The sequence below is a fragment of the Hyperolius riggenbachi genome, chromosome 5 (assembly GCF_040937935.1).
Source record: "Hyperolius riggenbachi isolate aHypRig1 chromosome 5, aHypRig1.pri, whole genome shotgun sequence".
Lineage (NCBI taxonomy): Eukaryota > Metazoa > Chordata > Amphibia > Anura > Hyperoliidae > Hyperolius > Hyperolius riggenbachi.
Window position 1 is genome coordinate 396,788,301 of NC_090650.1, and position 60,948 is coordinate 396,849,248.

Sequence of the window (60,948 nt, forward strand, 5' to 3'; positions counted from 1 at the left end):
CAGGAGGACTCTTTCGAGGCCCTGCTGGGTAATGATAAGACAAATACACTTGAAATCCTTTAATGAGAATCTGTTATGGAGGGCAAGTCTGCCATCCATTCACGTGGAAGATATGCACTGACTGGTGGTAGAACAATGTGCAGTCACACAGGTGCAGTGGAAGGTATGCAGTGACTGCTGATATAACAATGTGCAGTCACACAGATGCAGTGAAAGGTATGCACTGACTGCTGGTATAACAATGTGCGGTCACACAGGTGCAGTAAAAAGGTTGCAGTGAATGCTGGTATAACAATGTGCAGTCACACAGGTGCAGTGAAAAGGTATGCGCTGGCTGCTGGTGTAACAATGTGCAGTCACACAGGTGTAGTGAAAATGAATGCACTGACTGCTGATATATAAAACAGCGTGCGGTCACCCAGATGCAGTGAAAGGTATGCAGTGACTGCTATATAAAACAGCATGCGATCATACAGGTGCAGTGAAAATGGATGCACTGACTGCTGGTATATAAAACAGCGTGCGGTCACACAGATGCAGTGAAATGTATGCAGTGACTGCTATATAAAACATTGTGCGGTCACACAGGTGCAGTGAAAATGGATGCACTGCCACTGACTAGTCTGCTGGTATATAAAACAGCGTGCAGTCACACAGGTGCAGTGAAAATGGATGCACTGACTGCTGGTATATAAAACAGTGTGCGGTCACACAGATGCAGTGAAATGTATGCAGTGACTGGTGATATAATACAATGTGCAGCAGTCACACTAGGAAATGAATGTGCTGGGCCTGGCACAGTATAGCAGTTAGCAAGAACCAGCTGCAACAGACAGGGCTGTATATGCAAGTGTCAGTGGGCCACACAAAAAAAACAACAACAAAAAAAAAACACATCACAAGAACATTAGCTCTCAAAGGAGCTGTTTTGGTGGTGCTTTTCAACAACAAATAACAGCAAGGTGCAAACTTACAAGGCCTAACTAAGCTTTCCCTATGTCTGCAGCAACCTCTCTCCCTTCTCTCACTAATACAACAGCACACAGAGTGAGAACATGGCCGACGCTGCTGCCTTATATAAGGGAGGGGGGGCTGGCTCCAGGAGGGAGTGCAGCCCAATGATGTAGTATAGGGGGCGGGTCGAACTCCCATAAAGTTCGCAATCCGATGTGAATGCAAACCCGCGTTGTTCATGCGAATAAGTTTGCATGTGAACCACTCGGGACATATACTGGGGGCAACTACACTATGGACATCTATACTGGGGGCAACTATACTAGCTACCTATACTGGGGACAACTTTATCACATGTACTGGGGCAACCATGCTACCTATACTGGGGCAACTATATTACCTATTATTGAGTCACCTATACCTAGCATGGCACGCTTAGTATGCCGCACGCAGGCCTTTCCTTTTTTTTGGGGTGGGGGGGGGGTGGGGTTGTCTTATGATACCCAACACTGGATGTCAAATGCCCTAGGTACACCACTGCTTCTTGAACACACATGGTTTACATTTTACAATTTTCCCTGATAGTGCTCCTTTAATGGATTCAGTGTGCAAGGACCCTAAGGCTACTTGCACACCAAGACCTTGCGTTAGGTGCTACGTTAAGGTCGCATAACGTGCACCTTACTAGAGTTCTCCTTCAAATCTGCACAACAGTCCGGAAAGTGGGACAAATGAGGGAGAAAGAGGGGCAGAGGGACTGGGTTCCCAAAGAGGGACTGTCCCTCCAAAAGACAGTTGGGAGCTATGTAAGTAGAAGATGAAAAATTATCTTGTAGGAGAAAACTCCTATGGGCCATGGTGCGGTGCGATTTGTGAGGGGCAGAAGAGCCTACCGCAGCGGATCATTGCATGCAAATTTGTCCCTGCAGCCCATAGTAGCAATGAGGAAATCTGCATGTCCCTTCCCCTGGACGTGCGCGAAATGATGCCAGACAAGCATACCTCCCAACTTTTTCAGATGAGAAAGAGGGACACTGACACCATGCCCCTGCCACACCCCTGATCACGCCCCAGCACAGCCCTAGTCACGCGTACCATAAAGATTTCATAAGAAAAATAAGTTGTTTTATAATTCAAACCACACTGGTCCTTTCTATCCTGGTGTATTTTCCTTCATATTAACATCTGCAAATTAGAAATATATCAATTTAAAGGATGGGAATACAGTTTAGAGGCAATTAAATAAGTTTTTTCAGTGGAGAAATACTTATATTTACATAGAAAGAGGGACAAATGAGGAGGAAAGAAGGACAGAGGGACAGGGCTCCCAAAGAGGGACTGTCCCTCCGAAAGAGGGACAGTTGGGCGGAGCAGTACTTTTCAGCGCTGCTAGATTTGGGCGCAGCCGGCGCCGCCATAGACTATAATGGCAATCACTTCTACAGCGGCGCTAAGTGAGCAACGTCGGCTCCATCAGAAGACGGAGCCGAAGTTGCTTAAAAAACACAATAATTCGGCCTCCAGCAATTGCTGGAAGCCAAATTATATCATTCCCCCACTATCCATGGCGGCCTGGAGGTGGAATAATAATTAACACGGCCCGGACTTGTGCAGATGCAGGATTAGCCATATACTAGCTGTATCCTGTGCCCAAGTCTACCGGCGCCAATTTCATGTGTATGCACAGTTGGGAGCTATGCATCATAGAAGCCTGGCATTTGAGTAACTTGCACACTACTAGACAGGAAGAGCATCACGCAACTTCGCTAGGATATCCACGAGAGTTGCACTAATACTACAACAAATTTGGCTCCAATGCACTCATGAGCAGTGCAGTACCGCTTGCTGCTGAGTGTGTCAGAACGACTTTCGCCACATCACGTCGCACAGTGGGTACTGTAGCCTGTCTTATTGATATTAATGGCCACTGCAACAGGGGAGCAGCAGCATACCTAATCACGCGTACCATAAAGATTTCATAAGAAAAATATGTTGTTTTATAATTCAAACCACACTGGTCCTTTCTATCCTGGTTCATTTTCCTTCATATTAACATTTTAAAATTAGTAATATATCAATTTAAAGGATGGGAATGAAGTTTAGAGTCAATCAAAAACATTCTTCAGTAGAGAAATATATATATTTACATAGAAAGAGGGACAAAGTCCTAAAAGAGGGACAAATGAGGAGGAAAGAGGGACAGAGGGACTGGGCTCCCAAAGAGGGACTGTCCCTCCAAATGAGGGTTGAGGGACAGTTGGGAGCTATGCAGCAGGGAAGAGTACAGCAACGCTCTAATGCGAATGGAGCCTAATGGTACGTACACACTTGCGATAACTATCGTTTGCAAGGAACGATAGTTACCAGACAAACGATATTGGAAAGATTGGAATGCAACGATGGGATGCAGCGATCATCATACACATTTTAACGATCGTTCTCGCAGAAAAGAACGATCAGAAGGATATGTTGCGTACATATTTATATAAAATAAAAAAAAAAAAACACTGACATGGAGTTACAATAGATAAAAATATATGATTGTTAACTTGAGCACAAAGTTTAATTGAAATGAGCAATGTAACAATCTTTACGGCCGCGCTGCAAAGGAAGTACTGAAGCTGGGCAGAATTCAGCGCAGGCGCATTGGCCCTTGTAACGATCGTTCTCGGCCGATGTCTGTACACACTATAGTTTTGTAACGATTGTCGGTAGATACGATCCGTCAGGTTGGATATTTCCATCTTCCCGATGTCGTTCTTTTGTCGTTCGTGTTAATGATCGTTTGGTAAAGTTCTTTCCCCGATTGTCGGCGGAACGATCGTTAATTAGCTGTTTCAAACGACCGTAGTCGCCAGTGTGTACGCAGCATTACACTAGCCATATACCGTTTCTAGAAATTAAAATAAAATTCAGAGTTAAAACTATTCTTCCCTCTGTGGTTTTGTCTCCCAAAGAGTCTCCTCAGTGCTGTTATGACTGTTAACTACATTCATCACAGAGGAAAACACCCAGAACTCTTACAATAACAACATGCATAGGAAGCGTCCCCAGCAGAGAGAGGAACATCGGGGGGAACAGCTGCCTGTGTAGAAGACAAACAAGTTCAAGTATGCAGAGAAAGTCACATGACCCAGGGAGGCCACATGACTGTGAGGGGAAGTAGGAAGAGCCTGACCAATAGCCATGCAGGGGGTGTGACCTTCACTCAGGGGAATGGCTGGAGAGGTCACGTGACCAGAAGCTCCCAGACAACATGCTGAAGCTGGTGAGACATGAGAGAATTTAATAGAAAGGGAATGGGAAATCATGCATGTATTTACTGCAGAGAAAGAGAGAATTACGAAATAGTCTCAGACTGCAGGGCTACAGAAGAGACAGCAGAGATTGCAGGGCTACAGGAGAGACAGCAGAGATTGCAGGGCTACAGGAGAGACAGCTGAGACTGCAGAGATACAGGAGAGACAGTTGAGACTGCAGGGCTACAGGAGAGACAGCTGAGACTGCAGGGCTACAGGAGAGACAGCTGAGACTGCAGTGCTACAGAAGAGACAGCTGAGACTGCAGTGATACAGAAGAGACAGCAGAGACTGCAGGGCTACAGACGAGACAGCTAAGAATGCAGGGCTACAGGAGAGACAGCTGAGACTGCAGGGATACGGAAGAGACAGCTGAGACTGCAGGGCTACATAAAAAACAGCTGAGACTGCAGGGCTATATGAAAGACAGCTGAGACTGCAGGGCTACATGAAAGACAGCTGAGACTGCAGGGCTACATGAGAGACAGCTGAGACTGCAGGGCTACAGAAGAGATTGCAGTGCTACAGAAGAGACAGCTGAGACTGCAGGGATACAGAAGAGACAGCTGAGATTGCAGGGATACAGAAGAGACTGCAGGGCTACAAAAGAGACAGCTGAGAAGACTGCAGGTCTACAGGAGAGACAGCAGAGACTGCATGGATACAGGAGAGACAGCTGAGACTGCAGGGAGACAGGAGAGACAGCTGAGACTGCAGGGAGACAGGAGAGACAGCTAAGACTGCAGGGATACAGGAGAGACAGCGGAGAGTGCAGGGATACAAAAGAGACAGCTGAGACTGCAGATATACAGAAGAGACAGCTGAGACTGCAGAGATACAGAAGAGACAGCTATGACTCCAGGGCTACAGAAGAGACAGCTGAGACACCAGGGATACAGAAGAGACAGCTGAGACTGCATGAATACAGAAGAGACAGCTGAGAATGCAGAGATACAGGAGAGACAGCTGAGACTGCAGGGCTACAGGAGAGACAGCTGAGACAGCAGGGCTACAGAAGAGACAGCTGAGACTCCAGGGCTACAGAAGAGACAGCTGAGACTGCAGGGCTACAGAAGAGACAGCTGAGACTGCAGGGCTACAGAAGAGACAGCTGAGACTGCAGGGCTACAGAAGAGACAGCTGAGACTGCAGGGCTACAGAAGAGACAGCTGAGACTGCAGGGCTACAGAAGAGACAGCTGAGACTGCAGGGCTACAGAAGAGACAGCTGAGACTGCAGGAGAGACAGCTGAGACTGCAGGGCTACAGAAGAGACAGCTGAGACTGCAGGGCTACAGAAGAGACAGCTGAGACTGCAGGAGAGACAGCTGAGACTGCAGGGCTACAGAAGAGACAGGTGAGACTGCAGGGCTACAGAAGAGACAGCTGCGACTCCAGGGCTACAGAAGAGACTGCAGGGCTACAGAAGAGACTGCGGGGCTACAGAAGAGACTGCGGGGCTACAGAAGAGACTGCGGGGCTACAGAAGAGACTGCAGGGCTCCAGAAGAGACTGCAGGGCTCCAGAAGAGACTGCAGGGCTTTAGAAGAGACTGCAGGGCTCCAGAAGAGACTGCAGGGCTCCAGAAGAGACTGCAGGGCTCCAGAAGAGACTGCAGGGCTCCAGAAGAGACTGCAGGGCTCCAGAAGAGACTGCAGGGCTACAGAAGAGACTGCAGGGCTACAGAAGAGAAAGCTGAGACTGCAGGAGAGACAGCTGAGACTACAAGGCTACATAAGAGACAGCTGAGACTGCATGATTACAGAAGATACTGTAGGGCTACAGAAGAGACAGCTGAGACTGCATGAATACTGAAGAGACTGTAGGGCTACAGAAGAGACAGCTGAGACTGCAGGACTACAGAAGAGACAGCTGAGACTGCAGGAGAGACAGCAGAGACTACAGGGCTACATAAGAGACAGCTGAGACTGCAGGGTTACATAAGAGACAGCTGAGACTGCAGGGTTACATAAGAGACAGCTGAGACTGCAGGGCTACATAAGAGACAGCTGAGACTGCAGGGCTACAGAAGAGACAGCTGAGACTGCAGGGCTACAGAAGAGACAGCTGAGACTCCAGGGCTACAGAAGAGACAGTTGAGACTGCAGGGCTACAGAAGAGACAGCTGAGACTACAGGGCTACATAAGAGACAGCTGAGACTGCATGAATACAGAAGAGACATCTGAGACTCCAGGGCTACAGAAGAGACTATAGGGCTACAGAAGAGACAGCTGAGGCTGCATGAATACAGAAGAGACTGTAGGGCTACAGAAGAGACAGCTGAGACTGCAGGGCTACAGAAGAGACAGCTGAGACTGCAGGGCTACAGAAGAGACAGCTGAGACTGCAGGGCTACAGAAGAGACAGCTGAGACTGCATGAATACAGAAGAGACAGCTGAGACTGCATGAATACAGAAGAGAGAGCTGAGACTGCATGAATACAGAAGAGACTGTAGGGCTACAGAAGAGACAGCTGAGACTGCATGAATACAGAAGAGACTGTAGGGCTACAGAAGAGACAGCTGAGACTGCAGGGATACAGAAAAGACAGCTGAGACTGCATGAATACAGAAGAGACTGTAGGGCTACAGAAGAGACGGCTGAGACTGCAGGGATACAGAAGAGACAGCTGAGACTGCATGGATACAGAAGAGACTGTAGGGCTACAGAAGAGACAGCTGAGACTGCTGGGATACAGAAGAGACAGCTGAGACTGCATGAATACAGAAGAGACTGTAGGGGTACAGAAGAGACAGCTGAGACTGCACGAATAGAGGAGAGACAGCTGTAGCAGAGGATCAGCATGATAGCCAGGCAACTAGTATTGCTTAATAGGAAATAAATATGGCAGCCTCCATATCTCTCTGGCTTCACTTGTCATTTAAGCAATGCCTGACTGTCCTGCTGATCCTCTGTCTCTAATACATTTAGCCATAGACCCTGAACAACCATGCAAATCAGGTGCTCTGACTCAGGTCAATCCGCATTAGTTGCATGCTCGTCTCGGGTGTGTGATTTAGACACTGCTGCAGCCAAAGAGATCAGCAGGACAGCCAGGCAACTGGTATTGGATAAAAGGAAATAAATATGGCTGCCTCCATATCCCTCTCTTCAGGGGATAGAGAAGAAACAGATAAGGCTGTACAGAGATGGAGACTGCAATGATAGAGAACAGAAATGTGGGAGCTGCAGAGAATGGAAGAAGGCACTGATGTGTAATGACCTCTTCTCTTGCAGTTCCGGTTATGTCGGTATCACACATCTGTTCTGGCCCAGTGTCACCTCGGTGTCCCTCTCTCTGCCAGAGGATACAGCACAGAGGCAGTCAGGTAAGAGAACTTCATACCACACTTGGGGGGAACTCATCGAGACCAGTGCATGGAAACCCTGACGCTAGGAGCACACTAGATATTTATCTGTACTGTGCAGTTTTATTTTGTTTTTTGGGTAGGGGGTGCATTTTTGTATGCGTTTGAAATTGCGTTCCATTTTTGTGTTTTTTGTACATGTCTTGTTTTTATTATTTTTCATAATCAATGGAGTTAAATACAACATTAAAAAAAAATGTGTTAAAAATGCATTCTTCTGCCTCTCCATTGAGATACATTGGGGTTGATTCACTCGTCCTGCCCTGAGCCCCTGCGCGTCCAATCATTTTAAATGACACTATCCCCGCACTTTGATTGGCTCGATAGGCTGTCTGTCAACCCGCAGGGGCTCAGGGCAGGACGAGTGGAGCTCTCGTCATTGCCTATTAGCAGGCATAAGTTCGTAGCGCTCGCTATGCTACTCTGATAAGGCGTGTTAACCCTGATTAGGTCTGTTAACTCCGATAAGGCATGTTAACTCTGATAAGGCATTCTATTTGTTATAGTGAATCAATCCCATTATGTGCGTTTTACATGCATTTTTGAAAATGATGTAGCAAGTTGTGCGATTTAAAAAAAACACACAATGCAAAACACACACAAATGCAGTCTTATATGCAGCGCTTGTACTTCCTGGTGGGCTCCGGTACTTCCTGTTAGTGGTGACCCCAGCCGCACAAGTGTTCTGAATGTCATGCAGCACCCCGGCGCATGCACCCCACTCGGATCATGCAATAAGAGGGAACCACTAACCAGGAAGTACGGAGGACCGGAGCATGTAGAGCAGCAGGTGGAGGAGGAGAGGAGCACTTGTAGAGCGGCAGGCGGCCACGGTGTATAGCAGCAGATGGAGGAGGAGCACGTGTAGAGCAGCAGGCGGCCGCGGTGTATAGCAGCAGATGGAGGAGGAGCGCGTTCATAGCGGCAGGCGGCCACGGTGTATAGCAGCAGATGGAGGAGGAGCGCGTGTAGAGCGGCAGGCGGCCGCGGTGTATAGCAGCAGATGGAGGAGAAGCGCGTGCATAGCGGCAGGCGGCCGTGGTGTATAGCAGCAGATGGAGGAGGAGCGCGTGCATAGCGGCAGGCGGCCGCAGTGTATAGCAGCAGATGGAGGAGGAGCGCGTGTAGAGCGGCAGGCGGCCGCGGTGTATAGCAGCAGATGGAGGAAGAGCGCGTGTAGAGCGGCAGGCGGCTGCGGTGTAGAGGAGCAGATGGAGGAGGAGCGCGTGTAGAGCGGCAGGCGGCCGCGGTGTATAGCAGCAGATGGAGGAGGAGCGTGTGTAGAGCGGCAGGCGGCCGCGGTGTATAGCAGCAGATGGAGGAGGAGCACGTGTAGAGCGGCAGGCGGCTGCGGTGTATAGCAGCAGATGGAGGAGGAGCGCGTGCATAGCGGCAGGCGGCCGCGGTGTATAGCAGCAGATGGAGGAGGAGCGTGTGTAGAGCGGCAGGCGGCCGCGGTGTATAGCAGCAGATGGAGGAGAAGCGCGTGCATAGCGGCAGGCGGCCGTGGTGTATAGCAGCAGATGGAGGAGGAGCGCGTGTATAGCGGCAGGCGGCCGCGGTGTATAGCAGCAGATGGAGGAGGAGCGTGTGTAGAGCGGCAGGCGGCCGCGGTGTATAGCAGCAGATGGAGGAGGAGCGCGTGTAGAGCGGCAGGCGGCCGCGGTGTATAGCAGCAGATGGAGGAGGAGCGCGTGTAGAGCGGCAGGCGGCCGTGGTGTATAGCAGCAGATGGAGGAGGAGCGCGTGTAGAGCGGCAGGCGGCTGCGGTGTATAGCAGCAGATGGAGGAGGAGCACGTGTAGAGCGGCAGGCGGCCGCGGTGTATAGCAGCAGATGGAGGAGGAGCGCGTGTAGAGCGGCAGGCGGCCGCGGTGTATAGCAGCAGATGGAGGAGAGGAGCGCGTGTAGAGCGGCAGGCGGCTGCGGTGTATAGCAGCAGATGGAGGAGGAGCGCGTGTAGAGCGGCAGGCGGCCGCGGTGTATAGCAGCAGATGGAGGAGGAGCGCGTGTAGAGCGGCAGGCGGCCGCGGTGTATAGCAGCAGATGGAGGAGGAGCGCGTGTAGAGCGGCAGGCGGCCGTGGTGTATAGCAGCAGATGGAGGAGGAGCGCGTGTAGAGCGGCAGGCGGCTGCGGTGTATAGCAGCAGATGGACGAAGAGCGCGTGTAGAGCGGCAGGCGGCTGCAGTGTATAGTAGCAGATGGAGGAGAGGAGCGTGTGTAGAGTGGCAGGCGGCCGCGGTGTATAGCAGCAGATGGAGGAGGAGCGCGTGCATAGCGGCAGGCGGCCGCGGTGTATAGCAGCAGATGGAGGAGGAGCGTGTGTAGAGCGGCAGGCGGCCGCGGTGTATAGCAGCAGATGGAGGAAGAGCGCGTGTAGAGCGGCAGGTGGCTGCGGTGTATAGCAGCAGATGGAGGAGGAGCGCGTGTAGAGCGGCAGGCGGCCGCGGTGTATAGCAGCAGATGGAGGAGCGTGTGTAGAGCGGCAGGCGGCTGCGGTGTGTAGCAGCAGATGGAGGAGGAGCGCGTGTAGAGCCGCAGGCGGCCGCGGTGTATAGCAGCAGATTGAGGAGAGGAGCGCGTGTAGAGCGGCAGGCGGCTGCGGTGTATAGCAGCAGGTGGAGGAGGAGCTCGTGTAGAGCGGCAGGCGGCCGTGGTGTATAGCAGCAGATGGAGGAGGAGCGCGTGTAGAGCGGCAGGCGGCTGCAGTGTATAGCAGCAGATGGAGGAGGAGCGCGTGTAGAGCGGCAGGCGGCTGCAGTGTATAGCAGCAGATGGAGGAGAGGAGCGCGTGTAGAGCGGCAGGCGGCTGCGGTGTATAGCAGCAGATGGAGGAGGAGCGCATGCAGAACGGCAGGACCAGAACGAGGGAATAGAGGAGCGCAGCACTCTGCACGACTACGGTACTTATGACCACATATTTGCACTATAAGACACACCCACTAGAAAAAGTGTGTCTTATAGTCTGAAAAACACGAGATTATAATATACATGTTTACGGTTGCTCTTACTGAGTAGCTACATACTCGTAGCTGCTCTGAATCACCGGGGTGGGGTGGGGTGGAGGGGGGGGGGGGTCACTTACCCATGACGCTGCTGTAAGGCGGTGCTCTCCATTTGATTCCCACGCCACGTTCTACATCACTCCCATGTTTCTTTCAACCTGGAAGCATGGGAGCGACGCGGGACGTGATTGGATCACATCGTCTAACAGCAGCAGCATGGGTAAGTTAACCCTCCTCTCCCACAGGCAACACTGGCTAACTTTAATTTTGATTTTCTGAGTACTCGGTTGGAGCAACTATATATATATATATATATATATATATATATATATATATATATATATATATATATATATATTTACTTATTATTGATGGAATATTTTGGAGGTATACTGGGAGGTAGTTGGTAAGCACAGGCTTTCATAAGAAGGTATTAACCAGTATGATGCTATCATATGCTGTCATTAAAGGGAGCTGAGCACCCTTTATTTCCCTGGAATGTCTCCTGACTTGAAATAGTTATAGGAGCTGCCATATTTCCCCCTCCCCTTCTCCCAGTCCTTATTTACAGAAGTCAAAGATGCTATCTTCACACATTCCCTCTAGATAACCTCTTTGAAGAAGTTTTCCTAATTACCCACCTCCTCTGCTGATGAAAAGCAATTGTTTACATCTTGACAATTAGTGCAATAAAACAAATTACTTATGTCCTTAGCTGCCTGGGCTGGACAGACAGGCCTGCTGATGTGGAAGGTTTTTGTTTTTTTTTTAATAATGAGACATACTGTTGGCATGCATTTTTAATGTGCTTTTGAAATGCCCTGGGTGCTAAAAATGGTGCTTGGTTCACTTTAATCATACAGTTGGAGAGTCACAGTCTGTTCTGTAGAGTGCTTTCACCACCATGTAGTGCCCTGCGGAGTGCTTTCACCACCCTGTAGTGCCCTGCGGGGTTCTTCCACCATACTGTAGTGCCCTGCGGAGTGCTTCCACCATGCTATAGTGCGGGTCTGGCAGCTGGAGGTTGTAGCTGTGTGTGATGTGCACATCTCACAAGTCTTATCTCTGAAGGACAGATGGGCAGATAGCGGCTGCAGTGTCAGGGACAGGGGAAGGGAAGATGGGAGTAGATGGGCCTCACTGGGATATTAACTGCTTCTTTCCAGCCTGTTATCTCTGTGCTGGACAAAGACATTATTTATTTATTGTATTTATAAAGCGCCAACATAGACATAGGGATACTGCTGTCTTTGACATTAGGTTTGACATTTGCTTTTAATACATCTATTTAACGCTGCGTAATATGTTGGCGCTTTATAAATACAATAAATAAATAAATAAATTATGTTTGGACTGTGTTTAGAGAAAATGACAAACAAAAACACCTGCCAGCCCCCTGTATGTCCCCAAAACTGCTCTGATCTAACAAGGCATGGGCCCCACAAGGCCTCAGAAGGGGTCCAAGATGTTAGCAGCAGATCCTTTAAAGGATACCTTAGTCCATCTTAAAATTAAAAAAAGGGGGGGAGCAGACAAGTGTAGGCGGTTCTCCTCATGCCTTCCGTTCCCCCTGTTCTCTTCCATCCCCCTCCGTCACAGCGTAATGACTCCTCAAAACTACTTTCGGGTCAGGAGGGTCGGTGAAAACTGCGCAGGCAGCCCGGGGTGCTCTGTGCATGCGCACTACATCACGACTACGTAGAATGCTTCCGGCCACAGGTGCGCAATCAAGGACGTGCGTCGCCAGGCAGCGCCTGCACAGTCTTCACCGACCCTCCTGAACCGAAAGTAGGTTTGGGGGGGTCATTACTATGTAGCGGAGAGGGACGGAGGAAGACGGGAGAGCGGTAGGTATGAGGAGAGCCGCCGCCTACACATGCCTGCTACCTATACCCCCCCCCCCCCACCCCCACACACACACACAGTTTTTTTTATTTTTAGATGGACTGCGTTATCCTTTCTTTTGTACATACTACATAACAAAATTTTGGAGAACATAGATACACGAGAAGTTTAGAACACTGCAATCAGGACATCCAGCAATGTAAGTATATACCTACATACAGTAGTTCATGCGTAGTTTGAGATATCACTACAACTGGTAAGTAAGAGGCGGCCATATTTATTTACTTTCAAACAATACCATTTGCCTGGTGTCCTCAGGGACATCAGTAGTGTTTGAATCACACACCTGAAATAAGTATTTTACAAATGTAGTCAAACACCCATCTGATCTACATGCTTGTTCAGGGTCTATGACTAAAAGTGTTAGAGGCAGAGGATTTGGCCGCCACTAACCACTGAGTACTGGGAGCACCATCAAACGCCTTGTCTCTGCATTATAATTTGATCCCTTTCATAGTTGTTCAGATCCCTGTGCATTCCCGTGGTAACTGGATAATGTAATGTAATGGGCTCCGCCTCTGACACAGTAGAGCAGGGTTCGAATCTCGGCTCTGCCTGTTTATTAAGTCAGCACCTATTCAGTAAGGAGTTCTTTGGGCGAGACTCCCTAACACTGCCACTGCCTAATGAGTGCGCTGTAGTGGCTGCCTTGCAAGCGCTTTGAGTCTGACAGGAGAAAAGTGCTATACAAAAAAAGGAATTATTATTTTCCCTGCTTCCAACACATCAAAATAAGTACAGTGCACAACAGGTGCAATTTCAGAGACACAGAAAAATACAAATAGAGGAATACATCGTATTGAACACAGTATATACGATATTATCCATTGAATTGATAAATGGGTTATGTTGTGTCAGTGGTTTTTAAAGTCACACCTGATCATTTTATGCCAACACTGCGGTCACATGACTACACATAACAGTGACCCACTATGTGATTGCCTCTTAATAATTGCCTCTTAATAACCAATGTTATCTTATTAGGTCCTCCTCTCCGCGATGGCTCAGAATTTTCTGCCTCAGTTCCCTGGTTGGAGCCCCAACAGTCGGGGCGCTTGTGTATTACTCTTCAGATGGACCTAAGAGGAGGAAGATTAGAGTCTCTGCACAAGGCATCCTCCGCTTCTGCAGGTAAGAGGTTTAAAAATATGACAATTGCCAGTAGGTAGCGCTCACCTGATGGAAATCTATGTAGCCGCCTCTGCCTGTTGGGCCCCTCATGTCTCGCCCATGAGGAGTGGTGAGTGTGGCAAGCTCACCTGTCCGCATGCCTCTTCCTATTTCTCCTATGTTTTTCTTTATGGCTGCAGGGGGTGCTGTACCCTGTGATCCCACCACAAGTACTGGCGTTATGTTGTACTGGCGCCCCCGGTGGCCATGGAGAAAGACGTGGCACACAGGAGGCGGCGTGGCCATGGAGAAAGACAAAGGACACAGGAGGCGGTGCACCAGCAGACAGATGAGCTTGCAACACTCACCATTGGCTCAAGGGTACATATTTTAAATGGGGGGAGACCTGCTGGGGTTCTGCCAGTCGTCGGGCAATCAAATGCTGCTACCGTCACGCACCCAACCGAGTTTAGAACAAGATCTTTTCAGTATGCCAGATTGATTTCAGACAGAAATTGATCAAAATGACAATTGGGACAGCCCCGTTGTGGCATCGATCTCTTCCACATACAATCATTATAATCGAATCAGCTGGATATTGATGCCTCAAATAGAGTAATGTATGGGCACCTTTATGGAGATGGCCTCAATGACGCACTGTGGCCTTGCCAGGAGTCTGATGATCTCGCCCACCTTGAGGGACCTCTTGCACCTCTCCCTCCCCTCACATATGTGGAGCCAGCAAGGCCATACACATGATACATTAAAATCATTGGTGTTCAGATCATGAGAGTTCAGTCCATCTGATAATCAGAGAGTAGGACTTTATTGTGATGTTGTTACTTGTCTGGAATCCTCAGCAGGTAAAACTGGGGCTTCCCTTCAGGGGTGTATCTGGGTAATGTAGCACCTATGGCAAACACTGAAATTGCGCTCCTCCCCCACCCAGGTCAGAGCCCCCTTCACCTCTAAAAACAGCATCCTTTCTTGCGTACATGTACTATGGTTGCCCGTGTTGTTTGGCTCAGGATGTTGCTTTTTTTGCAAATATCTTTTCTTATTCCCTCTCTTTCCTAACACTAAGGCCTCAATTCACAGAGCTTTATCAAACACTTTATCAAACGTTTGATAATTTTTCTCATGGGTAAAAACTAATTTTGAATCATAGATTTATTGAACATTTCATCGATAAAACATTCGATAAATCTATAACACCTTAGTGAATTCAAAATTAGATTTTACCCATGAGGAAAATTATCAAACGTTTGATAAAGTGTTTGATAAAGCTCCGTGAATTGAGGCCTAAGCCAAGTGCACCCTATATAGATAAATTAAGTAGCCAAGTTCCCCAGATAACAGAATTAATCTGATGTGAGGTCTGAGTGATGGGGACGTATCGGGGCAGGCATAGTGGCACAGCACAGAAGCAGGCATGGCACCCATGGTGCTGTGATGCCCATGGCACAAGTCATGCCTGCACCCCTCTAGATATGTCTCTGCCAGTCCCCCAGTGACCAAATGTACCAGGTTTGAGACATTTGCTATTAACAGTGTAGGAATGGCAGATTTGTAACCTCGGTCACCAAGTGACCAACTGTGCCAAGTGTGGGGACTCTGGCTTGACTCCTGCGAGAATGGCAGCCTTTTCCATTTTTTCCATTGACATGAATGGGTGAAATCTGATTTGCTGTTTGTAGCTCCGCCCACGTGTGCAGGGGGAATGCGAGACCCCCAGAACAAATCATCCCAGGTAGTAAGGGATCTGTGTACCAAGTTTCGTTCAAATCCATCAAGGTGTTTTCGCATGATCGCGACACGCACGCACGCACGCACGCACGCACGCACGCACGCACGCACGCACGCACGCACGCACGCACGCACACACACACACACACACACACACACACACACACACACACACACACACACCACACAGCATACATACATACATACATACATACATACATACATACATACATACATACACACATATACACACATATATACATACACACACACACATACATACACATATACTTATACACACATACGTACATACACGCATACATACATACATACATCTGATTTTGAACATATAGATAAGTCATGCTAAATTTCATAAGATAAATGTTATCTTATAAAAGCCCCAGCAAAGCATCTTTAAAAGGTAAAATATGGTGATTCTAGCGTGTATGGGGGCTTTGCTGTTAACCGCAAAAGATGGTCAATTCTACAGTCCAATCAGGTGTTTTCAGGTTGGCTAGATCTGACCAAATTCAGGTTGAATATAAGTATGGCCAGAATCCAAACACCAACACTAGTAAACAGACAAAGGCTTCAATTCATCAAAGGGTGTTCGATAACAAAACCCCAGTCCTTAAAATACCGCATTCGGTATTTTACACTTCACTGTGCTAATTCATCAATATTTTCCCATGTGCGGTAGAGGTTCGTTAAGTTACCGAACTACTAGGCTTCAATTCATCAAAGGCTGTTCGATAACAGCAGAGTGGTGCAGAGCAGCTTGGAATGTCTCTGTGTTGTTACAAGCTGATAACAATAGAAGGCATCCAGACATCCCTTTACATGTAAACGTGTTATAGTTACTGTTACTTGTACTGCCTCTGCAGCTCTGAATCTGTCCATCAGTCTTTCTTAACATTTGACTTATTTGCCACAATGTAGATGAACTTCCTGGAGACATTACAAATGCCATGCTTGGTGATTTCCCCACCAGCATCTTTGCATTATCAAACAGGGCCTGAAAGGGTTAAACCACCGAAGGGAATCTGGGGATATATTTTGTCCCGTTCTCTCTGCTCACTGCTTGGGGGGTCTGAAAGCTTGTGTGGAGAAGCCTGTGTGACCTATCAGCGGCACTTGCAGGAGAACAGGGGCTGTTTCTATTGGCTGCCTGCTCCTGCTAATCATGAAAACATTCACACAGAAGGCTTTCGAAGCCTGTAACGACAGGGGAGAGCTTGAGATAAACACCGAATGTGTTAGCGAATGTGGGAACCTTGATGAATTAACATTTGTTGAGCACATGTCGGTAATTTATCTCATTGCTGTGTCATTTCAGCTTCTCATTCGGTAACAGCTTTGATGAATTAACATTTTCTAAAGTGCTCCCTTAACTCAGCTGTTTTTAGCATTACCGAATACGGTAATGCTTGATGAATTGAAGCCAAAGGCTTTAGCATGAGGACAACTCTTGCTCAAGCCTGCTCGGCCTCTGTGCCTTATTGTCTGTCCACAACTACACAACGATGTACTTCTGAAATAAAAGTTGCTTATTGATTTCAACATGGTGCTGAGTCTCTTCTGTGAACATTGGTACTTCGTTCCTCTTTGTACAAAGGTTTAGGACCACAAGTGTGTCTACTACTCCTCATAGGCAAACGCAGGGGGGGGGGGGGGGGATTACAGCTGCCCAGAATCCCCCTCAGACCAGGGCAGTATCTATGGACAGGCAGAAGTTGAGACACCAGAATATCTGCAGGCATCCTGCAGCTCATAGCACTGCCCCTTTTCTTTCCCTACTACATATGACTTTGGATGTAGCAGCAGCACGTGTACAGAGCATGGAGCAGCAATGTGTGTACAGAGCATGGAGCAACAATGTGTGTACAGAGCATGGAGCAGCAATGTGTGTACAGAGCATGGAGCTGCAGCGTGTGTACAGAGCATGGAGCAGCAGGGTGTGTACAGAGCATGGAGCAGCTCTGGGGAACTTAACAGTCGGGTATGAGCACAGCCTTGTGCCCTGCTGTGCGAATGCTTCACTTTCCCCTTTATTTGCAATGTTGGCTGTCCTCATTATCTGTATCCAAACTGCTCCTGATCGATACCGTTGTCGCAGATCGAACATTTAGGAAATAATTGTCAGATCCTGTCAGTTGGGCGGGAAATTGCTTTGTGTGTACTCAGCAGGGTGTCCTACCATAATATTGTACTGTATTGTGTGGCTGAGGAAGACCATTCAGGAATCCCCCCTTGAAAATCCTCAGTTTGCCTCTGCGGTGCTACCCTTCCCTTTGTTGTTGCTTCATTTTATTTTATTTATTTTATTTTATATACATTAATGTGCAATCTCAGAATATTAATACATAAAGACAAACTGACATATATTTTTTTCATTATTTATTATAACGAAGCAACAATTATTATTAGCTGGCGTTGTTGTCCAGGTGTTGGTGGAAGCTGGAACGTCTCCCACGCAACTCACCACCCCTCACTGGCAAATGAGAACGACTTAAACAGCTGTTGCTGTTTAGCTGGTATCCGGCGAAACCTCCTCGCCTCTGGATATGTGATATAAAATGCAGGCATGTTCATTCTTGGTTCTTCCTGTGGTAGATTCTCACAGAATGGTGGCCACGCCTTTCCGGTCTCCACATCCTTCCAGTCTATAAGGTTGAAGAACGGATCTTCTCTCAGGTTTTTCACCAGCGTTTGACGCATGGTCGGGTTTTTGCACAGAAGCTTCTGGAGGAAGTCTTGCAGCCTGAGATCTATCCAAGACGGGTAGTCTGGACATATGCAGCAAATGCAGTATGGGATATCATCCGTTTCCTCATTCTCTACGAATGGGTGTTTAAAGCATGCCATTACAAAAAGTGTGATTCCCATGGCAAAGTAATCCACTGAGTGGTTGTAGTCCATCCCCATCAACATCTCCGGGGCCATAAAAGTCAAGGTCCCCACAATTCCTCCAGTCATGTCGTTCTCAGAGACATTTTGTGCTGCCAGGCTGAAGTCTGCAATCCTTATATTCCCGAGCCCATCCAGGAGGATATTTTCCAGCTTGATGTCTCGGTGGATGATGCCCTTGGAGTGGATGTACTTCAGGCCGACGATCATCTGTGCAGCAAGCATTCTAATGGAAGAGAAATAAAATCATTATTAGCATCATATGTTTTTAACTCAAATAAAACAGAAAGATTTATCCACGACTTATTCTAAGGGCTCGTTCACATTGCGTTCCCGTTCGCGTGGCCGTCCGCGTTGGACAGTTTTTCCAGATTTCTGTGCTTTGGCCGTTTTTTGTTCGACTTTGAAGTCTCTTAAAAATCAACTTTTTACTTCAAAAATATGTTTCTTATCCCTGCCCTAACTTAAACGCCGCATCCCCGCATCTATAATCTAACTAAATACCTCCAAACTCCCTGGGGGGCAATCTGGGCAGTGCTTCCATGAGAGGCAGAGCTTTCAGCTGCAGCTCTGCCTCTCAGCGTTTCTATCAGCCCAGATCGCCGCCCCTCCCCTGCCCCTCTCAGTCTTCCTTCACTGAGAGGGGCGGGGGAGAGGCGGAGATCCACCGCTGATAGACGCGAATGGAGGCAGAGCTGCGGCTAAAAGCTCTGCCTCCAACAGCAGCAAAATCCACGAGCAAGAAAGTCGTGGATTATGCTGGGGAAAGGGAGGGGAGAGGTAGGGGGGAGCGGATTGAAAAGGAACCGCTCAGATGTGAACTTTCTCATAGAGAATCATTGCACGAGTGCTTTCAGGGCGATTTTGAAAATCGCCAGCACTTAAAAAATGAAAAACGCCCCTAGTGTGAACGAGCCCTCAAAGATCTAATACCAATTTCAGTCCATGTAAAATGACTTCCCAGCAGCGACATGACATGTAAATGAAGCATTTTACCACAACCTGTTCTAATGAGGGTAATTTACAATATGAAATAGTTGTAACAGGGAGACTAGCAGATACCCCCCCCCCCCCCCCCTCACCACCACCAGTATGCAGAGCAGTGCAGGAAGAAGTGTATGCTACCTGCTTGCAACGCCATGTTGCTCTGATATCCACTCCACAGTGGCTGAGCACTGTGCTGCATACCTCTGCATGGCTCCTCTTACATGTCATGTGACAGGTATGCAGCATAATGCACAGCTACTGTGAGGAGGGAAGCTGAGTGGCACAGGAACAGGTAACATACTCTGCTCCCTGTGCTGCTCTGCATATTGGGAGAGATTGGCTGGACCCCCAAGTTATAGGGGTTACAGGAGCTTTTATTAATCTCCCAGAGGGGCAGTTGTTAGCTTTAGAAAACAGAAGAGTAATCTTACCTGAGGGTTACAGTGTCTAAGGGACGCTGGACAACTTCTAGTACACGCCACAGGGTTCCCCCTCCTAGGTACTCCATGGCAAAGTAGAGGTAATCCTGTGGAAAAAATGTTGGAAAAGACAGGTTAGCGCATTATATAGCTATTTTCTCTTTCTGAGGGGATATAACAAGGCAGCACCAGCACAAGAAGGAATAGAGCAGTGGTGATTTCCCTTAAGGGAATCTGTCATGAGGCATAACTACTGTGTGATATAAGACTCCCACGGAAGCTGTATATTAAGTTCCAGGGTAATGACACTGCATATAGCTCTGCTACCTCTGCACTGGAACTTGTATGCAGAACACTGGTCAGCTATATACTGCTGTTTTACATCTTTTCAGTAATTTATAGATTCTGTTTATCAATTCATACAAATGTAGAAAATGTTCTCAGCAGCTCTTGGTGACGTCTCCCTCTAGTGGTGAGATGTAGCACTGCACCAGTATAATATGTCTGAACAGGTGTGAAGGTGGACATACGTTAGGCGACTTGGCGGCCGAACGACCATCCGATTTGATCATTATAATCAGAATCGGATGGAAACTGGGGCCACCAGTTGCATGCCCGATCGACTATGCGACAAATTTCAGACCAAAATTGGTTGCATTAATCGGTCGGAGATGCTGCAAGATGCAGGGGCGACTTCCTGGTTCGGGTAAGCGGCGGTAATGGTGAGCGATGTCGGGACGAGCAACGAAGGTGATGAAACCCTGACACTTTCCCCCCAATGTTTAATGATCCCCTCAGTGGCCAGCGCACTATACATGACCTGTCCATGGGGTGAGTATATGGATGAAGCACCCGGAGCCAGCAGAGGATAAGCGGTGGCCACAGACAGGTAGTAGAGTGCACTGGGCATATTACACATTAGGGGGACGGCGTCACAAGGCCAATTCCGGATCTATTTCAGCATAAAATTGATGAAGAATGGGCCTGCAGTGTATGGGCAGCCGACAGATCTCTCTCTAATCAGATTCCATCAGAGAGAGATTTGTCTCTTGGTGGAATCTGCCCATCACCACTAGAGGGATAGCCATACACCAAGCGCTTTACATGTGAACCTACCTTTACATGGGAAGCAGGACATCTGGGCTCCCACTATCAGCAGAAACTTGGGTGCCACCATAGGTGCCATTATAACTTACGGCTATAGTGGGAAATGTGGGTATCCCATAGGCACCCACTATTTATCGGGTGCCCAAATTTCACACTATATCCGCAATTAATATTGGCGCATGTGGTGGCGTCCTATCATTGTAATTGTAGTGGATCGGCGGGGGGGTCAGTTAAGGTTAGGCGTGGGAGGGTGGGTAAGGTTAGGTGTGTATGTGGGGGGTGTTTTTAAGGGTTCTGCATGGGGGGTGGGTAAGGTTAGATGTGTATGTGGGGGGGGGGTCAGTTAAGGTTAGCCGTGGGGGGGCGGGTAAGGTTAGCTGTGTATGTGTGGGGGTTGTTTTTAAGGGTTAGGCAATGGGGGTGGATAAGGTTAGGTGTGTATGTGGGGAGGGTTTAAAGAGAGTCTGAAGCGGTTTGGGGGTGAAGGGACCCCCGTTTAGCCGCGCGATAGCGGCGTTTTAGCAGGGGCACACATGCGCCTGCTAACTATGAGCTCTGAAGCGACATTTATTCTCGCTTCAGAGTCTCTTTAAGGGTTAGGCATGGGGGTGGATAAGGTTAGGTATGTGTGTGTGTGTGTGTGGGGGGGTATTTTTAAGGGTTAGGCATGGGGGGTGGGTAAGGTTAGGCTTCAATATGTGAGAATATAGTTATGTTGTAATAAAATATCAGTATTATTTACTAATACTTCACTACGGTAATTTATGCTTTTTAAACTTAGAATATCTGTAAATTTTTTGATATTCTAGTAGCCGAAATTGGGCGCCCAAATTTCCTTGCACCCCTTTTTCTTGCATACATTACATGGGCACCCATTACACCCAAGGCCAGAGTTCTGTAAAGGCCACAGAGGCCCAGGCCTTGGGTGGCTCCTGCCCAAGGGGGTGACTGGACAGGGAAGAGAGTTTTCTGCATATGGTAGAGGAAGCTGCAAAAAGAATAGGAAAGCTGCATGTGGGCAGCAACAAGTGAAAGAGGGAAGATGCTACCTAAGATGGCCGTACAAGAAAGAAAGGGGCTGCTGATCATAGAGGGGAGCTGTAGGAAAGCTGGTCTAGTGATGGAAAAAGTATAAATCCAGACTTGGTTATGACATTGCAGGAGACCATTTTCAGGGATGGCACACCTCATGACAAGTTAAGTGCCAGCTGGGCATTTATGCTGGATAATCATCTGTTTCACAGAGTGCTTTCTTTCTACATTTATCTCTATGAGCTCTGGGGGAATGACGGGTTACATGGGTACAGGATACAATGAGAGAGCTAATAGTGGAATGGAATAAGACTTACCTCTGACTGGAATGTACAAAAGAGCTGGGTGATATAGGGACCCTTCCTCAGGGTCTTCAAGGCCTGACGCTCCATGAAGATGGCCTCAGGGTTATACTTCTTTAAAAATGGTCTTTTCTTGACCATTTTGATGGCCAGCTGTTGCTTACTGGCTCGATGGGTAGCAAGGTAAACCTAGAAAAGAGAGAGGAGAAGACTTAGTTAACGATAGATAAGGCAAGATGGACCGTCAAAATACAATGCTACAGGCCAGGGGTTGCTTCCTGTCTATAGCTAGTTCCACTGATACCGATAAAGATGATGATTTAAAGCCATATCTGACTTTCAATAGATCGCAGTAAGGTAACTGCTCTGCTACGCATGAAAACCTGACCCAGAATCAGGTTGTCTACGAATGATTCAGCACCGGGTTCCCAACAAACATGCGATGCGCTCTGGGAGAGAGGCAGCCCGCTTCCATCCGCACTCTGGACGTGAGGCGAGCAGCTCTACAAGCTGGGTCCCCCAGCTATCCCAGGCTGACCTGAGCACCTCGGCACTGCGATATGGTCACGTTTAGGGGAAATTCTGACTTAGAGGCGTTTAGTAATAATCCGACAGATGGTAGCTTTGCCCCATTGGCTCCTCAGCCAAGCTGAGACGTCAATGGGGCGAAGCTACCATCTGTGGGATTATGACTTAACGCCTCTAAGTCAGAGTCCCCCCCCAAAACATGACTAAAGCAATATCTAGTCTGACCCCACCCATAGGGAAATCTGCCCAATCACTTACCTTGCCAAATGATCCCTCGCCAAGAAATTGATGGAAGTTGAAGCTGTCCAGAGACAGTGGCGTCCTGGTGGTCTGGATTCCACTCGGGCCTTGAAAGAGAAATCACATTAATAACATTGCACAATTAGACTAATCAGATCAGATGGACCAATCACATTGCATAATTGGACCAATCAAATTGCATGTTTGGACCAATCAAATTGCATGATTGGACCAACCACATTGCACAATTGGACCAATCAGATTGGACAAAGCACATTGCAAGATTGCACCAATCTGATTGGACCAATCACATTGCATGATTGTAGCAATCACATTGCACAATTGAACCAATTAGACTTGCCCAACAACATGGCACCAGTTGTGGAATATGATTGGTTTAAGTGTCAAGTTTAAGGACCCTCCCAGTAATATTGTAAGAATGGCATAAATGTTAATATTCCCTTTAAAAATCCATTGTGAAAAGGAATTGGCTATTGCAGGTTCCACCCACTTTTTCTGAATTTTAACCGCAGTCACCCTGTAACCAACAGTGCCAAGTTTGGATACTCTGGCTTTAATACTGTGAGAGCTGGTTCACAATTGCGCGCTTTGCTGATCGCTGGCGATGATCTAAGTGCTGCTACAATGTATCCCTATGGTATCATTCACACTGCAGCGGTTGTGATTTCGATCAATCGCAAATGCGCTACATGCAGCGTTTTGGGGGCGATTGCTCTGTGATTCTATTGAACGGGAATCACAAGCGTAAAGCACGCAAGAATCGCAAGGCTTTAGTTAAAATCACGATAGCGAGCCGAACGCGATTGCGGGCTAGCGGCGCTCCAGGCGCCGAGCGTGAGCTGGCCCTGAGAGTGATTTTTACATATTGTCTTAATGAAGTAAATGGGTGAAATGTGACTGGTAGTTTGTTGCTCCACCCACATTTTTTAATCGTTAAACATCAAGTTGTGCTCCCTCCATTTGGGAAATACTTGTCTCAAGGAAAAAACACTCTATGCTAAGCACAGGACCAGTGCTTCCAGAGAGGCAAACTGGTCTTTGCCCAGGGCCGCAGAGCAGGGAGAGGGGCCCCCCAGGTCTATCCCCAAGAAAATAGCAAACAGTCAGCACTCATTGTTCTGACTGGTGTACACTCATTGCTATAGATTTTTTCAATATTAACGTAAGTATTTGGGATGTGTAATAGCCTATAATGATGTAGTACTTACCAGCTTCCTCCTCCTCCTCCTCCACATGAGGTGAAGAGTCCGATAACTGATATTCCGGCGCTGGGTCACCAGCTACTCCCTCCTCCACATGGCCAAAATCATCTGTGAACACAAAGATAAAAAAAAATGATAGGCCTAGAATCATGGCTTTGTACATTTAGAACACATTAAAGCCACTTTCCTACCACTGGCTACTTCCCCTTAACAAGGTTAACCTGTTAGCAGGGATTAACACACCTAGGCCACCGCCTTACTCTCGGTGCGCTCCACGCCGCTCTTCATCTTCTGCCACTTTCATCTTCCAAACTGGAAATCCTGTTGTAAATGCAGAAGTGTCAAAAGATGGAGAGCGACGTGGAATGCTTCAGAAGGGAGGCGCCGGACTGGGTGAGTTAGCCGTTGCTTATAATCCCTCACGCTCCACGGTGATTAATTTTAGTAAAATCAATTGGACTAATCACAGTACATGATTGGACCAATCACATTGCATGATTGGTCCACTCTGATTGGTCCAATCAACTTGCATAACTGGCCAAATTTGCTGAATGATCGTTTGCAAATGATTAGTTGTATGAACAATCAGAAATTATCGTCAAGGACCATTAATGGACAAAAAAACACCAACTAATCTGATCAGATTGACAGGATTGATCTGAAAGTTGAATCGATTGAATTAATCTAATTGGATTGGTTAGATTTTTTTTCAATTAGCGGTCACAAATGATAATTTCCAGTCGTTCATACGAAGAATCATTTATAAACAATCAATCAGCAAATGTCATCATTAGTGGCCACTTTTAGTACAATCAAATAGGTCTAATCACATTGAGTAATTGGAACAATCAAATTGAACCAATCAAATTGCACGATTGGACAAATCAGATCGGACCAATCAAATTGCAGGATTGGACAAACTAGATTGGTCAAGCACATTGCATGACTAGACCAATCACATTGCATGATTGGACCAATCACATTGCATGATTGGACCAATAACACTGCACCAGTAGTGGAATTTGATGGGTCCAAGTGTCAAGTTTGAGGCCTCTTGCACACTACATGCGATTCTGATTTGCGATTTTGACACGATTTACATGCAATTCCAATTTGTGATTTTGAATCGGTATTGCATTCTGCATTTTTTCTGCATTTTTCTCCGTGAGTTGATAGCATCCGCGGAAAATCGGAATCGCAAATCGGATTTACAGTGTGAATGGGACCTTCTATTAAGAGAGTAAGAATGGCATAAATGTCACTATTCCCCTTGAATATCCATTGGTGAAAATTCATTAGCTGTTGTAGGTTCCACCCACTTTTTCTGAATTTTAACCCTAGTGACTTACTGTGCCATGTTTGGCTACTGTGGCATTAATACTGTGAGAACCATAGTTTCTTACATTTTCTCACTGAAGTAAATAGGTGAAATGTGATTGGCAGTTTGTGGCTCCACCCACTTTTTTGAATCCCCAAAATGTGACTGAATTATTCAGGTTAACCCCATGAATATGTGACCCAAGTTTGGCAAGATTAGCTTTAGAGCTGTACAGATGGCAGCAGTTTCAGATTTTCCAGTTAAAGTCTAGGGAAAAACTGTGGTCTTTGGTGGGCTGACCCAGGGGCATGGAGGGTGGAATCACTAAGAAAAATAAAAAAGTGCAAGTAAACCTACACTGCTAAAGGCTAAAGATGTGCAAAGTTTCACAACTAATACGCCTAAAACTGTAGGAGAAAAAGAGTATAGAACATGGCAACAGCTTTATTGGTTGTTTTTTTTTTTTAGCTCCGCCCACTTTTGGGTATCACAAATTTCACACCTATATTCAGGTTGACTCTACTTTATGAATGAGTAGAAGGGATTTGAAAATGTTCCATGTCAGTTAATGGGGCGTGTGCAAAGCTCACACAGAGGCCGGCTTGGACGTTATGACATCATAAACCCCTTTAAAAATATGTTGTTTACTGTGTAGGACCTTCACCTGGCCTCAGCACTACAACACTTACATCCCCACACACTCCGGGACGATTATTTTTAGTGAAATCGATTAGACTAATCAAATTGCACGATTGGACCAATCAGATTGGACCAATTATATTGAACAGTAAGACCAATCACATAGCACCAATCACATTGCACAAGTGGACAACACTCTATACTTAGCACAAGGGCCAGTGCTTTTAAAGGGGCAAACTGGTAAATTGCCCAGGGCCCCAGAGCAGGGAGAGGGCCCCCCAGGTCTATCCCCAAGATAATAGCAACCAGTCAGCACTCATTATTTTTCTGATTGCTGTACACTCATTGCTCTAGATTCCTCAATATTAATCTATGTATTTGGAATGCATACTAACATATAGGGTAGAAACACACTAGGCAGAAACGCTAGCGTTGCATTAATCGTTAGCGTTAACACGTATAATGTAAGTCAATGGGCAGCATGAAAACACTCATTTGTTTGTGTTCTACAATATGCATTTTTGAATAGCAGAAATTGCTGCATATTTTTTTTTTAATGCTTTTTTTTTTTTTTTTTTTTTAAATCAACTTTGATGATGTATGTCCTCCTCCTGTTGACTTCCTAGAGATGAGCCAGAGAGGACATTGAAAATGTGTTTTTATACTGGCCACATTCCAAAAATATTTCATAAAACGCATATAAAAAACGCAAACAAACCGCACAAAACCACACTTGGGATTCATATGTGGGAAACACAAACCCAGTAAAACGCAAACAAAATGCATGTGCGAAACACAAACGAACACGCGACACACTTCATTATGACAAAAAAATGCAGAAACGCATATGCAGTAAAGCGCAACACAACCTTTCACACACCGCTTACTGTGTTCCCAGCCATAATTATGTAGTACTTACCAGCTTCTTTCTCTTCCTCCAGGAACATCCAATATCTGGTATTCCGGCGCTGGGTCACCAGCTACTCCCTCCTCCACATGACCGGAATCATCCAATACCGGATATTCCAGCACTGCTGCAGAAGGCCCGTTAGATGGGGCAGGTCTACAGCGGTGGAACAGTCTGCCCAAGGCTGCCCTGATGTTACGCAGAGCAGCCAGGGCTCTGCCCCTAGCCGGTGGTGTGGGCTCTGGGGCAGCATTAAGAGGTGCAACTCTGTTGCGCCTTTTACAGAAGCAAAACATAGTACACCAATGAGAATATCACTAATGAGACTCGCTCAAGAACAAAATCAATTGCATTCACAATCGCAAAAGTGACCCTATAGTTGTTCTTCACCTGCTTATATACACACACCCAGCTATTATGACGATCACTTCTCTGACACCACCAGAGGTACACATGCTATTATGACATCACCAGAGGTGCCTGGTGGGAGTAGATGGGACCTTCCGGCAGTTTCTATCAGATTTTATGTTATATCTAAACACACAGATAAAAAAATAATTGGCCTAGAATGTGGAAACCAGACTTTGTACATGTAGAACACTTTAAAGCTACTTTCCTACCACTGGTTATTTCCTCAACAACAAGGTGACCCTGTTAGCAGGGGTTAACTCACCTAGGCCGCCACCTCACTTTTGGTGCACTCCATAATGCTCTTCATATTCTGACACTTCCATCTTCTTGGGTACTGTGAAAAAAAGGTGCTTGTTTTCTGCAGTGTACATCACTTCTCTTGAAGCACTGAGCCACTGTAATAGTAAAATTCCTCCCAAAATGACAACATTTGGTAAACTAGACCCCTTGAGGTATTATTCGATGGGGGCATTGAAAATTTTGACTGCACAGATTATTGGTGGAATTTGATGGAATGTATAACAACAAAATGAAAAATTCATTTTTTTATTCAGATATGTCAGTTCTTCCCTTTTTTCACAGACATGCTTTGGAGTATTGTAGAAATTCACCTCAAAAATGATTTAGTATTCCCTTCTGAATAAAACCAATACCAGCTATTTGTGGGTAAATTATTTAGTTAGTTAAAAGCATGTAGTTAAAGGAATGAATGGATTCACAACCATTATTGTTACAACAACATGAAGATGCTAAGCAAGTTACACCACCTCATATGTCTGAGTTAAGCGGCATTATGGACGTAAGGTGTGAGGAGGATGATGAAGTACCTGCTGTTTTTGCAGTTTATTCGGTGTCTGATACAAGCGAAGCTGTGGAGGATGATTTTGATGATGACGATGATACTGCAATGGATGTCACGTGGGATCCTAATAGACATGATGACCAGGAGGACAGTTCAGATGGGGAGACAGAGAGGAGTAGGAGGAGACGAGTTGCTGAAAGAAGCAGGGGGAGCTCTTCATCAGAAACAGCTCGTGGCAGTGTCCGGCGGCATGTATCGCCACCTATGGACAGCCAGCCAACATGCCCTTCAATGTCAGCTGCTGGCGCCACCACCAAAGTGCCATCGTTCCAGGGCTCAGCGGTGTGGACATTTTTTGTGTGTCTGCCTCAGATGAGAGCAATGCCATCTGTACTCTCTGCTACCGAAAATTGAGCCGTGGAAAGACCAACACCCGCTTAGGGACAACTGCCTTACGAAGGCACATGACGAAAAAGCACAAACTGCAATGGGCAGACCACTTGATGAAAAGCAGCACTCAAAAGCAAAGCCACCCTCCTTCTCTTCTTCCGCCTTCAAGTGCATTATCTTCAGCCGCTTTCTCCCTTGCACCTTCAAGGCCACCCTCCTCCACTCCGCCTCTCACTTTGAGCGGTTCCTGCTCCTCTGCCCACAGCTGCAGCCAGGTGTCCGTGAAGGAAATGTTTGAGTGGAAGAAGCCAATGTCTGCCAGTCACCCCCTTGCCCGGCGTCTGACAGCTGGCTTGGCGGAACTGTTAGCTCGCCAGCTGTTACCATACCAACGGGTGGACTCTGAGGCGTTCCGAAAATTTGTGGCGATTGGGACATTGCAGTGGAAGATACCAGGCTGCAATTCTCTAAAAAGACGATACCCATACTGTACCATGAAGTTGAAAGGCAAATGGTGTCATCTCTGGCACACAGCGTTGGGTCAAGAGTCCACCTGACCACGGATGCCTGGTCTGCAAAGCACGGTCAGGGCAGATACATTACTTACACAGCACATTGGGTCAACCTGGTGACCGCTGTCAAGCAGGGAGTACATGGCTGTGCAGTGGACCTAGTTGTGACACCTTCACGGCTTGCAGGCAGGCCTGCTTCCACCTCCTCCCCTTCATCTCCTACTCTTCCTGCTGCATCCTCTTCGCTGTCGTCCTCCTTGGCTGAGTGGCAGTGCTATTCTACTGGTGCTGCGATCTCCTCTCCAGCTACACACCCCCAGCTTCCCAGGGCCTATGCTGCATGCCAGGTACGACGGTGTCACGCCATCTTGGACATGTCTTGCCTCAAAGCCGAGAGTCACACTGGAGCAGCTCTCCTGGCTACTCTAAACAGGTGGATCAGTGGCTGACCCCAAACCGACTGGAGATTGGCAACGTGGTGTGTGACAACGGCAGCAATCTCATTTCAGCTTTGAGTAACTTGACACACGTACCCTGCATGGCACATGTACTGAATCTAGTCATTCAAAGATTTGTGTCTAAGTACCCAGGCTTACAGGATTTCCTGAAGCAGTCCAGGAAGGTGTGTGGGCATTTCAGGCGGTTCTACACGGCCATGGCATGCTTGGCCGATATTCAGCAGAGAAACAACTTGCCGGTGAGGTGCTTGATTTGGGATAGCCTGACTCGCTGGAATTCAATGCTCCTGATGTACGACCACCTGCTACAACAGGAGAAAGCAGTCAACCAGCATCTGTACAACTACAGTGAAAGGTCATGAGCTGGGGTTTTGGCCGAAGTACTGGACACTCATGCGAAATGCCTGCAGGCTAATGCGGCCGTTTGAGGAGGTGACAAACCTGGTGAGTTGCAGTGAAGACTCCATCAGCGACTTGATAATCCCATATGCTTTCTTCCTGGAGCGTGCCGTGTGTAGAGAGGTGGATCAAGCTGTGGAGGAGCGTGAACAGGAAGAGGCAGAAGAGTGGGAACAATCATCAGCAAAACCAGATGTTTCCTCAACACCTGCAGCAGCACAGAGGAGGGGGGAGGAGGAGGAGGAAGGGTTGTGTGGGGAAGAGGAGTTAGATGAGGAAGATGGGTTTTTTTTATTAGGGGTTGGCGGAAGAACAACCGCAGCAGGCGTCGCAGGGGGCTTGTGCTGCTCACCATTCCCGTGGTATTGTTCGTGGCTGGGGGGAGGAGGAGAACTTACCTGACATCACTGAGGAAGAGCAAGAGGAGATGGATAGTATGTCGGCATGCGACTTTGTGCAGATGGCGTTTTTCATGCTGTCCAGCCTGGTGAGGGACCCCCGTATAAAAAAAACTCAAGGAGAATGACCTGTACTGGGTGGCAACGCTACTAGACCCTCGGTACAAGCACAAAGTGGCGGAGATGTTACCAAATCACCAGGAGGGAGAAAGGATGCAGCACTTGCACAACAATCTGGCAAGTATGCTTTACAGTGCATTTAAGGGTGATGTCACAGCACAACGGAATAAAGGTGCCACTGCCAGGAATCTTTCTCCTCCTCCCATGTCCACGAAGGCAAGGACAGGACGCTCCGGCGATCTCATGGTGATGTCGGACATGCGGACATTCTTTAGTCCAACGCCTCGCCTTAGCCCTTCCGGATCCACCATCCACCAATGCATCGACTGGCAAGTAGCCGACTACCTGGCCTTAACTGCGGACGTAGGCAGCAGCGATGAACCCCTGGACTACTGGGTGCGCAGGCTTGGCCTGTGGCCAGAACTGTCAAAATGTGCCATCCAACTTCTGGCTTGCCCTGCCTCAAGCATCCTGTCAGAAAGGACCTTCAGCGCAGCTGGAGGCATTGTCAGTGAGAAGAGTAGTTGCTTAGGTCAAAAAAGTGTTCAGTACCTCACCTTTATCAAAATGAATGAGGCATGGATCCCGGAGGGCCACAGTCCCCACACACAGCGTCTCTGCCTGCACACCGTGTGACTGCCTACCTCAAGACTAAGTCGGTCCCCACACAGCATCTCTTCCTGCAGGCTGCTTGACTGCCTTCTCCGCCACCACCAACAGGGTCCAGGACGCCAGGTGGATTCCTGAATTTTTAACAAATAGAATAATTTTTCTGATGTGTGTACATGTCTAATTTTTCTGGCTGCACTGCGGCTGCAACAACAAAACAAAAGGCATGTACATGTGTCAATTCCCCTTCATGATCGTTACCTTGCCGTGGTGAAGGGGCTTGCGTATCACAATGAAGCAATCACCACCGGCTATATGAGTGTGTTGGGGGGCGCACCCAAGAGAATAGACAAGACATGACAAATAACATTTATATCGCGCTTTTCTCCTGGCGAACTCAAAGCGCCAGAGCTGCAGCCACTAGGATGCGCTCTATAGGCAGTAGCAGCATTAGGGAGATTTGCCTAAGGTCTCCTACTGAATAGGTGCTGGCTTACTGAACAGGCAGAGCCGAGTCTCCTGTGTCAGAGGCAGAGCCCTTAACCATTACACCATCCAGCCAATAAGGTTGTTGCTTCATTGTGGACAGACCAAATTCGATCAGCTGGACAGTCACTGTTGTTCTATCATCGAGCTACTTCAGCCCGGCGACCATATGGGCTTTAAACCTCCATGGCCTGCACTCTCACCATGGTGCGCTCAAGTCCAGGACGACCATCACTACACAAACAACTGTTTGCGGTGCGTTACACAGTGAGTTTGGTCTGTCAGTGTAAATCAGTACACTAATTAAACTACCTGATTGATGTATACAGTCGCAAGATGTTTTAAAGCACTTTATGCCTCCAATTTAGCAATGCAATGTGATTTCTGCCCTTAAAACCCTGCTGTATGTCAAATCCGGATTTTTCCCTGGGACTTTTGGAATGTATCCCACTCCGCCATTCCCCCCTCCAGGTGTTAGACCCCTTGAAACATCTTTTCCATCACTTTTGTGGCCAGAATTAATGTCTGAATTTTTGAATTTAAGTTCGCCTGCCCATTGAAGTCTACTGCGGTTCGCATGGTTCACGAACCTAAAATTGGAGGTTCGAGACATCTGTAATATAGACTAGCTAATGACCCGGCATTGCCCGGGTATGTATTTGGCTGCTGTTGGCTCTGCCCACTTTTTCTAAACCTAACACACAAACACTAAATTACCACGTTTGTGAGTTTTGGAGTCCTTGGCATCAATAATTTGTATTTTCCCATAGAAATTAAACAAATCAGATTGGCTATGTGAGGCCGTGCCCCTCTCCAGCATTTGAGCCCCAGTCACCCAATGACCAACTGTAGCAGGTTTGAGGCTTGTGCCATTAACAGTGCAAGAATGGCAGCAATTTTAAATATTCCCCTTGAAAATCAACAGATGAATTTTGATTGGTTGTTGTAGGCTTCACCCGTTTTCCTGAATATTAATTCCAGTCACCCAGTGACCAACTGTGCAAAGTTTGAGAACTCTGCCATTAACAGTGTAAGAATATCCCTTCCTGTATGTGGTGTTATGGGCGTGGGCTTGGGCTTTGGGGACCACCCACTCCACAGGAGGAGGGTATATAGGGGCTTTCTGTGCGATTTGTACTCTAGCTATGAATAAGGACCAGTAGGTCCGAAACATGTCAGCTGGTGATATGTGATGACTCTTTTGGATACGTCCATGAATAAAGGAATTGGATTTTAGGAGCATCGTGCGGACATTCTTTCGTTTCAAGTGTAATTCTGGAGTAGCTGTCTTGGTCTAGCACTGCCCTTCGTGGAGTGAGCGGTTTTCTATCTTTTTTCAAGTTTGAAAACGCTGCCAATAACATAATGGCTAAAATCAATCTAACAAATCTGATTGGCTGTTTGTGGCTCCAGCCCCTCCAGTGAGTTTGGACCCAAGTCACCCAATGTCTGACTGTATCAGGTTTGAGGCCTCTGCAATTAACAGTGTAAGAATGGCAGAAGTTTCAGTATTTCCCTTGAAAATCAATAGGTGAATTTTGATTGGCTGTTGTAGGCTCCACCCACATTTTTGAATATTAATTTCAGTCACCCAGTGACCAACTGTGTCAAGTTTGGGAACCCTGCCATGTAAAAAATTTAGTTGTTGGCACTGCCCACGTTTTCTAACCTTGACATACAGTCACTCAATTACCAAGTATATGAGCTTTGGGGTCCTTGGTATCAATAATTTGTACTGTATATTCCCATTGAAATGAAACCAATCTGATTGGCTGTTTGTGGCTCCGTCCCTTTCTGAATTTGAACCCTTTCCGGAATGGAAGGCTGCATAGGAATGATTTTTTTCATGTAAGATGCGAGCATCACTGCAGGCATTGGGTCTGTCTGAGTCCTCCAGAAACTCTATGCATCACATTAGTTTGTTCTTCACATTTTCTGTGGCATTTTGGTGTCTGATTTTCGCTCAAATTTTTATCCAAATTGGTAGGGTTTTCAGCCTTAGGTGAAACTGACCCCACCGTTAAACTGTGAGTGTGCTCCTACTTAAAGAGAGTCTAAAGCTCAAATAATTACCTGTTTTTACTGACCATTTATGCTAAGCAATAAGATCCTAGCTGATACGTTGCATCCCCACGGCAGAACGTGATATTTATACCACCAAAATCCCGGGGCAAAATTCCACGAATTTCCTGGTCATGGATTTTGCTGCCCGGGGAGGCAGAGCTTTGCGCTGTAGCTCTGCCTCTGCTCGCGTCAAGCTCTGCCTCTCCCCGCCCCTCTCAGTGAAAGAAGAGTTAGAGGGGTGGTGAGAGGCGGAGATCGGAGATTGACGCGAGCAGAGGCAGAGTTACAGCGCACAGTTCTGCCTCCTCCAGGAAGGAGCCCTGAAATTTTGCCCCGGGGATTTCGGAGATATAAATACTTCTATACTGCAGTGTTTCAGCTATGATTTTATTGCTTTACACAAATGGCCAGTAAAAACAGGTATTTTTTTGGGCTTCAGACTCTCTTTAAAGAGACTCTGAAGTCTCTAAAAAAAAGTATTTTTATGCCATAAATATGTTTAATACTTTATCCCTAACTAAACCGCCGCATCCCCGCCGCTGTAAACAATCTAAATCCCCCCCAAACTCCCCGGGGGAACACTACGGGGAGCGCTTCCGTGTGAGGCAGGGCTATGAGCTGCAGCCCTGCCTCACGCGTCTGTCAGCGGCGTATCGCCGCCTCTCTCCAGCCCCTCTCAGTCTTCCTTCAAGACTTCGACCAAGAAAGTCGTGGATTTTGCGGGGGAGAGGGAGGGTGGAGTTAGGGGGGATTTAGATCGTTTACAGTGGCGGGGATGCGGCGGTTTAGTTAAGGATAAAGTATTACTGGTAAACATATTTATGACATAAAAAGACGATTTTTTAGAGACTTCAGAGTCTCTTTAACCCCCTTGGCGGTATGAAAAATCCCGCCAGGGGGCAGCGCAGCAATGTTTTTTTTTTTTTTTTTTTTTTTTAAATCATGTAGCGAGCCCAGGGCTCGCTACATGATAGCCGCTGCTGAGCGGCATCCCCCCGCCCGCTTCGATCGCCTTCGGCGATCTCCGATCAGGAAATCCCGTTCATAGAACGGGATTTCCTGGAGGGCTTCCCCCGTCACCATGGCGACGGGGCGGGATGACGTCACCGACGTCACTGACGTCGGGACGTCATTGGGAGTCCCGGGCCACCCCTCGGCGCTGCCTGGCACTGATTGGCCAGGCAGCGCTGGGGTCTGGGGGGGGGGGGGCCGCGCGCCGCAGCAGATAGCGGCGATCGGGCGGGGGCCGGCGGCGATCAGAGTGCTGGCGCAGCTAGCAAAGTGCTAGCTGCGTCCAGCAAAAAAAAAATTATGAAAATCGGCCCAGCAGGGCCTGAGCGGCACCCTCCGGCGGCTTACCCCGTGTCCAGCACGGGGTTACCGCTAAGGAGGTTAAAGAGACCCTGTAGTGGGTCGCTGCTTCCCTATGTGGTAGTGAGGCTGCATGCTAGGCAACCTTGCTACTAGTTGCTGTGTAGGTGGAGCTCTTCTCAGCCCTGGTGAGTTTCCATAGTCAGATGAGAATCCAACTACAACAAGACTTATTAAAGGGAACCTAGACTGAGAAGGATATGGATTTTTCCTTTTAAAATCAGTTGCTTGACTCTCCTGCTGATCCTGTGTCTCTAATACTTTTAGCCACGGCCCCTCAACAAGCATGCAGATCAGGTGCTCTGACTGAAGTCAGACTGGATTAGCTGCATGCTTGTTTCAGGTGTATGATTCAGCCACTACTGCAGCCAAAGAGAATCATCAGGACTGCCAGGCAACTGGTATTGTTTAAAAGGAAACATCCATATCCCTCTCAGTTAAAGAGAACCCGAGGTGGGTTCTAATAATCCTATTAGCACACAGAGGCTGGGTCTGCATATAATGCCCAGCCTCTGTTGCTATACTGTTTCTACCCAGATCACTACGGCCTAGAGCATTGTTCTTTCCACTTACGCTGCTTGCTGAGTGATGTCACTCCCATGCTGCTCCGCCCCTTGCATAGGAACAGAACACGTTTTTAGCCTCCAGGTATGACAGTCTCAGCCCATCCAGGTATCAATTCCCAATGGGTGACATGCCTCGTACAAGGCTTCAGGATCATGTATTGTGATTGGCAGCCAATGTAGGGACTGGCAGAGCTGGTTAGCATTAGAGAAGTGAGAGGAGAGGTGGATGAGTCCTGCTGCAAAGTTCATCATGGATTGGAGGGGGGGGGGAGGGACGGCTAGCGGGTCTACCTGATCTGTGTTAGAATTTTCCTGGCCTCATTCTGGGTTTAGCTATGGTGGTATGGGAAAGGAATTGTTCACTTTCATCTAATAATCAGAATCATTTTATTATTCCTCAATACACAGGAGCAGCTTCTTCCCCTCACCGGTCAAATCACTGAACTCTCTGGACTCACTCCCATCGCCCTCTCCTTAGGCTGTTCTTCCTCAACTACCCGAATCCATCCTTTTAGCATGTCTGCATAGCAGAACTTCATACTCTGTTATGCACTACTGTATTGCATTTATTTGATGTATGCAACCGTGTTATCTCTGTTGTTTGTCTTTTCTTGTACCATCTTGTGCCAAGCCCAGTTCCGGGCATGACCAGGTCGTGCTTGGCGAATAATAAAATGATTCTGATTCTAATAATCTGCAGAGGATTTTTTTTTAAAATTGGGAACTTCTCTCACATGATTAAATGGACCTCGCTGCCCTTTGCTGCACATCCCCATAATTAATCATCATCACTGACCGTGTAGTGAAGAGTCCTTGGATGCTATTATACAATTCTGCTCTTCTCTTGTCCTGTGACCTGCAGTACTGATTGTTCATGTAGAATGAGTAATATGTCCACTGTGAGTCCAGTCCGAATTATGTGTTGCCCAGATGATGCCTCGGCCTCACTCACTCTCATCCTATTTCTCACCCAGGTCTCTGAAGGTGGCCTCCCAGATTTCCATAGATTACTGGTGGACAAGAAATATAATTCTACGTAAAGAAGATGAAGTGAGTATGTAAATGGAGTGACATGGTGGAACTGCTGGCTTTATGGGGGGTGTCCGGAAATCAGGCCTGTGGAGTCGGTGCGGTTGTTGGGTGCTTGGAGTTGGAGGTTTCGTAAATTGAGGAGTATGAAGATTTTTGTACCAACTCCACAGCCCTGGTAAGTATTGCACTGCGAAGTTGGAGTTGAGGAGTCGGAGCAAGGTTAGGTACCTGAAGTTGGAGGTTTCATAAACTGAGGAGTCTGATGATTTTTGTACCGACTCCTCAGCCCTGCAGGAAATAGAACAAAGTAAAGATAGATGTAGGTGAGCCAATCTATACAACTCCTGTAGAGAAGGAGGTGCCTGTTTATACAGGGCTGGTTTAATAATCCCCTTTCATATCGCAGAGCTGCAGAATGGAACCTTGCAGAAGCAATGCATTTTCTTGGAGCCGTGTCACATTGGCAACTTTCAATAATCATGCAGATCACAAGCTTACAGCAACACGGAAATAGTGTCTGTAAAAAATAACACTTATCAGATTAGTTATTTTGTCTTTTTTCCCCCCACTTATTGTATATAATTCCATCTGATTAGTAACATGATTTAAATGCTTCATCAGAGCCAAGGCAGTTTCTAGGCTAAATTGCACCCAGGGAGAGGGTGTAAAAATTGTGCCCCCTTCCCCCACCCCTGTGGACTTGCAAACCCTTACTTTTTAGGGAAAGTCACACAGCCACAGGTCACAAGTAGATCTGCCTACTTACCAGTGACCAGCCGCTCATCCAGGAGGAAGCACGGACCAGGAAAACACACAAGCAAAGAGAGCCCGGAAAGCTGACTCCTCCATGGGCGCCGCGCACTGACAGCCTGCAGTACCGCTACAGGACATCAGGTGTCATCACGCGGTGGTAATGTCATGCTGACTTGACGTCTGACGCAGGCAGCCTAGGAGGAGTCAAGGAAGGTGATCATGTTGGTAATCTTCTTCCATTTGGCTGAACCACACGTCACCAGCTCCTTAGCGGTTATGTCCTTCTGCCTGCGCCCCCCCCCCCTTCTTCTACTTGCTGATCTGCAGTAAGGGCGGTCACCCTGCCTGCTCTGCCCAAGAAATGGCCCTGATCAGAACCAAGCTACTCACGAGGAAACCTAGGTGGGTGTCCAGTACTCTGTGAGTATCCAGGGACCTGCTAACATTTCCCTTAGCCCTCCTTCCCACCTCCTTTACCAAAAAAATGTTCTAGCCTGGTGGCAAATGTAGTGCATCATGCGATGAAGTGCTCTCGGGCGCATTACATCACAATGGACGGGACAGCTTTATCTACTGTGAACGGTAACATGAAAGTCAATGGACTTTCTGTTACCATGCATGTCGCACACAATGGGGTTGATGCAGTAAGCAGCAGAAATATTGCTGAGCACAAATAGTGCACAGCAATATTACCGTTCTTGCCGCCTGCAGTGTATGGTATTAGTACAACCTGCGGTACTCGAGTACCGTGAACATTGCTACGATAACCGTACAATAAATGCTTATTGAATTTATGTTCAGTAAAATTTGTTCTTATTAAGAAAACCAGATATTATTTTTGTAAAGGACTTCCAAGTCTAGAAAATATAGTTTTACTTACCTGGGGTTCTTCCAGCCCCTAGAACTCAATTGGGTTCCTTGCCACAGCTCCTGTCCTCTCTGGCAGCCTTTTAGGATCGCCAACCCCAGATGGGCCGGCTCTTCTGCGCAGGGTTGTGGAGTTGGGAGTCGGAGCAATTTAGGGTACCTGGAGTCGGAGTAGGTGGTTTCATAAACTTCAGTCGTAGTTGGAGTCAGATGATTTTTGTACAGGCTCCACAGCTCTGCTTCTGCACATGTGCAGGTGTGCGCCTGCCCTGTGCGAGAACGTGCCTATGTCACCGGGAGCTCCTGATGGTGAGGGTGCTTACCTGTGCATGCACAGAAGACGTCAACCCATCGGCGATCCTTAGGTGCAGCCAGTGGGACCCTGGAGAGGACCAGAGCTGTGGCGAGGCACCCAAATGACTTCTAGGGGCTGGAAGAACGCCCCAGGTGAGTAAAACTACATTTATTTTCTGGCCTCGGATGTCCTTATGACCTGGTTGTCTCTGGAGAGAGAAGTCTACACAGTGTACATAGATAGACTCTCCTGGATTATACTTCCCATCTCAGCCTGTGCTGCAGTCCCTGAATGTTTCTTTCCTCTGCTTATCTCTTGCGGCAGAACAGTTCGCTGCATCAGGCTGTGATGTCCCAGTGTCACCAGCGGACGGCAGACAGTCTGGTAGATGGAGCTCTGCTGAACGGCGGACTCTACATTAAGCTCGGCCAAGGCTTGTGTACCTTCAATCACCTGCTGCCGCCAGAATATATTAACACGCTGCGAGTGCTGGAGGACCAGGCGCTTCCCCGGAGAGCCAATGAGGTGAGGACAGCGAGCGTTTCCTGCATTAGGGGCATGTTTAGGGTGGAGTTTAGATTTTGTTCTTTTTAAGTAAGTGATACTTAAGTGAAAACAAAGCGATGAGATAAACAATTGTATCTCTCTTCCTACTTCTAAAAATGACTTTTAGATATCCCACAGTTTTATTTTGTTTAAAAACTTAAAGCATATTTATTGTTTTGTCTAAGCTGAATAAATCAGCCTTTCCCTGTGTCCGAGTACTCAAATATATGAACTACTGACCTTTTTTACATATCCTGGCTTGGCAGAGAACTGGGCTTCCTAGAGTTAAGTATTTTATGGCTGTAATTCCTTACCAGTAGCTGGACTGGGTCCTGAGTGTCAGATGCAAAGTAAAATATTAACTCTTTCAGGCGGAGAGAGAAGAAAAGCATCACAGCATATTTATTTGTATGCTTGGCACTGTACATACACGTCTATCTCATCATGTCACGTCACTTATCTACTTCAGTACCAGCAGTCTGTGCCCCCTTAAGGACCAAAGACTGCTGGTATAGTAAAACGGTGATTAGCAACAAATCGCCGCAATGATCCACCACTCCTTTGGCAGGGTGAACACCGCTACATCCCACCACTTCTCTGACAGAGCTCGACCTGACCAGCAAATCCAAGGAATCACAGTAAGGAGAAAAAGGGTCCGCACTTGTCATAAGAAGTAACCTTTATTGGAAGGACGTATCCATAAACAGCCAAGGCAACATCTAGATAGCTAACATGTTTCGGACTATCTGTCCTTTTGTCATAGCTAACAATACTTTGGCTAGATGGCCATATAAGTAGGGATCCCAGTGCATTATGGCCGCTCATCACTCCACCCAAAGGGGGGGAGGGGAACATAGAGATGGGCAGATACACTCGGATAACCCACAAATATGCCAAATCTACTCGTAAAAAATATTCAAAAATATAAAACACATGAGATAAAATAAGGAACATACGGAATCCCAAAAGTCATGGAAAGCAATTGCGGGGGAGTAATTAGATCGCGGGAGGGTAGTGGGGGGGCGGGGGGTCACTACCAACTTTCCCTTCCTCTGATACAGGGCAGATACTTCAGATCAGGTGTTTTTGTGGCTAAACTTGTTGTAAGTTTGAAGATCATGATGGCCACGCTTGTTTTATGGCCCTTGTGAGATGGGCCCCAAGGCCATGGAGGGCACCAAGGGGGGAGGCAAGGGAAGGGGTGTAAACATTTGGGGGGAGGGGATCAAAGTTTTGCTGGGAGGGGTGTGGACCCATGATTTGTAGTTACGCCACTGGTGGTATCTAATTTTTTTCTTCTTACCAGGCTTCAGGTTTGTGGTTAAACCGCCTTAGAATGGATCAGTGATCAATATTGCAATTTACTTGTGTTACAGACCTTATTTCTGTTTTATAATACTGGCATGTCACCTGCAGTATAGGCAGTCTCTTTGTCGTTAGTAAACGAGCTGTAGTGTGTACTAGTTTGTGTGGGTGGCCTCCTGTCTGAAACGTGCATTTAAAATATCCCTCCGGTGGTCGGTTTCACTGGTGTGTGTATAAGTTGTAGTAATTGCTCCCAGTCTCTGCATCTGCTGAATATGCCTCCTGTAATGGATTGACTAGTGGGGATGTGTTTATTGATGTGTCTCAGGTAGATGAAATCCTCTTGGAAGATTTCGGTGAGCCCGCGGAGCGCCTCTTTCTCAGATTTGACCATAAGCCAGTGGCAGCGGCCAGCCTTGCTCAGGTGCACCGAGCTACGTTACAGGATGGGACGGACGTAGCAGTGAAGGTAAGATGTGTGTCCCAGTAATGATGTCTCTCTGCACTCTCACACTCTGGCGTTGGCAGTCTCTTCCTTTGTGAAGCAGCCTCTGGTGTCTCTCTGTATTGTTGGCTTTCTTTTGCTCTCTGATGCATTCTCTACACTGTCTGTTGTCAGGTTCAGTATATTGATCTCCGGGACAGATTTGATGGGGATATTAAGACATTAGAGTGGCTTCTGCGACTCATAGAGCTCATGCACCCCAAATTTGGCTTCAGCTGGGTTCTCAAGGTGAGTTACTTTCTCTCTTCCCTCCCTCATCATTCATTCAGTCGACTCTGTACTTTTGTACTTTTGCATGTCAGATGTATTGGAAGCAGGAAACATGGGCGCCTGCTAGTGGCAGAGGTTTGGGCCCCACCATAGGCTCCAGTTGAATTATCAGTAAGCAGGGGAAATAAGTCGGGAGTTGGGACCTGCTGATATTATTTGTGCCGTGTGGGTTCCCAATGTTCCCCTACATACCGGAGTGTTTTATCCACTTAAATAATAGAATTTTGGTAAATTGATACTCTACTACCGGCTTTTCTGGGAGCTCAAATTTCCGGCAATCTTTTTTTACGTACACCATGTATCTGTCAGTCACTGCTTTTTTCAGACTCTGAATCCATTCTATTTAGCCAAATAAGTTTGCACTTACAAGAAATTTGACTTGTCAGTTGCTTAACGGACATAGACAATACCATACAAGGACAGACAGTTTAGATATCACAGGCCAAGGACAGTTATGAGTTAAAATGGTAGCAAACAGGCTGAGAAGCGTTCATTTCCAGTTCTTTGCTGTAATGCCTTTAAGTCTTGGCTGCCTGTGCTGGACTGATTTGCATGGTTCTGCATTAAGCAGAAGGGAGGGAAGAAGCTGCTTCTGTGCCTGGAAGTTTTTGTTTTAACTGACATGTCATCCTTGAAGGCTGTTGCATAGGCATGTTCATAGCTTCACATATGCTGTCTGTCTATCTTAGCCTGTGCCGTCCTCTTCTTCTTTTACCCTCAATTCTTTCAAGCATCGAGGGATTCTACAAAGAATCCAGTCTTCTCATTACTCTAGCCTTATTTCTTTAACTACTTAAGGACCTTAATGATTGAAATCTATGCCCTGTTTTGTTGGCTACCTGGCTGCCAGGGCGTAGATTTCAATCATCCGACGCCACACATTTTCTCCGCTCCCGACGATTTCGCCGCTATCTCACTGCCGCAGCTTACTTGCTCTGCCGTCTCTATGACGGCAGAGCCTTGTGAGCGGGTCAGGAGCCGTTTTCATTGGCTTCTGGCCCTGTCTATCAGCGTAAGCAGCTGCCATTGGCTTACATTGATAGGCACGGTCAGGAGCCAATGAAAGTGGCTCCTGACCGGCTCACAGGAACTCTGCCGTCATAGAGACGGCAGAGTGGGTGGCCCAGGTTCCCGACGTGCAGTGGTGACAGCGATTGCGGTGGGTATGTGAGGCGATTCGTCTGTGTTCTGACGTTTTCTGGTACCAGTGGTCTCTGGTCCTTAAAGAGAACCTGTACTGAGTAAAAATATTTAAAATAAACACATGAGGTAACTTCAAATGAACATTCTATAGTTACCTTGCCATCAGTTCCTCTCAGAAGCTCACCATTTTCTTCTGATAATGATCCCTTCCAGTTCTGACAACATTTTGTCAGATCTGAAATATATCAGTTGCTGTCAGTAAAACATCAGTTGCTGTCAGTTATAACTGAGAGGAAAACTTATGTACCAGGTAATGTCCATGTTTCCCTATGGCTCAAGTGGGCGATGTTACAGTTTAACTGTGTGCTGACCAGAAAGCTGTTATGGTTAATGGCCATTTTCAAAATGGAGGACAGAAAATTCCCTTGATCACAGTGCACAAACAGGACGCGGGACAGGAGAAAGACACTGAGGAGTAGTCTACATGGAAGGTAAGTATGACTTTTGTGTATGCTTATTTTGACTTTTAATTTTCAGTTCAGGTTTTCTTTAAGGGGGCAGAAGAGACCACTGGTACTTAAGTGATTAAGTATTGACTGGATAGATCCCTTCTTATTCCTTCCCTACTTATCTCCAATCGATAGAGTGCCATGGTAGTGGGGCAGCACGTCTCCACAATGAGGCGGGGCTATGTGCCGGAAGCCAGCGCACACGATGGCTCGGGGGGTGAGTTGGGGAGAAAAGACACGGCAAGTCATATGACGTTTTATGAGAATGGGATAAATACAATGTTTATTTTAGTCTCTGTAGTCTCTTTAAGTGATAAGATAGTGGAAGATCACCTTTACTCATTAGGGATAGAAAGTTAAGCATCAGGAAAGGTGGGGGTTAAGGTTAGGTATCAGGAAATGGTTAATGTTAAAGGACATCCGAGGTGAAAATAAACTTATGACAAAAACAATTGTATCTATCCTCCTCCTCCTAAAAATGACTTTTTAAATCCTCCAGTTTTCTTTTATATTTAAATCTAGTTTTTACATTTTTACTGTTTTATTGTCTCTGCTCAATGACACCTTCATTGAAGTATGCCAGAGATAAAATCTATGAATTATTGACCCATTTTATCTCTTTTCTGCTCTCAGAAGCCATTTTCCGCTAGAAAAGTGTTTTATGGCTGTCATTACTCATCAGTGAAGGTTATGCTATCGTCCGACCTGGACAAAAACTGTCACTTGCATACCTGATGTTTAACTCTTCCAGGCACAGAAAGAAAGAAAGGAACACAGCCTAATTATTTGTATAATTGGCACTGTACATACACATGTCTATCTCCTCATGTCACATCGGTTGTCCTTTACGGGTGAAGGGCAAGGTTATGGTTGTGCAACTGACACGGAAGAAGAGCAAAAAAACAATGAAAACAGTGACATGTAGCTGAAGTTCAGCAGTTTTGCTGATAACTCGTCCTCAGCCCACTGGGAACAGGTTCCTACATGCTCGGTGTCTCTATGACCCCCCACAATGCATATCTTTGGTGTTTTATTGACTTTTAGGGACCCTGTTTAACATCTTCAGTGTCTTCCTTCTCAGGCCCCGCAGTCACATCTCCCCCTATCATAGATGACCCCTCACAGTCCATCTCTTCAGTCAATGATAAACTCTATTAGCACCCACAATGCATTTCTTCAGTGCTGTCTTCTGTGACCCCCTCTCTTGTACAGGACCTGAAGCAAACGCTTGCCCAGGAGTTGGACTTTGAGAATGAGGGCCGGAATGCTGAACGGTGTGCACGAGATCTTCGAAAACTGCTGTATGTCCTGATCCCTAAAGTGTACTGGAAATACACCAGCAAGGTGAGGAGGGGAGGTTCCAGCAGGGCTGGCTCAGGAGGAGATCATGGAAATTGGATGTTCCATTACCATATCTAAGTAGTCACCTGTGAATGGCCAGATTATCTATTAGATAGATCCCTCTCTGTTCAAATCTGATCAGAGAGGGATTTATTTATTATGGCATCAAATCTATTGGAAATCGTCCTGCTGCCGCGCCTCGCCACAACTTAGTTCCTTCTCGCCCAGTGTTACAGGGAAGGCCCGACCAGCTTAAAAAAAAAAGTCATTTACTTACCCGGGGTTTCTTCCAGCCCCTAGGAGCCGCTTTGTTTCTCGACGCAGCTCAGCTCTCTGCCGCTGGCTCCTGGTCCCCTCCGCTGCGCAGGCACAGAACTACTGCGCATGCGCAATACACTCCACACCACGTGTGAGTAATTGACAGCAGTGCTCGCGCATGCACCGTAGAGGACAACCTCGTCGAGGTCGTCCTCTGCAGCGGAGGGGACCGCGAGCCATCGGCTGAGAGCGGAGCAAAGGCGAGGGATATAGTGGCTGCTGGGGGCTAGAGCAAGCCCTGGGTAAGTAAATGACTTTTTTTTTTTTAAGCTGCTCTGACCTTCACTTTAAATTCTCACCCCATCGCCGGCGTGACTTTCCCTTTGGTGTTCGGTGTCGCCGCCAGTATATGTAGTGACATTACAACATGCGCCACTGTAATGATCAAGTGCTCGTGGTGACAGTGGACACTGGAAGAAGTCACAAGTCAGGTTTGCAGATAGATGAGGCTTTAACACTACACACTGGCATGGGGGACAGTGGCTGGAGGTCCATCTAACGTTGCAATATCAAATGGCGTTATAGATGTGGTCTTGCGACCAAGATTCTCCGCTATTCCCGTTCGATTCATGGCCACCCGATAGATATTTCATTTGGACAAAACTGGATTGAAACATCGATCGGGTGGCCATTTTGTGCTACTGACTCTCTTCTGATTCAATAAAATTATTGAATCAGATGGTCGATTGGCCCGCAATATCGAGTAATGTGTGGACACCCTTATTTACAAGGACTGCATTGTGTGTATTTGAGGATATGATCAATTTCTGTGATAACATCATAATTGTGAACATTTTGTAAAAATGATTTACCAGTGAGAGCAGCCAGGGCTGGATTTACCATATGGCACTATAGGCACGTGCCTACAGGCGCCTGATCATGGAAAGGTGACTCATTCAAATACCTGAGTGCCTCCCTCCCGCCTTCCCTATGCAGAGTCCTGATGAGAGTATTAGGCCTCTTTTCCATGGGCAGTTAATAGGCAGTGAAATGCCTCTCACAACTGCTTGCTGCTGCCTGTCAACTGCTTACTGCTGCCTGGTAACTGCTTGCTAAGCACACAGTTTAATCGCCCATGGAAAGAGGCCTGAATGAGAGGTTACTCACCCTGCTCTCGGCATTTCACTGACAAGATCTCCGTTCAATCAGAGGCACCTCACTGACTGAGGTTCCTCTAGCTACTTAATACTTGGGGGCACCTCTAGCTACTTAAAGGGGCACTATGGTGAAAAATTGTAAAATGTAAAATATGTGCAAACATAGATAAATAAGAAGTATGTTTTTTTCCAGAGTAAAATGAGCCATAAATTAATTTTCTCCTATGTTGCTGTCACTTACAATAGGTAGTAGAAACCTGACAGAAGTGACAGGTTTTGGACTAGTCCATCTCTTCATAGGGGATTCTCAGCAAGGCTTCTATTTTTTATAAAGATATTCCTTAAAAAGGATTTAAAAATGATGCTGGCCAGCTTTCTGGCTCGCTACAGTTTTTTGGCAGTTGGACAGAGCAATTGCCATTCACTAAGTGCTTTTGAAAATAAATAAATCCCTGTGAATACCCTATTAAGAGATGGACTAGTCCAAAACCTGTCACTTCTATCTGATTTCTACTACCTACTGTAAGTGACAGCAACATAGAAGAAAAGTAATTTATGGCTCATTTTACTCTGGAAAAAACGTACTTCTTATTTGTATATGTTTGCACATATTTAAAATTTTAGAATTTTTCGCCATAGTGCCCCTTTAATATACTTCTGGTTACCTAATACTAAGGGGCACCTGTAGCTGCCTATGACGGGTAAGGGAGAAGTGAGAGCTGGGACAGGCAATACACTTAGATTGGTGGAGGTTTGTAAGTTCATGGAGCGTGAAGTCTAAGGTGCCAGGACATCTGTGCCTGTAGGCTCCAGGGAGGTAAATCCGGGCCTGAGAGCAGCAATGCTTATTATTGATTCTCAATTTTTTTGCCCATAGCGTGTGCTGACTGCAGATTACTGCGAGGGCTGTAAGGTCAACAGTGTGGAAGGAATCAAGAACCAAGGCCTGGAACTGAAAGATGTGAGTATTACAAGCAAGTATTCAAGTATTCATATGGTATGTGTAGAAGGTGTGGCACAGTGTACACTAACAGGACATGGCAGAATGGTACCAGAGTGATTAGCAAGTGTACCTTCCAGCTGTAGAGTCCTCCCTGGTGCAAATCCTCAATGCATGTTGGATTGTTGTGGCTCTGTAAAATGTATGAGCTACAGGCTCACTATACACCAGCGGATGTGCAGCCTTGTTTTCAGAGGCATAAAGAGATGATTTGTATATTCAAGAGTGATGCATCATGGGAAACCACACTTGCTCTAACCTCTTCCGGACCTCGGTAATTGAAATCTATGCCCTGTTTGGGACCTGTTACACCTGCCAGGCTTAGGTTTCAATTACCGTGCCGCTCTCCCAGCGCTGTAGCCCACTCACTCTGCTGTCAGCCGGTCAGGAGTCTATTTCATTGGCTCCTGACCCTGTGCCCGTTAAGCCCATTGATTAAAGGACACCTGACGTAAGAGGGATATGGACGTGGCCATACTTATTTACTTTTAAACAATACCAGTTGCCTGGCTGTCCTGCTGATCTCTTTGGCTGCATAGGGTTTGAATCACACACCTGAAACAAGCTTGTGGCTAATGTAGTCAGACTTCAGTCAGAGCACCCTATTTGTATTGTTTAAAAGGAAATAAATATGTCAGCGTCCAAATCCCTCTCCCTTTAAGTGCCCTTTAAAAAATTTAAATCTGTAGGTCTCTGGCTTATTTTATTTAAAGCGGAATATAACCCTGCATTTCAACTTTGCTCTAAAACATTATTTACAGTATATTATATGCAACCAGCATTTTTTTTTTACTAGACCAGCATTGGAAGGGTTACACAGGGCTTTAAAGTTCCTTGATTTCTGCAGATGCATCCGAAGCTGAAATAGATACATTTTGTTTACATAATGTATCTAAGTGTTGAATGTGACTCATCTCTCTCACTGAGAAGGAGCTTGGAGGACAGCCAAAGAGTGTGTAACTGTTTATCAATAGATATATGTAACTAAATAGAATGTATCTATCTGAACTTCTGAATATCTCTCCAGGACCTTTAAACCTCTGTGTTTAACCCTTCCAATGCTGGTCTAGTAAAAAAAAAAATGCTTTTTGCATATAATATGCTGTAAATAATATTTTAGAGCAAAGTTGAAATGCAGGGTTATATTCCGCTTTAAGTGGTCAAAGTGGCTTGAAAAAAACAATACATGGATGCCCAGCTATAGAGGAACAGTAACTGACTCTATGGATTCATGGCCTATACCTTTGCCTTATGAGGGGGGAGTGATTGTGTCTGTACCAGAAGTCACTTGATTGGCCCAGTTTATAAATCCTTAGATCCGGAGGGCTCTGGAGTGTGAATCTTACCTCATCCTCTGTTCTGCTCTGTTTCAGGTCGCAGAGAAAGTAATAAAAGTTTTTGCAGAGCAGATTTTCTTCACAGGATTCATCCATGCTGACCCCCACCCAGGAAACGGTGAGTGAAATTTTAATTCTAAAATAATTGTCTTCTTGTGAAAGCACTCTAATATTGAAAGGGAGTGGCTTAAGGGTTGGAGGAGGGGAGTGGTCAATATAATCAGTGACATCATAACTGTTCTGTCCCTGCAGTTCTGGTGAACATGGGGCCTGATGGGAAGGCGCGGCTGGTTCTTCTGGACCATGGATTATATGAGTTTCTCAGTGAAAGGTACAGCAATGTATGTCACCTCTTGTGAGCAGCACATTGTTCACAACTCAATGTCTGTCTCTCTGTGTGCGACACATTTTTGTGCAGCATTTTCTGTGTGTACTGTGTATATTATATTTTTCCCCTTTCTGCTGTTACATATTATATATAGCATTGTGCGAAGCGTCAGACCTAGAGGTGATAGTGTGCGCAAAGGCAGCCGCTACTGGTCTGCAAACCTGCGCTCACCATTCTAAAGCCACGCTGATGTCATGCAATCAAGAACTGGGTCTAGGGATGGATTTCTGGAAAGGCCACATAGGCCTGGGCCTTGGGCGTCTGCTCCCCAAGGGGGCAGCTGGACATGAAAGATGGGTTGCTACATATGGAAAAGGAGGCTGAGAATAGAAACTGTTGCCCAAAGGAGCTGTTCATGAAAGAAAGGGGCTGCTGTACATAGGAAGATACACATGGAAGCAGGGGCGTAACTAGAAATCACTGGGCCCCCCTGCAAAACTTTGGATGGGGCCCCCTACCCCCCACCACAGGTACAGCTGCCCCCACGTATAGATAGCCAGGCATGGGTGCCCACAGTATAGCTAGGTATAGGTGTCCTCAGTATAGGCAGGCATGGGTGCCCCCAGTATAGCTAGGTATAGGTGTCCCAGTATAACTAGGCATGGGTGCCCCAGTATAACTAGGCATGGGTGCCTCAGTATAACTGGGCATGGGTGCCCCCAGTATAGCTAGGTATAGGTGCCCACAGTTTAGCCAAGCACCGATACCTAGCTATACTGTGCCCACTGTATAGCCCGGAGGGGAGCAGCGCAAAACAGGGGAGCATGCCCACACATAGTGGCAGGGAGGGGGGCCCTAATCCCCCCTATCTTACCTTGGGCTCCCCCATCAGCACTTCCTCCTCAAGCATTTATTAGCAGCAGCAGCGGCAGCATGGAAAAAGGAACGCAGACTTACTTCTGCGTTCCACGCCGGAGGTCCGATCTTCTCTTTATCAGAGCCTTATGCTACTTCCTGATAAACAGGAGATCGCATCGACGGGCGCTGATACAGAGAACCTCTGGCGTGGAACGTGGATGTAAATCCGCGTTCCCTTCACCATGCCGCTGCTGCTGCTGCTGCTAATGAATGTCGGAGGAGTAGGAGGTGCTGACGGGGGAGCGAAGGTGAGGAAGGGGGGAGTGGACCCCCTTCCTCGCTGCTGTGTATGGGCATGCTTCCCTGTTTTGCACTGCGTCCCCTCCTGGCTTCTGCCCCCCCAAAACGGCCCTGGGCGAGCCCCAGAGGAGCCCTGGGCCCCCGCGCGGCTGCAACCCTTGAAGCCCCATTGTTATGCCCCTGCATGGAAGATGGGGCTGCACAAGGAATGGGATGGGCGCTGTAGAAAGGCAAGCAAGAACATACTTGGCCCAGGGGCACAAAAAGTATAAATCCAGCCTTGACTGGGGCCATCCAGCCCACCCATGCAGCTCTCTATGCTTCCTCGGTGGGGTGGTCACTGGCAAGGGGAGCATAGAGAAGGATGTGCAGGCTGGATGGGAAGTTCTATCCTGCCCCGCCCATCCAGCTCTGTATGCACTGGGGGCAGTGACATCAGCGCGGCTCCAGGATGGTGAGCTTGGGCATGCTGAGGAGGGGGCGGAGACGGGAGGGTAACATGTGGTGACGCATGTGATACACCCCCTCCTGTATGTACTGATCAGTGTATGCTGCTGTCTGTGTCATTCTACGAGAGCCATAAGCTGTCAGTCTCTTTGTGTGTGTTTGTGGTGATCAGTTCTGCCTGTTGCAGGGACCGCACAGCCCTATGTAAACTCTGGAGGTCTATTGTTCTGAGGAACCGGCAGAGTATGGCGGAGTACTCGGCAGAGCTTGGAGTAAAAGGTTTGTGCTATTTGTCCACTGGCTGCCAGTGTGTTTAAAGAGATAGTGACATATAGTAGAATGCAGTGATGATTCAGGATATCCACGTTTATGTTAATTGTCCTGGTTTCAGCATCAGAAACACTTCCTGTATCTATATATTGTTACGTAACCCCACCCTCTCCGGGATGTCATGCCCTAGGCTGTTTAGATATGCAGGATTCTCCTCCCAGAGCGTTCTGGATGACCAGGTGCTACTTTAACCACTTGCCGACCGCACACTCATACCGTGCGGCGGCAAAGTGGTAGCTGGAGGACCAGCGACGCAACTGTGCGTCGCCAGGTGCCTCCCTAATTAATCAGGAAAGGCCGCTCGCGCGAGCGGCCGGTTCCTGTTAGATCACGGAGCGGGTCTCCGTGAATAGCCTGCGAGCCGCTGATTGCGGCTCGCAGACTAAATGTAAACGTAGGAGACATTTGTCTCCTTTGTTTACATTGTACGGCGCTGCTGCGCAGCAGCGCCGTAAGGCAGATCGGCGATCCCCGGCCAATCAGCGGCCGGGGATTGCCGCCATGTGAAAGGGGACAGCATGTCACTGGCTGCACAGGACGGATAGCGTCCTGTGCAGCCCCGATCACCGGGGATGAGCAAGTAGGAGAGGGAGAGGGGAATTTCGCCGCGGAGGGGGCCTTTGAGGTGCCCCCCCGCAACATGCCTGCCCACCGGAGCGATCAGACCCCCCCTGCACATCATCCCCATAGGGGGGAAAAAAGGGGGGGCGATCTGATCGCTCTGCATGAAACATGATCTGTGCTGGGGGCTGCAGAGCCCACCCAGCACAGATCACAAAAAATAACGCTGGTCCTTAAGGAGGGGTAAAGGGTGGGTCCTCAAGTGGTTAAAGGGGAACTGAAGTAAGAGGTATATGGTGGCTGCCATATTTATTTCCTTTTAATCAATACCAGTTGCCTGGCAGCCCTGCTGGTCTATTTCTCTGCAGTAGTATCTGAATAACACCAGAAACAAGCATGCAGCTAGTCTTGTCAGATCTGACTTTAAAGTCTGAAACGTCTGATCTGCTGCATGCTTGTTCAGGGGCTATGGCTAATAGTATTAGAGACAGAGGATCAGCAGGGCTGCCAGGCAACTGGTATTGCTTAAAAGGAAATAAATATGGCAGCCTCCGTATACCTCTTACTTCAGTTCCCCTTTAAATGGCTTTAGAACTCTCAGTAAGCAAAACATTCTGTAGTGATGCACCTGCCAGCAGTAAAGATGTCACCACCTGTGATCAATTTCAGAATGTAAATCAGAGTAAGGAAATGTTTTAAAATGGGCAAACACTGACTAAATAATTTATAAAGTAACGGTAATATTGTCAAAAGATAAGCAAATTCAGTTCCTCTTAAAGGATACCCGAAGTGACATGTGACATGATGAGATAGACGTGTGTATGTACAGTGCCAAGCACACAAATAACTAGGCTGTGTTCCTTTTTTTCTTTCTCTGCCTGAAAGAGTTAAACATCAAGAATGGAAGTGGCTAACTCAGTCCTGACTCAGACAGGAAGTGACTACAGTGTGACCCTCACTGATAAGAAATTCCAACTATAAAACACGTTCCTAGCAGAAAATAGCTTCCGAGAGCAAGAAAGAGATAAAAAGAGTCAGACACTTACGTACCTGATATTTAACTCTTTCAGGCAGAGAAAGAAAAAATGGAACACAGCCTAGTTATTTGTGTGCTAGGCACTGTACATACCCATGTCTATCTCATCATGTCACATGTCACCTCGAGTATCCTTTAAATGCAGTTATGAGGTGATTTGCGTCTCATTATTTTCAGTTATGAGCTGTGCTGCACACAGGTCTCCTACAATCACTTATGTGTATTAAAAAGGCTTACAGTATACGCTGATTTGTTCTGCATGGTGACAGAATTATCTTAGTGTCACATGATTTGTCTCTACAGATTACTTCCTGTTCTGTGAAATTCTCCTGCAGCGCCCCCTGTCGCTCACCGGAACACTAGGGAATGCTCTGACGCGGGAGGAGACGCAGTACATGCAGGACATGGCCAAGGAGCATTTTGATGACATCATGAGAGTTCTTCGAGCCTTGCCACGCCCCATGCTGTTGGTGTTCCGCAACCTCAACACCGTCCGTGCCCTCAACATCGGATTGGGGGCCCCAGCAGATCGCTATCTTCTAATGGCCCGCAGGTCAGTGCAATACTTTTGGAAGAGCACAGAGTTTTCATTCTGGGGAGTGTGGGGAACACCTAACAGGTAGTCTAGGGTCAGCTAAAATATCTCAATGTCCCAACTGTGGTGGAACGATCACTAACCAACTATTTCAGAGTTGCCCGACTGATAAAATATTTAAAAGCTGTTTAAAAAGGAGAGGTAGTGTTGGTCTTACCTCTCCTGAAGAATAAGGCCAGTATGACCAGAAAACAAGGACTATAATAGCTCTAAAAATGGGCAATGCGTTTTCCGAGACTTCACCCACTTCATCAGGTCTGTACAAAGCAGTGCCTCAGGTCTGGGTCAGCCAAATGTATCATAGAGACGCTCACGTTTGGTGGCCCCACTTACTGGTCCTGTGTTTCCAGGAAACAGCTGAGTGTTTCTATCGGAAAATGAAATCTTCCAGGGTTCTTTGCTCTTGAATTGGGAGTTCTCCTGTTATACATTGAAGGCTTTTGTTTCTGTGAAGGATGAGTGCAGTCTGAGGCAGTAAATGTAAAGGTGTTGGTAGGTTCTCAGCCCCGGTTTAGTAACGTCTCTGTTCCTCTTGGTTTCTAGCGCGGTGCGAGCCTGGAGGCGTCTGGCTAAGCAGAACTCTTCAGGGATAACCCGCTGGGTGTCGGTTATGTGGGAACATCTGAAGTTTGAGGTGGCACTAAGGTGAGCAATTACAATTAAAGGGGAACTCCACTTTTGTTATAAAATTGCAGTGGATACTACATGACTGCACAAGTCTGTGTGCAATTTAATGTTCTTAAAGGGAATGTGAAGTGATAATAAACTTATGAGAAAATGAATTGTATGTGTAATACAGCTAAGAAATAGAACATTAGTAGCAAAAGAAAGAGTCTCCTATTGTTTCCAGTACAGGAATAGTTAAAGAGACTCTGAAGCGAGAATAAATCTCGCTTCAGAGCTCATAGCTAGCAGGGGCACGTGTGCCCCTGCTAAACCGCCGCATACGCGCTGCTAAACGGGGGTCCCTTCACCCCCAAACCCCCCACTGCGACACTTGGTCGCAGGCTTGGTCGCTCCTGGAGGCAGGGCTAACGGCTGCAGCCCTGCCTCCATTCGCGTCTATCAGCCGCGCATCGCCTCCTCTCCCCCGCCCCTCTCAGTGAAGGAAGACTGAGAGGGGCGGGGGAGAGGCGGAGATACGCGCTGACAGACGCGCGTGGGGGCAGGGCTGCGGCGGTTAGCCCTGCCCCAACCAGGAAGCGCTCCCCCGCTGTACGGAGGGGATTTGGGGGATCAGGGACCCCCGTTAAGCCGCGGGATAGCGGCGGTTTAGCAGGGGCACACATGCCCCTGCTAACTATGATGTCTGAAGCGAGATTTATTCTCGCTTCAGACTCTCTTTAAAGTGCACCTAAACTGAGAGGGATATGGATGTTGTCTTTTAAACAATACCAGTAGCTTGTCAGTCCTTCTGATTTCTTTGGCTGCAGTAGTGGCTGAATCTCACACCTGAAACAAGCATGCAGCTAATCCAGTCTGTCTTCAGTCAGAGCACCTGATCTGCATGCTTGTTGAGGGGCTGTGACTAAAAGTATTAGAGACACAGGATCAGCAGGAGAGTCAGGCAATTGGTATTATTTTAAAATGAAAAATTAATATGCTTCTCAGTTTAGATTCCCTTTACATTTTATCGCCTGTGCATTATACATAATATGAGGGTATGAAACTCAGGAACATTATGGATAACCACTGAGCTACTAAGTTCCTGCCTTTCCTGTATTAGAGACACAGGATCAGCAGGGGAGTCAGGCAACTGGTATTATTACTGGTAAAAGTAAAATCCATATCCTTCTCAGTTAAAGAGAACCCGAGGTGGGGTTCTGACAATGCAATCCTCATACAGAGGCTGGGTCTGCCTATACTTCACAGCCTCTGTTGCTATTTCAATCCCCCCTAAGCCCCTCCTGTGCTCTGTGATCACCCATAAATCACAGCCGCGCTACCGACACGCAGAGTGTTGCTGCGGGTTGTGTTTACCTCTGTACTGTCAGTCTGCAGCTCCCCCGCCTCCTGCATAGCTCCGGTCCCCTCCCGCATCCCTTCCCTCCCCGCTGATTGGAGGGAAGGGACGCGGGGGGGGGGGGGGGAGCGGCAGACTGACAGTACAGAGGTAAACACAGCCCGCACAGCGTGGCTGTGATTTATGGGGGATTGCAGAGCGCAGGGGGAACTTGGGGGGGATTGAAATAGCAACAGAGGCTGGACAGTATAGGCAGACCCAGCCTCTGTATGTGGATTGCATTGTCAGAACCCTGCCTCAGGTTCTCTTTAAGTTCACTTTAAGAAACATCAGTTGTTATCTATGCACAAGAGCTTCTCTGATCTCTTCAACTGCTACAGTGCTGTTTTCTGAAGAACTTAAACAGCCAAGAAAAAGTGAGAGACCGCTTGAAATAAGGTTTTACTGCAGGAGAGTTCAAAGGGTCATTATTTCTGCTCTGGTTTATAGCTTAATAGGCAAGGTGCCATATGCAATTCACTTTTTCTCCTGAGTTTTCTCCCAGGAAATAATCTTTCATCTTCAATATAAATTAACTTTTTAGCGCTTTGCAATTGAAAAAGTACCAAAAGTAGATTAAAAAAAGTCTTACTGTCTAAATTATTTTGAGTATTTGTATGCTTGCTGGGGGTGTAGACGCATTTTATTTACAAGTTGGGAGAAAATCAGGTGAAAATGTGAATTGCATATGGCACAGAGTGTGGTTTCTAAAGTGCAGAATGATGCAATGTTAAAAAAAAAAGCTATATAACTGAAAATAAAAATGACTTTTTTTTCTTTGCTACTAATGTTTTATTCATTATCCATACTACACATATATTTTTCATTATATCATAAGGTTTTTTTTTGTTTTTGGTTTGCTAAATGGTTAATATTTGTGTAAGCAAAAGTAATGATTTCCCAAACTCAGGTTCACCGGTAAAGAAACCGGCCAGCCAGTGCTCTGCGTCCAGCAGGTTCACCACTCCTGCTTAAAGCGGATCCGAGGTGAAAAACTAACTATAACAAGTAACTTGTATATATATTTTATTTAATGCTAGGTACACACCATACAATTATCTGTTAGATTCTTCTGTTAGCTTTTTTCCATGTTGTAGGTGAATCTAGCTGGCAGGTAAATCTAAGAGAAAATCTAACATAAAATTGTATGGTGTGTACCTAACATAAAGTTTAGATAGTTTACACAGCAAATCTAGCTGAATACAGCTTCAACAGCATATCATTTTTTTATTCCTGTGATACGAGGGCAGCCATGTTCAGCTTGTAATCATATTTCACAAGCTGATCTGCATCCCCACACCCCCAGCCTATGAAACTCCACTCCCCTCTCCACCCCCGAACCTCCAAAATCCTGTGCATGCTCAGTGTGTGCCAAGTGACAGCACGCACGCACGCACCTACCTCTTTGCACATGCATGTCTCTTTTAGTTTCAGGGCCGGTTCACTGTCATGTACACACACTCATAGTAAGTAACAACCCTCCCCTCCACACACATATAGTAAAGTCTGACACCACACACAGAATAAGTGACCCCCCCCCCCCGAGCAATAAGTTAGTAAATTACTCCTAGCGCTGCTCCCGGCAGCATGAAAGCTGGCCGCCCGCTGTATGTAGTGCAGTGGCCCGCTTCAGTGTTATGTTGCCATGGCAACAGTGACGCTGGGCTGTACACAAAACTGCAGTGGGCATGGTTCATGCTGCGGACATGTGGGCACGGTGCACCCAGCCAGGTCAGGACCCGGGCTCTCCTCAGTATCGAGCAGCTACAGGACTCCATGGTAGCGATACGACTGCTACTTGCTTCAGGAGACCTGTGCTGAACTCACGCAAGCATCGTGTAAGTTCAGCTGCTTTGGCTGGAAACGCCCCCTCCTCCTGCGTTAGCAAGTGCCTCCTCCCAACTCTGTGTTCCCATGAATACTGCGGCATGGGACAAAGAACGTCGCAGCGGTAGACTGGCTGGGGGCGTGGCATTTTTAAATTGTTAAAGAAATAAAGTATAAAGGAGGAAAAAAAAACCTTTTTGGGGGAAGATTGCCTTAAAAGGTGTATATATAGGGGACACAATTTTTAATTGAGCTGAAGTTCTCCTCGGATCCACTTTAAACAATGGCCACAAGAAGAACAAAAGACTACACTGGTGTGTCGTTCCCTGTTTAGATATGTATAGATGTCACTTCCTGGGGGTGGGTATAAATTACCTAGTTGGTCTGAGGGTGGTACACCTGAGGAAGGGCTCCGCCCGAAACGTTGTGTGTATCCTTGTGCTCCAATACAGCTTGTTGCTGTTCACAGCCTTCAGAGTGCTGTGTCTTTTAATATTTGTGTAAGGTGCTATAGCTACAAAATTGTCAGATCTATACAGTATGATAAGTATGTTTTGAAACAATAAAGCATTTTGTGTACAGTACCCATAGGCTAGGTTGAGTCTACTGTACTTGAAAAACCAGTGATAATGAGCAATTGTTGTTTGTACTATTTTGAAGGTGGGAGAGTTTCATGCAGCACTTCACCTTCCTTATCATCCGTCTTCTCATCCACTTTGACTTCCTCGCTGACAACGAGCAGATCAGGCAGTTTCTGCAGGCGTAGGAAACGCCGAAACCTACACCGGGATTGGCAACTGACCACTTGCTCTGTCTCTGGGGAAGGATATGATGTCTCTTCCAACAGAGCCTGGAACCATATTTGCCAAAGCTACCACAGACTCCAAGCAACCAAACCATCTTTCCGTTTCACACCTCGGGACACCTGCTGAAGCCAAACACCACCGTGCAGGATCTTCTCAGAAGACACTGCGGATTTCGAAAAGCTCGATGGGGAAGGTTCAGTAAAACTAGCACAAGGAGAGTTGAAGCAATTCTGGTGCTGAAAATAGACCAATCACAATCCTTGATTAGTCTTCTCCATTTTTGCACCAGTTTTTCTTACATTGGTTTTGATAAATGTGCCCCGTATATTCCGTTTCTCATGGATTATCAGCAAAATCCACATAAACTACTTTATTCTCTTATAGATCTCACTATGTATCCAACCAAATGTGATGTTCACACACTACCTGCTGCAGCTAGAGGCCAGGGTGACGTGCAAAGACCTGGTGGCCTCAGCCATTGAGGTGGAAGGCTAGAGGAGCGTGATCGATGAGGTCTTCTCCCTTCTTGCCACTGATCAGAACTTTAGCTTTCTACAACTTTTCATATCAGAAGAACTTGCCCCAAAAATGGTGAAAGTTCAGATATTTTCATGACTTCCTCTGTAACCTCCTATAACAGAATTCTCCTGCAGGAATTTATCAACACTGACTTTTCAGTTCATGCAGAGAAAGATCAAATCTGTACAAGTGAATGCTGAAGTTTTTTGTTTTTTTTTCTTCATTGGAGAACTTCCCCCTCCAAGAGTTTGGACAACCAGAAGTTAAAACTCCCACACATCAAAAACATGATTCATAGTGTTTTGAATCATGAGAATACATGACCTCTTAAAGTGGACCTAAACTCTTGCACATGACAGAAATAAAGCATAGAGAAATGCACCATGTATGTATTTCGAGAGTTTAGCCTGTCTAATTCCCCCTCATCGGTGACTAATCGCCACTGTAATTTGATCTCTCAGCTGTGTCAGCTCAGGAATCTCCAATCAGAAGGGAGGGAAGGGATTCAGGCAGGGACCAAAGTTCTGCAAGAGGCGGGGAGAGCAGCAGACTGACACTATAGAGATAAACACAGCCAGCTCTGACAAGCTGTTTGTCAGCAGCGTGGCTGTGATTTATGAGGGATTGCAGAGTGCAGGGGGACCTTAGGGGGGTTTGGGATAGCAACAGAGGCTGGGCTGTATCGGCAGATCCAGCCTCTGTATGCAGATAACATTCTTCAAACCCACCTCGGGTTCTCTTTAAGGTTTGAACTATTCTGCTGCTCAGCCCTCTCCGTGGCCTGGCTGTAGTCCTACAGGACCTAATGTTCCTGATGGGTCACATTTTCCATACCATGGGTTCCTCAGGGCTCTTTCACACTACAGGCCTTTTTCTGCGTTTTCCATGGTAAAATGAAGGTCCAGACTTCCATTTTACCTTTCACACTTAACGCCGTGTTTTTGAGCGTTGCGTTTTGAAGTTCCTCTGCGTTTTCAGGGCTGACCTCTGCATTTTGCGTTTCAATGATATTCAACGGAAAACGCAAACTACAGCTTTTTTTTTTTTTTTTTAAATGTTGTGCTGCTGAAAAAAATCCCCAGAATTCAATAAAAACATTTTTCAGAGCTGTGAAAAGCTTTGGAAAAGCTACGTGGTGTTGAAAAGCACCAAAACGCTGACAGCAAAAGGCAGCGTTTTAGCCTTTTCTACCGCAGCCTCTAGTCTATTGTGAAGGAGCCCTCAGAGGAAGAATCGTGCCCATATTGTCGGCATCTGCCAAGCTGTCATCATTTCCCTTTTCCACCTACTGCAGAGGGTGATGGAGGATAGATCACCAAGCAGCTTTTCTGCACTTTCCTACCACTGCAGTCCATGGTATTTGGTTCTCAACCATTTACTATTGCTTTTAATTAGCTAAATTTGTGTTGTTTATATATAGGATTTATCATTTTCTAAAACTCTAAAATGTGATATATTTCGTTAATTATATTAAATAGACTGTAACAAAATTTTCATCCGTATTTCTTCTAACCCATAAGTTCCTATGCCTGTTCTAATCTGCTCTGTCTAACTGCAGCCTTTCCTACTTGCACAGTGGCTGTATTATCTGTTATATGATCTAATCTTCTCTCCTCTGTTGGGCTGAAGCAGTCAGGCTGGATTGTGCTGTGCTGCTTGTGATTGGATAGAAGCTATACACCCTCTCCAGGCCCCCTGCACAATCTGTATGACTCACACACTGAGCTACTCTCAGCCTATCACTTGCTATGTCTTTTGTTTGTAAACACTGGATAAAAATGGCAATTACAAGCCAGGATTGCAGCAGGGAGAGGCAGAAACAGCACAGAGGGGCCCAGGAGAATGGGTATGCTTTTTATTGTAAGAATTTTAGAGTACAGATTCTCTTTAAGCCTGAGTAGCCCCTTGAACCAACAGAAGTACCTCCCCTGCAGTTCATGTACCACACATTGTTTAGTTAACAGAGGGATCTCTGCCAAGACTCTTGCATGTCTGTGCCCACCCCAAGATGCTGAGTACCAGAGCATCTCTGTCGAGCCCACAAACGCCAAGCTTGGTTGAGTGCCGCACCATCGTCCTCCCCCCTCCATAGTAACAAACCTACTGATGTGTCTCTATAGCATTTGGCCTTTAACTGTCACCTGAAGGTGGCCGCACACCAGACAATTAAAAATCCAATTTTTAGCCAATTCGATAATTTTGATCAGTTGTCCTAAAAAAATCAAGAGCTTTTCTTTGTTTTCAATCGATAAATCTGATTGAATTTTTTTTTTTTTAAGGTTGGAAATTTCAGACCAACTCTATCAAGAATTGTATGGTGTGTGTGTGTGATGGATTGTCAGTTAAAGTGGCCACACACACCATACAATTTTCATGCAATCTTACCAACATCCATGTAGTATAACAGCACTTGGTGATTGATTGTACAGCCAGATTGCATGAAAATTGTATGGTGTGTGGCCATCTTTAGTTTGTGTACAGTTCCAGTCAATGTTTTTCTGAGCTTTTAAATATTTTATTCAGGATTGGGGAAGAATTGAGCATACTGTAGGTGTGTGGTACATTGGCCAGATTTTTGAATTGTTATAATCAGTCAGAAAAATTGATCGCCATTCTTTAATTGAACAGATATTTAAAAAAAAAAAAATCTATGGTGTGTGGCCACCTTTAGAAGTGCTATATATATATATATATATATATATATATATATATATATATATATATCCCCAATATACAGGGCTGCTTGTAGTACCGGTAGCATTTGGCAGTAGTAGTTTCTTCCTCCTCAGAGGTGGTCAGAGAAATGCTACGGTAATCATGAGCTGATACAAGTTCTGTTACTTTTTAGGCAGCTTGGAAAAATCTAAACCATCAGCTGTTACATAGATTGCATAACATTAGGAACATTCATCAACTCAAAAAGTTTAGCTTTTCATTAGTACATAGCAAGGAAATGAGCAGCGCTACTTCAAAAACAGACTAGTGCCTACCTGCAAAAGAGTGCAAGCCCCACTTGTGGGGTTGAATACACACCGAGCATACACATGACCTGTCTACCACTAGAGGAGGATGTTGGTTTCCATTAACAGCTTGCATGCAACCTATTAAGTACTCGTCCCTCCCACTGCGAAGAAGTCAATCCTCCATGGGAGGGGCCTAACACTAACTAAATCCTAACCTATGTATATGCATAGCCTGGGTGCGCTACCAAATAAAATTGAAAAATCGAAAATTGCGCAAAAGGTGGATCAGCGCAACACCAGGCCGCCTCCGAATGGCCTCCAATCAGAGATGCGCTGAGCCCCCCCAGGAACTACAAACGCACCTTGAACCCAAACAGAAGCTCTGCATATACTCCAAAAGCATGGCTGTTAAGTGGGAGCAGCTGACCGAAAACGAATTAGGGAGGGACGAGTACTTAATAGGTTGCATGCAAGC

At 46.8% G+C, this 60,948-nt stretch overlaps 1 protein-coding gene across 3 annotated transcripts; it reads left to right on the forward strand.

Moving 5' to 3' along the window:
* The first annotated feature begins 4,169 nt into the window (after positions 1–4,169).
* Positions 4,170–57,253, forward strand: ADCK5 (aarF domain containing kinase 5). Of its 3 annotated transcripts, XM_068237869.1 has the most exons (15): positions 4,170–4,222; positions 7,492–7,583; positions 13,517–13,663; positions 36,558–36,633; positions 38,855–39,055; positions 40,710–40,850; positions 41,001–41,114; positions 44,021–44,152; positions 46,442–46,525; positions 47,938–48,019; positions 48,154–48,232; positions 50,022–50,113; positions 52,065–52,314; positions 52,900–53,001; positions 56,846–57,253. In XM_068237869.1, exons 1-15 carry the CDS (start codon positions 4,211–4,213, stop codon positions 56,949–56,951), a joined length of 1,710 nt encoding a protein of 569 aa, XP_068093970.1. In that variant the 5' UTR covers positions 4,170–4,210; the 3' UTR covers positions 56,952–57,253. The 3 variants fall into 3 exon arrangements, with proteins under 3 accessions (XP_068093970.1, XP_068093971.1, XP_068093972.1); XM_068237870.1 differs by lacking the exons at positions 40,710–40,850; positions 41,001–41,114; XM_068237871.1 differs by lacking the exons at positions 4,170–4,222; positions 7,492–7,583; positions 13,517–13,663 and having other exon boundaries at positions 36,555–36,633; positions 38,860–39,055.
* The last annotated feature ends 3,695 nt before the right edge of the window (positions 57,254–60,948 follow it).

Coding starts and splice junctions, on each gene's coding strand:
- ADCK5 (XM_068237869.1), top strand. Junction 7,584..13,516: donor TACAGCACAGAGGCAGTCAG/GTAAGAGAACTT, acceptor TTATCTTATTAG/GTCCTCCTCTCCGCGATGGC. Junction 13,664..36,557: donor GGCATCCTCCGCTTCTGCAG/GTAAGAGGTTTA, acceptor TTTCTCACCCAG/GTCTCTGAAGGTGGCCTCCC.